Raw genomic sequence first — 69,743 nt, 5'->3', positions numbered from 1 at the left:
GGTCTTTGAGTGAGTGGGGTAATCAAACGACGAGTTATGCTTCTGTACCACTTCATGTATGGGTCATGATAATGCATAGTGCTCTCCTCAGGCTCAGCGGTAACTATACTTTTCTCCTGAGATGCCCATAACTTGATATATTGTTGATGATATGCTTTCCAATTGTAATGATGTCGACCCCGTCTATCAATAGCATGGATTTTCACCTCAGTATCACACTGCATAGGAATTCCTTGTTTGAGACCAAATTGGCGTAGAACTCTGTCAGGACGATGCCACTCAACAATGTCAAAGCAAATAAGTGGAGCAATTGTCCTCCACACATGCTGGTCTCTAACACATACATCTGCTGGGGACACAAGTAACTCAGACATGTATGGCTGCCATATCATCTGAATTTTAATAGGAAAGTTCCACTTAAAAATTGGTACTAGCTCAACCAAGTGTATCTCATCAAATGCACAAGATCATAAAAGAACAGTCAATCAAAAGTAAACCTGATCATATGTTTGTTGATCAAGCTGGTCTCGATAAAATATCAATGCCCTCTGAGGGTTATCTCTGCGGATGACAGGAGACCTCCATCTATTCTAGAAGAAAACAGTTGTAAGACAATTAAGTATATTGAAAAGCATATATTAATGAAATAGTATGCTATACTACCTGCATCCTAATGGATCTGCAGCTAATGTCTCTTGATTGACCATCTCAACTCCTGAAACTTGCACCTTATTCTTTACAACTTCACCATCTGGAATAACTGGATCCTGCTCTTGGGCAACAAACCTCTCAGGGCGACCAATATGCAAACGCTCCCATGCCCATAACTATAGGAATAAGAATTTACATAATATCAAGAGAAAAAATAATATTATGCTTTATATGCTGTACTTGAAAATATATTTTAGTATACATACCTGTAACAACATTAGAGGACCAGAAATTTCACTGGCCCCCTTCTTACTAGCCCGGCAGAGTTCACGATAGAGGTAGGCTAGTACAGCACTACCCCAGCTAAATTTCCTTGCATACTTAAAATCCCTTAGAAGAGGTAAGAATATCAATTGCACATCCGAACCAGATTTATCTGCAAAGAGAGACCCCAATAAGCCTAAGATATATGCCCTAGCATAGCACCGCATAGTTACAGCATCAGCATCTAATGGCAGGTGCTGGAAATGGCCTCGTAACCATCTAAGCTTCAGGGTTGAACCATGAAGAACACTAGGATCTGGTCTCACCCCTAACAACTCTTCACAGAGGTCATCCCACTGGAGGTCCGCACTACCAGTCACAGGATAACCATGTATACGAAGGCCTAACAGTACTGCTACATCTTGTAGTGTGACAGTACTCTCACCCACAGTAAAATGAAAGGTGTGTGTCTCTTGTCTCCATCTCTCAACCAATGCAGTGACCAAGGGCCAGTCAAGTTGAATAAAACCAATTCTGTATACCCCATAGAACCCAGCCTCAACAACAAAATGACGAATACGGTGATCCAATTGCCACTCTCGCATCATTGTACCCAATCTCTGTCTACATGTTAAGACACCAGGGTCCTGTAATCAAAGTACTCCATTGACTTCACTTTTCTTCAGTTATTTTGCATTGAACCAATCACTACACCAGATGGCAAGAGAATGAAGTGATACTAACCTCTCCTGCCCATATGGCTTCAGATCTATGCTGGTCTTGCAACACAAGCACAGACTTGTCACTTGGCCCTGGGTCTAAAAAGGTATCAGGGTTGGCATTACAGTTGTCCCCATCTACTACTATCTGTATAAAGAACTGTCACAACTCTTACTTTAAAGCAAAGAAAATTAATCCCATGACATCAAGAAATTTATGTATATTTACCTGATTATCATAGCAGACCGGCTTTGTGACTTGATTATCCACATGGATTTGAGTTGTGATATTTACTTGGCTATCTATGCTTGTTGGTTCTCTTTCCAAATACAATTCCAAACAATTTGTTCCAGGCTTTCGTGCCACATCAAATACAATATCTAAAGACTCATCATCAGTGATGGGCACAGGTATGAATTCCCGACAAGCTGGATACCTGCATATGATCTTCATTTTATTCTGTTGCTGGTCAAACCCAGTAATCTCATACATCTTTTCCAGCAACTGATTATGCGTTGTTTCGTAGCTAACCCTGGTAGGCTTTGGGACAGCACCTTCATAAGTAATGCCTTGTGCTCCATTTGTTATCTTCCCATTCCAGTAACACATTAGTGTGACATTTTCTTTAGCCATCTTCTACCATTCACTAATGCAACCATATCATGATACAATATCAGCACCGTCTATACAAAGCTACAAAAATGCACATATAATTATCAGAAAAAGGGAACAAAACAATCAGTTATTCATCCTGCAAAAGATGGTCCATTTGCCATCATCCTAGATACACAAAAACTAGTTGATTTAGCAAATTGAAACCCGCCTACCATTCGTATCAGAACTAACATTCCAGGCCATTGATAAAGTGCTTTCTATGAACTTTCAAACCATTAAATTTCTGTCAAAAAAGATTACAATTTACAAAAGTTATGCTAAATGAACATTCTATCATTTCTTGCAAGCACAATCAAGATCATTATCTTTCATCAACTTTATTCAAGTTACAGTACTTCCGTCAGTTCAATCTTGATGCCAGGGTAGACACATTTAAATGATAAAACTAAATGGTTTCTGTTCACTGGGGCAAAATAACAAACTGTTAGAGTGCAAATGAATAAACCAAAAGAAAATTAACATCTTGCAAGAAATACCAACTGGGATATACAAGAAATATCATTTAACACTGCGAAAATTACCTAAACTTGAATTTTTTGATGTTTGATTTGAGCTAGCTCTGCTTAATTGTTTCCTCGAAAGAACTGAGAGCTGTTTGCACGAGTTTATTCATTGATTAAAGGTTAAAGCTGAGTATACACGTGGCGTTTATATTGAAAATCTGTAGTCACACTTAAAATGTTTTAGCGGTTCTGAAATACCGGTCCTTAGAGGCAGTTCAAGTTACAAAATAATATTTTGACAAAGCGTTATGACCCCTAAGTTGTTTTAAATTGTCTTTAAGACATTGAGACTTGCGTGCAGTTGTGTCATTCTGTGAGACAATCAAACCATTATGTCCTGAATCTTATTATATATTTTTTCTCTTTCTGGAAAAATTAATTATTCTAACTGCCCTGATTGCACTTAATATGGTTGAAATTTATGTATTTCGATTTCCTTTAATCATACTATTTGGCGAGGAATTTCAACATTACATTACCCACTGTAATATGGTAATAAAGTTGCCCTTATAAAATACTCCTATTTTTATATAAAAATTATTTTAAGGGTGTTTTATTTTTTCAAATTAAAAGTCACTCCTTATCTTGTTTTTCTCTACTTTTCGTCATGGCTCACGTCTCATCTGTCTCTCTTTATCTTATCTCTTTCCCCCTTTCTCCTCTATCCATATTTTCCATCGTTCACTTCTTCTTTCTCTACTTTGCGTCTCTACTTCCATCTTCTCTCTCTTTTTTGGAACAAAGTTTAAAGATAGGATCCCTGACTTAGACTTTATTGAAGGTCAAGTCTTTCACTTTAAGGAGTCACGTTTCACCGGGTTGTTGTAGAGTCGAGGGATTTGAAGGAGTAAATAAGACAAATGTAAATTATTTAAATATGCAACGGGAAAGTTTTCCACCTGTAAAATCAAGGGGAAAAGTTGGATGGGAGAGATAAAATTTTTTTTATTAAAAATCATGTCCAAGTTTAAAACGACTTTTATATAAAAACGAAAGGAGTAATTAATTTATTCACCGATATATTTACGAGGAGGTTTTATCCCTTAAAATATCGTCCAAAATTTGACCATAATCATAACGTGCAACCCAATAAGGTCACTGATAGTTACTCATTATTCTAATGATTTATATGAGGCCAAAATTATCAAACCAATGAGCGAACAAATCTATTTATTGAGTTGTATCTGACTCTTGACGAATTATTTATACATTAAAAACTTATTCCGACCTTAATTATTAAAAAATGAGTCAATAGTGCAGTATTAGTTAGAAAAAATATAATAAAAAAAAATACAAGTGGACTTAAATGAGTCTATCATATACCAAATCCAAAATGAGATAAAGATCTTGGCAATAATATCTGTATATAGCTTTACGAGTAAGATCTATAAGTCATAGGAACACTGTTAGAGACTTAATACATCAAAATATTATATGTCATTAAATAAATAAATAAATAAGATTTTAAACGATCTTGAATAGTATTTTTAAAATATTATTGTTAAGTTGAGTAAGGTTATTATTATGAGATATGATTTGAAAATTAATAAAAAAGACTTTTGGGTTTGTTAATTTAACTAAATATCTAATAATAAAAAGTTTATAAATTAACAAAAACACCCCCACCCACCCACAATTGTCAGATTCTGGCTACCACTGTCGAAATCTGGTGTCATTACGCACGACTTGTTAGATCTAGCCAGTCGTGCGCTGCTATAGCTTTTTTCGGCTAGATTCGCAAAAAAGACCAATCCTACGACCAAATCCACCGCTAGATTTGCCCATCAACAATAGCCATTTATTAGCCGTCGTTGACAACCAAATGTGGCCAAAGATCTGGTTGGAAAAGGTCAGATCAGCACACTATCCGCTAAATCCAATCGATAGTGTGCCATTACATCGGATTTCGACCACCTTTCAACGGTGGTTGCCGGAATTTGACAAATATGAGTGAGTATGGGTGTTTTTATCAATTTATAAAAAAATTTTGTTAGTGTGTTTAGTTAAATTAACATACCTATAGGGGTTTAAAATAGTTGAATATTATAGGATAGAATTTTGAGAATAGAGAAACAAATATACATTTTTTTTAAGGATAGAAATAGGACATTTTCAAAATATCAAAACAAATGTAGCCTAAGATTTTCTAAGTTTGATCTTCCATTCACAATCTTAAGTTTAATAATTATAATAAACATTAAAATTTAAACAGGTGATCATAATAGTGAGATATTGTAATAATAACTTATCAAGATTAGTCAAAATACACGTAAACTGTCCTAAACACCCTACTTTAAAAAGAAAATATTTGTATTCTATGAAGGTTTCTATATTAACCAAAATTTCTTTCAAAGCTTTTGTTGTTAATGAACTCTTAATGAGATATTAAAACCAATTATATTATATGTGAGTAAATATTATCAAATTGTTCTTCACCCATTTATTTAAAACGTATAAAGCTTTTATTATTATTATTATTATTTTTAAATTTTCATTAAGATTTTTATTATTTTATCATCCTAAGGTTAACGTGAACGTGTACATTCCATCCCAAGACACGTGTCCAATCTTTCGACAAAGTTTAGTCGGGAAAGGATTGTACAAACAGGCATCATATGGCAGCAGCGACGACGACATTTAACGGCACAACAAAGTACAGTTCATGCACAGTACGACCAACCAGAGTGAGCAAGAGGCCAGGACAAGCTCTCACTTTAGAGTTTGCCAAGCGAGGCCACACCATAATCGGATGCTCCGACGTGCAGGACAAGCCCAACTCTCTCCAATCAAACAACCATATCTTCCTCATTGTTGACATGGTCAGTTTTTTGTGCCCCTTAGTTATACGTTTAATTACTGTTTAATGACATCATAAACCAGCAAAACAACCCCACCACAAAAGCTGAAAAATATTGAGCTTGGATCTTCTTCTTTCCTTGAGGTCTGCTTTCTGCACTATCCTGGATTCCCACCAAAAGAATTATTCTCAAATGCATCAAATTGTATCCCCTATGGTATGAGTGCTGTTAGAAGATTATTTGGGACATTGAAGTATGAAAGGAATTTGAGGTCTACTAGTTGTTGAGGAATCTGTCCTAAGAGCTTGTTATTAGAAAGGTCCAAGGATTCCAGTGCTATTAGGTTTCCCATGGATGGTGGGATGGGGCCTTTGAGGTCATTGTTAGAAAGAACGAGAAAACGAAGCCCTTTTAAAATTTGCGATGGATGTTGGAATCTCTCCTTCAAATTTGTTGCCGAACCAAGTTTGAGATCTTTCGATATTCCAAGTCTATGCCTTTCGTTCTCATTTGCATTGAGTAACCGTAAATCAATGGTAAAAGATCAGCATTCTCATCAATGGAGTTCTCTATGATATTATAACATCTTTGTCTGGTTACCCAGACCGTAGAAGACATACGGGCCGAAGAGTATCAGTATGTGATAGTAAATCTCAAGTTCGTGATTCAGGATGAGGAGTGAAATTGTCTTCATTCATATATAGGTCAAAATGTGAAGCTGCAAGCTTTCTTCGTCCCCTTTCATGGATAGCTCGACGTAATGAATAAGGTCAACAAGACCAAGACTTAAATAATCACAAAACAATGAAATAGCTAGATAAATTTAATTAATGCTATTGTAATGTTTTGTCTCCATCCATTAAGATTCTTCATAGATTACACAGTTAAGCTTAAGCAAGCTATCATAGAATTTATGATGACTAAATCTCGCCACTGCAGAAGAAAAACAGCTACATTTATTAACTGGCATAAACATCTGTATTGGGACAAACCTGGGGGTTTAAACCAATTATCCCTTTAAACTCTGTGAAGAAAAAGAAATAAAGCTGATTACGTTCTGTTTCTGTGAGCTCTGTTTCTCCCAATTGCTTTCATGGATTTCTTCCTGAAAATCTCATAAACCGTTCCTCTTTTCTAGGAGAGAAAGCATGGTCAAGAGCCACCCCAATAACTAGTCCACTTGCATACCCCATCAGAACTACTTTCCACCCAAATTCAAATGGAAACTTGGAGCCAGCAGGGTTTTCTCTTTCTTGAAGGCTGAAACTTTTCGCATTTTTTTCCTATCTGCTTTCCACATAATCTTGGGTTCCCTTCAAATGAATTATTCTTAAACGTATCAAATTGCTTTCCTTGTGGTGGGTCCTCTGAGATGGTTATTTGGGACATTGAAGTGTGAAAGGAATGTGAGGTCTTGTAGTGGGGATCAATCCTGAGAGGTTGTTATTAGAAAGGTCCAATGATTCCATTGTTGTTAGGTTTGCTATGGATGGTGGGATGGGGCCTTTGAGATTATTGTTCGAAAGAACGAGAAATTGAAGCCCTTTCAGCTTTCCAATGGATGTTGGAATCTCTCCTTCAAATTTATTTGCTGGAGAAAATAATGGCAGTCAAGAGATTTGAGATCTTTCCATATTCCAGCTCTACGCCTTTGGTACTCGTTTGCAATGAGTAACGTAACTCACTGGTAAAGATCAATTCTCTCATCGTCATAAGTGATTAATGAAACTGTCCCAATCCACCGTTTGAAATATGCTAATGGACTTGCACTAACAATTTTCATGGCATGCCAAGATTTGAAGTATTTCAATGGAAGATTACCTATAAATCTATTATGAAGAGATCAATAATCTACAGTTCCGGAAAGGCAAATCTGTTCAGGCTCTTTCATTGCACCTTCCATCTATTGGATTGTAAGATAAGAAACTTTAGCTTTGGAAGAGATTCTAGCCAAGATGGAAAAGTATCACTGATAGGTTATTTCCAAGATCAAGAAATTCTAGCTCTATACAACTGGCAAATGTTCTTGGGATCCTCGCTTAAATCAATCATCCTCAAATTTGACCCATTCACTAAGTTTTGAGGAATCCTTCCACAAATTTGTTATTTTGCAAATTTAGTATCGATAGGTGATGACTTAAATTGCCCAAACAATGTGGAAGCCTGCCATTTAAGTTGTGTGAGACAGATCAAGAACTCCCAACTGATTCAAATTGCATAGAGACAGTGGAATTTCTCCCGTAAGACTATTGTGTGAGACTAGATAGGTAGTGGTGGACAATGGGGATAGGAGTGGTCTTGCAACTTATTTGACCTTACATCTACCGGATAGCCGATTCCATTAAAAAAAAAAAACAGGGTGTTGGGCAAAGCCAATTATAGATTGTTGGAAGGTTCAAGGTAAGATAAAATCTATGCTCAATTTCAAAAACCACCCAGGTATGGGCCAGCTATCATGTTTGAGGAAAGGTCTAGAACCTCAATTGAGCTGGTTCTGTAGGAAATTGGGAACTCAATAAGGTTGCAAGACCACAATCTGAGAATTGAAAATTTCGAAATTTTGTATGAATTTGTTTTGGTCAATAATGATAAATGTTTGAAGTGAGAAGTAAAGTGCCTAAACTTTTGAGTTTCTAAGAAGCTGTCCAATCCACTGTGCCACTTCGATTATTTGAACCAAGGTCAAGCACTTCAAGGTTCTCAAGGTCATACAGAGCACTAGAAATGGACCTTGCCAATTGATTTGACCCAGTGCAAGAAGATTAGTTGTATTAGGTTTCTAATTTGATGAGGGATATGGCCGGTCAATTGATTGGATGACAATGATAGAGCCTCTAATTAGTTTAGGTTCGAGCCAGTATGGGATAGGACCGTTTAATTGATTGGGCTCATACATAAATAAAGATGTGTTAAGCTCATGAGCCAAGAGGGATTTTACCAACTAAGTTGATTCGTGAAAGGCCTAAAAAAGTAGTTTACTATACTTGGCCATCCATGACAGTGAACCAGAATCTTGGCTTGAAAAACTGTTATAAGAAGGGTGCAATCTTCTAGAGAAGAAAGATTTCCAATGACAATTGGCAAGCCCCGAAAATTCATTTCCATTTAAGTATAGATAAGTAACTTGGTGAGATTACCAAGTGAAGATGGAATTGATCTTGAAAAACTGCAATTACTAATATCCAGGAGAAGCAGGAACCAAGATTTCGTATTGAATGGAATCTTACCGGAGAATCCCGTGCCGGCAAGTCTCAAATCTTCAGGAGGGCTGTTCATTTCAATTCTGGCAAGTATCCAGAGAGACTTGGATTGTATCTCACACTAAGAACGTGAAGGTTGGGTAATTGGAATATCTTTGCTGGGAATTCACCTTGCAATTCGCACTCTCTGAGGATAAGGCAGTCAACGAAGATAAATTTGCCAAGATATCAAGTACTGATGAGAAATGTTGACCTTATCAAGAAATAGCACTTGAGGTGAGTTAACTTCTCAACTAGACTTTTCAGACCTGGCTTTTGGAGCTCCAAGTTAACATTAAACGAAGCGTCAAGGGTCTCCAACTTTGAGAGCTCTAGGATCTCCGATGGTATTTTACCAGAAAAGCCAGAACCATAAAGATCCAGATATGATAAACTGGAAAGATTCATCATTTGAGAAGGATTTTGGAGCCATTAAAGAAGTTATCAGCAGGCTAAGCCATTCGAGATGGACAAGTTGGAAGAGACTGCTACTAGAGTTTATAGAACCATAGAGGCAGCTACTAGTGAGGTTAAGTGCGATCACATGACCAGTAACCTCATTGCAGGTGACGCCATCCCATGAGCAGCAGTCTTCATCTGCCTTCTAGGATGCAACCTTCAGATAAGCAAAAGGATCATAAGAAGAAAAGTTATCAATAATTAGGCTATCATTAACTGCAACAAGAAAGAACGCTCATCATCATGATAGAGTGCCTGCACAAAGAAGTGAAGTGAACAGTCCTACAAAATGAATTAATGAGAGCCAAAGAATTAAGCGCTAAGTGAGAAGAAACTAAGGATAACCCCATAATTTAGGTAACTATATCGATAATGAAGACATTGCACTTAAGCATTATGAGGATTGCGATGAATTTATAGGCAGGTGGTAATTGTTGTCATAAACAGCCGGCCAAAGAATATTAATGAATTGCAAACTCAAGATGGTGTTAAAATGAATCAAGCCGGCTCTAATAAGTCGGCATCAGCATAATCTCAATCTTCGTCCTTTCTTTTGCCCTTTGTTCAAGTTCAAATGAGATGAGATGACCAAGTCTTTAACTGATTGTACTTGAAATTTTCCTGAACCATAATGGGATTGTCGTTGTAATATCCGAAATATTGTTCCCACCATAGGGTGTGAAGATGTATCTGATGGAATATGAAATGCTAAATGAAATATTCCAATCAAATATTCAGAATTTCTCCATTGATTTTTTACTGATTTACCACACAACTTATGATAATATGATGAGATATTGTATTTCCTTTATTGCTTATTCTTTTCATGAATAAATTAACGTTGTGCAGAATGCAATACACACAATATTCAGAATTTATCTTCAGCTAATATAACTCTCTCTCTCTCTCTCTCTCTCTCTCTGCCTCTCTTGCTGCTCAACTCTGACATGGTATCTGCCTCTTTTCTAAACCAGCTTCCGCCACTTTTCTCCTTTCCTGTAAACACAAAACTGCTTTCCTACAAACACAAAACACTCCATTAGAATAACCAAACATCGTCACAGATGGCCACAAACCAGCTTTCAACCACTCCAGAATAAGAACAAGGCCTACCCGGCCCAATCAAAGTCCAAAATAAGCCCACAGATAATCCAGCCCAAAATGATCAAACCTCAGCCTCATCAGGCCTGACCCAGCCCTCATCCTCACTAGGCCTAAACCAACAATCTGACCCAATGAGTAACCCACTTCGATGCCTTATCAGAACTATTTTCCAACCACATTCATAGAAACTTCGAGCCTGCAGATCTTCTTCTTTTTGAGGGCTGAAAACTATATTTTATTTTTTTTCAGGCCCATTGCCCTGTCGGGGAGGTATTCATTTTGGTGATATACTAGGAGAATGGAATCCAGGAATGACGCCTTATCTCTATGCAAAGCATAGAGGCATTATATTACAAATGTATTTCATGTCCACAACCACAATGCCATTTCGGCTCAAATTGAGAATCCAAAGTAAAACTTTCTGGGATCAGCCCAAGTCCTGAAAAGGTTTCGTCCATATGTTGGAAGATTGGATTTTGATTTAGAAAACTTCAGGAGTTAGAATTCAATTCCCAACAAAACAAAAAAAAGAAAAACAAATCATGATAAAAACAACAAAAAAAAAAGTTTGGGAGCAGAAATCGAGGCTCAGAATTCAGCTTTGAGTGGACACAACTTGAAAGTAAAACCCTTGATGAGTTCAATGGCTGCAACATGGAGATGTATCCAGGTTGCCCCGCCAAGAAACGGGGTCCAAGAAAGAGCCCAACTCAAAGCCAGAAAACTTATCACAGCCTCATTGCATTCACCATTGAAGAAAGAGAGAGAGAGACTTGGGATATTTATGATGGATTAAGAGTAAACAACATGTTCCACCATATGCTGAAGATTGGATTTGAAAACTTGATAAGTTCATTCACTTAGAATCCATTCCCAACAATCATAATAATAAAAAAAAAAATTAAAAAAAAAAAGATAGTGGGAGCAGAGATCGAGGCTCAGATTCAGCTTTGAGTGGACACAACTTGAAAGTGAGTTCAATGGCTGCAACATGGAGCTGTATCCGGGTTGCCCGCCAAGAATGGGTCTCCAAGAAGAGCCCAACTCAAAGCCAGAAAACTTCATCACAGCCTCATTGCATTCACCTTTGAAGAGAGAGAGAGACTTGGGATATTTATAATGAATTAAGAGTAAACGACTTTTTCCCACCCATATATGGAAAGATTGGATTTGATTTAGAAAACTTGGTAAGTTTGTTTCCTTCCAAGCTTAGTCGCCTTAGAATTCAAAATAGCTACCGCGGAGAAAATCGAGGCTCAGATTCAGTTTGAGTGGACACAACTTGAAAGTGAAACCCTGAGGAGTTCAATGGCTGCAACTGTCATGGAGATGTATCCGGGTTGCCCGCCAAGAAACGGGTCTCCAAGAAAGAGCCCAACTCAAAGCCAGAAAACTTCATCACAGCCTCATTGCATTCACCTCTGAAGAAAGATAGAGAGAGAGAGACTTGGTGAATTATTTGAAGCAGAAAGGTCATTTCGGTGCAAAAGCATACATGATCATACATACATATAGAAAGAGAGAGAGAGAGAGAACGAAAGACAGAGACTCTCGGCCATTTCACAATAACCTCAATCTGAAGAGTGTCATTACTTTGCCAGAAACCCACAGAGAGAAAGAGGCTCAGATTCGCCTTTATCAGACAAAGATCGAAACTTTACCACCATGGCCGCAGACAAAGCACTTTTCAAAAATACCCAGAAGCCGCCTGGCCATGATGAGCAAGGATTCCCCACCGTCGGATCATTTCACATAGAAAACAAGCGTCATCATCACAGCCTCGTCACAGAGACAGAGAGAGAGAGAGAGAAAGAGATCAGAGCGTGTTGTGCTTGTGTTGTTCTGTGTGGAAGCTAAGAATGGTATGTTGTGTTGGTGATGGTGGGTAAACCTTGCCTGTGCAAATCACTGGCTTCATGACAAATCAAGGGAAAGGACAATGACCCTTCGAGAGCAAAGCCTCATTCTTAAACTAATGAGTTTGTGGGTAGTAAATTGTCGTCAAGGCAAACTTCGGGTGGGAAGACGATGTAGTTCGGCCATTTGGAAACCCCAAAGGCAAAAGCCTCTGTGAGTTGGTCGATGTATTTATGCTTGGTGGAACTTGGTTCTGGTTTGTTATTCCCAATTTACCCTTGTGCTGTTTCTATTGTGTTATTACCAATTTACCCTGGGTCGATCCAAGTATCTAGTCACCTACTAGTTACATACATTCTTACCATCTTCCTACTGTTTGCACGGGTTCCAAAGATCAACCGGGAGTTCCACCTATGGATTCCAAAGATGAATCAGTGATTCCAGTTTTGAATTCTATGGGTCAATCAGAGCTTACAACCCTTTGTGAAGCTTTCTTCCATAGAGAGAGCTCATCTAAATGGTATCTACTTTCGAACCAAATAAATTTTCACTTTGAAAAATGTTTGGGGAGCGGTTTCTTTAAAGAATTTTCAGTAATTATTTATACTACATTTTGAAGTCCAGATTGTTAGTACATTGAGGTTTTTAATAGTTCAGAATTGAGAATTTCGGCCATGTGTTTAATATTTCTACCGTTCTTGGAGTGCAGAAATGGGATGCTGTGGTTCTTGTTTGTTTAGCTTTGTATGTCTGGGCGATCTTTGGTTAGCATAAAGGAAGTGTGAAGATGTCATCGTCTGCAATTTGGTTTTCGACTTAGCTTGTTTTGGTTCAAGGGGAAGAGGATGATTGAAGAAGCAGCTTGATGTTAAGTATGATGAGAATGAGAAGGCAACTTGGGATATACACTTGCATGTTGGTTAGAGGTAATTTTGTTTCTTCTTCTTCAAATTTGATCATAAATGAATGAAATTGTCTTATTTTTTCTGTTTGGTTTCAAGAACAGGATGAGGGAGTGGATCTGAAGCAACTCGGCTCAATCAACAGGATCAGAATCGAAGCAACTTGGTCTCAATCAACAAGATCAGAATCTGAAGCAACGTCTTCTTGTTCTTAAATGGCAAGTACCACTTCAATAGAACATGAATAGATTAAAGTATGGAGTGGTTAAACGGTATCCTCTTTCATATCGATAATAAACTTTTCTTAACAGCAATGGACTATACACTTGTCAGGATAAAGAGTCATGGCAAACGTCAATCTGGAACTATGAAATATATAAGTAGTAACTTGTCACAATGAGAGAAATCTAAAATGAAAATACGTTTGTATAGTGAAGGTGATTGGTTTAAGATGATAGGTTGATTGTAATAGTGAAGGTGACTTAGTATTAAGATGATAGTACGTAACGATCTTTTGCAATAGTGAAGAGTGATTCACATTAAGATGAAATAGTTGCAGGGGTGAACAACAAATGATTATGAACAATGGAAGAGAATGACTGATGTATTATTGTTCAAATGTGTATCACCAATCCTTTTGAGACGCTACAGGCGAATCCTACGTCGAATTATTGTATGATGTCTTATAACTTTTCTCTTGTTCTTCTTTCAGGTTTTTACAAACCTCTTTCAGTGGCAAGTCATTGGTTTCTTCATCATCTGTTAATGCCATTTGTGATTGCCTCATTCATACTGAGTTGTTCTTTATCCAAAAACCTAGTCCAGCTTGCACTTAAGGTGGACTCTTGGTGGCAATTCATTGATAGTTGATCCTTCTTTGTGTAGACACTTACCACATCTGTACTGACATCAAGATTACTGTCAATTTCCATATTTTTGTACATATTTGTAATGCAGAACACAATTAGGTCAGAGAATGAACTGAACCCTTCAATTTTTAGCTGTTCTTATCTACTTAAACCTATTTACTGTGTTGAGAGCCAATATGAGAATGCATTCACTAAGTGCTTTTAATGTATTCATGTGCACAACACATGGTTAATTCAGCCATCAAGTTGTTGAAACTACTGCATTCTCATGGTTGAAACGTTGGATTTTATTTCAGCAATTCAAGCGTCCTCTGAACTTGGAGAAATTTTAATCCCTTTCCAAGCTACACACAAACAAAAAAACAAAACCAAATTATAAACACAAAACATTGATAAAATGACAAGTAATTAGCTAGGGGAGCATATAAATGCAGGCTCAAATTCAGCTTGCCTAAAAATATTATGTTTTCCTCTAGGTTGGTGGGAAATATAGTGATTTATGGGGAAAAAAGAAAAGAAAAAACCCTATTTTTTCTTCTCTTTTTATCCTCTTCCATTGTCGGCAATTGCCGCTGACGTTGGAGAGTGCCGATGACAAAAAAACCAACAAACAAATCATAAATATTGCAAATAAACATTCCTCAATCGTCTTTTAACCCAACAAACACAAAAACCGAACAAATCAAACCCAATTAATCAATCAAAACTCAAAAAACCCTGGGGTGGGGAATTTTCAATCGCCGGTGATTGATGAGCAAATGGGGTTGAAAATGTTGGGGCTTTTGGAGAGGACGATCCAAGGAATTGATTGGTGGTGGCAAGAACAATTTTCGACACTAAAAACGACTGGAAACTGGCTTAGAAATTGAAAGGTCACGCGATGTACGACTAGCGATCGATGAGCAAGGGATAGTGATGGAGGTAAAGGTTTTGTAGAGTGGGTTGTGAGGAGTGTGATGCTGGTGTCCAAGGGAATTTTTGGCAAAAAAAAATTGATTGGAAATCTGGCTTGAAGAGTCAGCCGTGCGAATGAAGGTGATGGTGAGTGATGACCCAAATGGGGCCTACCTATCCAAGTCTGAATGAATGTTAATTGGCAACTAGAACCTTGGTATGTTTGAGAAAAAGATTCAACTTCTTATGTAATTGTAGTTTTGTTTGGTGCAACTTCTGTTAAATAGTTAATGTGTTGATTCTAGCCAGTGAGCATCTCATGTAATGCCAACAATTTTAAACCAACTTATCACTCTGCCACCCCCAAACAATTCCAACATATTTATCTCATCTCAAACAACTTATTGTAAAAGGACTAATTTCATAAACCACCCTTGGGTTTTCAAAGAATTGTGACGGACCACCATTAAAGTTTAGAAAATAAGTCAAAAAGCACTCTTGTGGCTGATGCTGCTTCACTTTTCCTAACAAAAAGAATAGCTTTATATATGCGGTGAATTATACTTAACAATGAGAATGTTTAGAGCTGAGTTTACTGGCATAGAATTNAGGTCATAACACACACCTGAGGTTGTTTTAAGTATGGGCAAACCTTAGGTGGTTTTAAAGGATTTATCCCTTTCTTTGTTCTAACTTCTAAAGAAATATTTGAGGTCAATGGTAACCAGTATTAACATGGATTAGTAGCAACAACCACTGGGTGGCCGAGCAGTCAATTAGGACTCTTAGACGTATTACTCAAAAGGTTTTAAATTCAATCCACCTCAGTTACTAATAGAGGTGACTACTAGAGGTAAACAAGTATTCAAGAGTACTTGATAACAAAGAAGTATTACGATGCACTAATAACAGTAAACAACAATAAACAGTTGGAAAGACACAAAAACAATTGGTTTATTACTGTTCAATATGGTATTCTCATCCTCTATTTAGTCCCATTTGTGAGTATTGACATTCTTGTATCACAATGACATCTACAATGCTCTAATGCCTTTATCTTTAGGGATAGTCAGTTTACACACTCTATCCAAAGATATACTTTGGCTTCCTCCTAGGTTGGCTCCTGCTGGTGGTCTTTCTATGTAAGCAGTTTATGAAGGCACTTATGAACATCAAGATCATTGTCAATTTCTAGTAAAACTCTGTTTTCCTACCATGTTTATACATATTTTGCAATGCAGAACAATTTAGATCATGAGAATGAACTGAATGTATGTGGAGTGAGGGCAATAGGGTCATTTCCCTTGAGGGTGTTTTGGTCATTGTAAAGTGATATGCAGAAATACAAATCATAATCTTGAGTTGCAATTGAAAATTTTTGTGTAACCATATTCCTCTTACTCTTGCTCTTTATCCTTGTGTAAATCATGATTACATGAGGCTCTGAGATGATTGCTCTAACTCTAAGCAAGCTTCATCTTATACAAACCCTACTAAAATCCTATGCTTGAAGGTGCAAAACAACAATGTCTATAGCATTCTGCATCGGAGAATATTGTAGTTGTACATTGGTTGCATGTTCAACCGACCAATTGTAACGTGTGTGAATGCCACATGTGTTGATTCGGCATGCTGCAACGGATGTACGGAAGAGAGTGCAATAGAATTTGCACTGTCTATAGCATGAAAACAGACTGATGACAACCAAACTGTGACTGTCAACAAAGAAGGCATATGAATGTAGAATAAATATTTGCCTATATCATAAAAGAGGCAAAGGCAAAATACAACGAATCAATAAATAAAAAGATGTTGGAAGCAACTGCAACAAGGCTTTGAAGATCTGTGGTTGTTTGATTCTTTCCTACAGAAATTTACATGGCCTCCCTACCCCTCTGTTGGATTACCGTTCTGTACACGACTTCCCCAGCTGAGGTAACAAAATAGGTCACCTGCCATAGAAACATGCCTCAGTCAGTGTTTTAATAGACATCGGAACCTAATCGATTGCACAAAAATTTGAAAATTTTGAAAGTAAATACGCACAATCTCAAGGGAGCTGACTCTGTGGAGAAGAAACCCATCAACCATTCCTCTGAGGAACCAAGAAACAAATTATGAGTGAAAACGAGTATCATAGAATGAAGCATTCATTACAGAAAACTGACCTTCCATTCACAGATTCAATGAGATCCGGATTCTCTATATAAGCTACACTATCCTGACGGGCAAATTCAGCGCAACCATGCTTGCTTAGATATGCATTCTGACAAGCAAAAACAACAGTTAGGAGTTGTATGCAAGAAATGGAAGAAATATAACTCCCGTTTGATGAGGTTTATCACCAGTTCACAAAGGTTTTAGTATGGCCTCAACAAGATTGTTTTACAAATTCTAAGAGATTCTTCAAATCTCGCCGAGGATGCTGAACACAAAGAAGCTTTACTTCTTACCACTCCAAGTTTCATGAAGATACGGTGTAGAGGCTCATAAATTTTCTTTGCTTTGATTTCCTCCTTATTCTCTTCACAGATAACCAGTGGGTGAAATCCAACTACTATGCACCTGGATTTACAAAGACGACAAAAAGCCGGTCAATAATTAGCATGTGTATAGCGGCATTTGATAACACAAAGCAAACATAGACTACTGCATTATGAGTTAAGGAAAGTTTAGAGATAAGTTCATAAGATCACGTATTCTCGATTAGAATAAATTTATGAACTGCCAATAGGATTCAGACTGCATTTACCAGTGACCATTGGTTGCTTCCAGTGTCCTTGTCAGCGAGCTTAACTGATTATCCCCAGTGCCATTCGAAAATCTTGATAGCATAGTCTCCTTAAAGTTTCATAACATGCAGCAATGAGAGGAAACAAGAATGAAGATTCAGACAAAACAAAACAAAGAAGAATATGTTGACAACAAATTTCAACAGATTTATAATGTGTTAATCCAATAAACAAAAATCAACCTGTAATGAACCAGTATCCACGCCGACAATTTCTAACGTTTCACCATGAGGTAGTTTGATCTGCTCCCGGAAGCAACCAACTTCCTTCTCCTCTGAAACTCTAGTAGTGTACCTGCAAGCATTAACGATTGGAGGGAAAATATTCTTAGCCATAGAAAAGTGTTACAATCTCATACATTGTAACGACAAATAATAACATTTTTATCCAACGTGAATGTACCCAAGTCAGAGATCTGATTGCAAAGAGAATAGTATACCATGGAACTCTCAGAGATGGGAAGAGCTGGGTAGCCTGCAAAAGATACATGTAGGGTTGTTGCTAGCTGTTGAAACAAATTAAGCAGGGAACAAACCACTGCCATGATTTTGGCCCTTGGTGAACCAACGCATAACTTCCCATACATAAAACATACACATATACTTTTTTATATGCATAAAGAGTAGCACATTATGCAGTATGCAATTTTATTGTTTTCAACATAAATTGGGGTCTGAAAAGATGATGAAAAGAGATGAGATCTTACATTTTGTTTGAGTGGATCATCTTCCCCAAGCTCACTAGTGTTGATTACGAATCTTACTTTGTAAGATTTCGCCACAAGATCCATCTTCATCAACAAAAAGAACACCAATAAAGGAAGTATAAAATATGCAAACTTATGGCAATTTGAAGTCATGAATTTTATATGAAGAACACAAACTTAGGAAGTAATGCAGATTTTTTGACCAGTAATGTATCAATTAATCTTATCGGTATAACATAAGAAGGTTTTACACATTGCAAATTGGAAATGAATTCAACACCTAAACCATCAATCTAAAATTACAACCAAAGCACAATTATAATACAATTATAGCCATTCATAAGAATGAATAACAAGTCCATAAACCAAAAATTAGAGAATTTCTTAGCACATTCAATACATAGCAACCACAGAAGCCTTACCCTCCAATAATAATCAAAGAGATTAAAAACCCTTAGAAATAGCCTCTACTCAGTTGAAAATTGAAAAAGACCAAAACTTTAAGCAAAAACAGACCAAATAACACATACCCAGGAACAAAAACCAAACCAACAACAAAAGCAGAAAGCAGAAGTCAATGGAGAAGTTGAAAAAACCAACCTTTTTGAGCAAAAGGGTCTGCAGTTGAAGTGGTCTAAAGCCTCCAGAAACACTGATAAAGTAAAACTGATCCCTTTCCCTGTAAATTGAGGTTTGAGGGTGACCCATGTTGAGGGCAATGTAGAGAGCAGAGAAGAGACAAAGTTGTGTGGCCAAAGTGCAAAGCCAGATTGGTTTTCTCTCCATTTTTACAGGGCTTTCCTTTGTTCTGAGACTGGTTGTTGTTTGTTGTAGTTTCAGACTTTTCAGTCTGTAACTGTTAGATCCGAAATCCATGAAGTCCCTTGAGTTGACAGATAAAGCTTGTGCATCATTGTCAGGTCCATGTGACACATGGGGACACCGGACACTTACTAAGATAGAGACGAAAGTAAAAGATAGGAATCTTATAAAAATCTTTTAGCAGACCACTTACGGTACCCAACTTTATTATTGATCCAACGGTTTAAATGATAAGGATATTATCTTTGTAAATATAATATAATTCAATTTTAAATTGTTATCATAGTATTTCTCACTCAATCTGTCATTTTCATATACCATTATTGAGTTAAGATTATAGTGGGGGTAGAGTCGGAATTATTGTATTACTCAGCAGCTTCCTTCGTTATTTTGCTAATATGAACTTTGATTAAACAAGTTCAATAAAGAATTATGACAGACTAGGAAAAATGAAATCTTATTGTGTAATGAAAGAGATATAAGATAAGGAATCTTCCTCAAGTTGTCCTTTTGTTTTTTTGTCATAATCAATGAAACCACCACAAATTGTCATATCATATCGGATATAGCAATTTCTAATATAACAAATTTATTAATGTAATCGATGATCAAACACACACATAATGTTTGAATGATGCCAAGTCTTTGTGAGAGAAACACAAAAACTGCATAATTTTCACCTTCATTTCTGTTTTAAGTTCCAATCTTCCCACTCAAACAAAGAATTTGAAAACAAGAACACAATTCAAGTGGTTACAACTGAATAATCTCTTTCAGAAAACGTCCATTTCAATTCTACTGCTTGAAGAGCCTCTTCAGTAATTCTGGCTTTTGAATCAAATGCGGCACAGACCAGTTGAACTATAACTCGGGGTTCGTCCATAATTTTGATAAGACTCCATTGTCTGCAATGATATTGTTTCTTCTCCAGGTTTATGAAATGTCTGCACGATCTAGCATATCGACCAAAGTCATCCGCCTAGGGAACCTGGCAGGAAGCCTCAAATTCATGGCATCCTCAATCTGAATAGGTAAATGTGTTGCAACAATCACAATGCCGCCCTTCTTCCTGTGCTCTGCAATGATATACTCGAGCAGCCTCACCCCTTCCGCATCCAAGGCAACTGAAGGCTCATCAAGCAACCATATTGGACGATCAATTGCAAGCAACCTTGCAAGCTGCAGCCTTTTTCTTTGCCCCATTGAAAGCATTCTCGCTTTATCTTTTGCCAATCTTCCAAGCCCCATCAGCTCCAAAGCAGGCAGAGAGTTCCCATGTTTGCCTTCAAGAACTTCGAACCACTGAACATTTTCAAGGACTGTGAACTTCTCCTTCACAGCATCTTTAAGTGACATCCAGTTGAGCTGAAGCTTGTACTGCTGAAAGATTCCAGATTTTGTGATGTCGTGACCGTTCCAAAGAATCTCGCCAGCTGAAGGTTTAGAGAATCCAGCCAACATCCGAAGGAATGTGGTCTTTCCTGAGCCATTGCTGCCTGTCAGCAGAAGCGCTCCGCCATCATGAACAGAAACGTTCACATGACGCAGGATTTGTTGAGCATTTCGCATACAAGAAACATTGTTGAGGAGCAGCCGAGGAAGTGGGGGTTTCCTTAGAGACATTGAAGGCTTTGAAACTGATACTTGATGTAAAGTTTTTCGAAATTTCACAGACAATTATGATGGTTGAGAATCTAAAGGCAAATATCATAATCCTGACCAATCCACAAACCCAAGTCTCACTTGATAACAGTTTGAAGAAGACTAAGAACAACAGCTACCCATATAATTCCTCGCACTGAAACAAAAAGTAAGAAAACTTGTGTGGATGAATGGAGCAAGAATCTTTGGTACAACGGATACAACGTCAGTGATACAACAAATCAATGAAATTAAAACCCCACCAAAGAGAGACAAGGGACTACTGTACATAAGCTCAAATTCTGATCACTAATCTTATAGACAAACTTTGAAGGAGCAAGCCATTATCACCTACAGATAAAAAGTGAAATCTAACAATCCAAACGATACCCAGAAAAGAAATTTTCAAAAAAAAAAAAAAAAAAAAATCAGCATATTGACATCATTCGTTTAGACATTTCGTCAAACACGTAGAGTTCAATTATATAAAGGTTGGAAAGGGCAAATGTCATGTTATTGACTTACATAACAAAGGGATGGGATTGAAAGAAAATTCAATAAGCGAAATGGGGTTGAATGATATATTCTGAAAGGTGATTAAATTAAACAAATGGAAACTACAAAACGCACATAATTAGATAGAGAGTAAAAGGGAGGGTTGAATGATATATTCTGAAAGGTGATTAAATTAAACAAATGGAAACTACAAAACGCACATAATTAGATAGAGAGTAAAAGGGAGTCTTACGTTTGGAGTTTTCAGTTCTCTTGAAACTCTATTATTGCGACCAGACACTTCAATTTTTACATATCATTATGTATTAATACAATAATACTCCCAATTCCTGAACTCCCGTTTGGTTAATAATTTATAGTTATTCTTGTTCTGGTTAATACAAGAGCTTCGGAAATTTATCCTCTCATAGGAACTCCGATAAAACTTGCAAGCAACATCAAATGGTAGTAAACCACCTCTGTGTGACCGGATAAGCCGAGAGAAACTCTTAAATGTCGGATAAAAAGATAGAAACTTTCGAATGTATTATTTAAAGGTTCTTAAATTCAACATTTCTCGATTACTAATAGAGATTTCTCGGTTACTAATAAAGATGATCACGATAGGATTTAAAACTGACCGAATACCCCCCTAACAAAAAAAAAAAAATTCAAATGGCAGCCATCAAATGCATATTCTTGAAGCCAATGCTTCTTCAAAATGCAATATTGAAAAGAGTATCTCAAAAAGGAAATTTTTTGAATAAATTGCGAGGTCAATAATTGTATTTTATTTCTATTCCTTTAATCATGTTACTATAACTCAAATTAACTTGATCTCATGATACAAAATCAACTACTAAAATTACCATTCTTGTGTTTCTGACTTCTCCAAAAAAGAAAACAAAAACAAAAATTGAAAGTGTAACATAGTAATTTCTAGTCAAGCTACAGAAATACAGATAGAGGTCTAAATCTATTTTGATGATGTTACACCTCTATGCATTGCCTGAGAGTTTCCTCTTCTGCTTCAAATCTCACAACTGGAAGTTGCCGGCCGCCGGCTTCAAACTCATAATAGTACCTCAGCTCTGTCCTGTTGGAATTTTGCAGGTTCAGTTAATGACTGAGCCTCCAGAAACCCAGATTGAATCTGAGCAATACAATTCAAATTGACTCTAAATGCAATTTTGTGCCACCATTAGTGACCAGTTCAGTGTTACATTCCCTAGTGTATATACACAATATAAAAAGTATACGGTCGCAGGCATTGTTACAAGAATATAAATCTATAGCTGAGGTACATGGCGATCCCAAGAACCCAGAGATTCCATTTTATGATATTAAGGTGCGATTGGACCTTCAGGGTTAAATAACAAGAAATCAGGATTCCCCTTCATAATCAGGAAAGCAACAAAGCCAGATAACATACATTTCTTGCTTTCACAGTTAGCTGCTGATCCACCTTCGTTTGCGAGCTGGGCGCTCTGGTTTAATTTCTGAATCACCGGGAGTCTGAATCTCAGGTTTGGCAGAAGGTAGTGCCTCACTCTCCATCTTCTTTATTGCCACGGCATCCTTCTCACTTGGCATTGGGAGTTTGAATCGCTCACTTCGCTTCTTCAGCTTTTCAACTGTGTCAAGGTGCCGATCATCCAATGGTTTTGTGTCGACATCCTTGGTCTCTGGATCAGCAATATCTTTTTTATCAGCCAAGGAATGTTGCTTATTGACAGGCTCAACCGCTGTAGCAGATTCCTCAGTACGTTTGCTGGTTTCTAAAGATACACCATTTTTATTCCTATCGATGCCATTAAACTTCAAGGAAGCTGATGACTTGCTGTTGATATTGAAATCCCTCTCTTTATGGCTTGTCCAACGTTCCAATTTCGAGCGCCCTCTCCTTGAATCTTGCTGTTCATCGTCCGAGGAAGCTTCTTCCTTCTGTTTTCTGGAGGAGTTGCGGTGCACCGGTCTCTCATTCTCACCATTTCCTCGCTCAAAGGCACCCTTCAAACCCTAAACAGAATTACAAGCAATCATGAACAGACAAGAACTCTAAGAGTGAAATTTCCAGCATAAATGATTTAAGGGTTCAATCAAAGAACCACCTACATTAAGCAAGTCACAGAGAAGCAACTTACCATGGTTGTCGAAACTGTCAAAAGAAGATTATAGAAAAATAATTTCCTAGAGGGAAACCCTAGTCTTCAGCTACATGTAAAATCAAAAGCCAGGGGAAAAAAGCCCATCGGAAAGCAAATTCCACACCAAAAAATAACAGTTCTTATAATGAATCATCTGAAATAGTATTTTCTAAACTGAGATTGGTTGAAAATATGTTATCTGAGATCAACCTCGTGTAGCTAATGCATGAGGCTTATCTTTGTTCAAGTTAAAAAAAAAAAAAAAAAACACGATGTTATCTTAGCCGACAGAATGCCAAAGCATATCCAAACATAACCTAAAAATTGCCTCCTAAGCTAGCAGGCATCAAAGAGGTTCTCTATTACCATCATTTATGAGGTATCATAAATAGATACATGAGAATATCAACCACATTACACTAACAAATCTGCTTTTACAGAAATAAGAAGTATCTCACACCAAACAAATGAGAATATAATAGTGGGAGATCAAAAATGAGTTTTCTAACATGTGGATAAAAGGCTAACGACTAGTTGTTGGCTTTAAGTTTTGCATTTTGTGAAGCCAACAACTTTGATCTGCACTTTAAAGCTTCAAGATGTCCACAACATATATATATATATATATATATATAGCTAGCCAAGTCATACCATAGAGAAACCCTAATAGTAACCCACAAAAGGATATAAAATACATAAAACAACAAAATAAAGCAAGAATCATAAGTAGCCCCTATATCTACACCTATCAATGTGATAAGATACCTATGTCTACATCGGATATTAGTACTTATATTAGTAGATATGATATGATATGATATAATATTAAACGTAAATAACCACGGTATGCTGCCACAAACAATAACCATAATAATAAAAATCAATAGCCACATAAATATTACCTAAGAAATCAAGCATACTCCTTACCAAGTAAGAACTCCTTAAAGAACTTTCTCTGCATATCACTTCTAATCTTTCCTCTTTATAGCCATTTTAAAATACCAATAATAGTATTCATTTCTTTCCATTCATCTAGCATATTACATCATACAGCTACTTATCTTCCTTTTTTTTCTCTCTCCTAATCAACAAGTGTTAAGCCATGCGCTCAAATGCTAAACAGAAGCTTAGCTCAAACTAGCCTATTCTCGACAAGGATTTCATAGTATTGGCAAAATAATAGAGTAACCAAAGAGCCATATTCAATATTGCCTAAGCAGTTACCAAGTAAAAAATTTAAAAGCGTAAACCTACTAAAACCAGGCCTGTCAACTTAGCCTTGAAGAACCATAGAAATTGACTTCAAGAAGTGCTCAATATATAATATAATATTATGGAGACACAAAGCTATATGTTAGTTTTTCACATTTATCCCGATCGTTTGATCTGTGAATGCTGGCTGCCTCACTGAAAATTAGTGCATCCCAACAAAACGTTGATGGACAAGGAATATGAACAACATTTCTTGGTTTCCACAAGGTTTCAATAGTATCAAAATTTCAGTTTGAAAAATCTTTCTTTTCCATTTATTTATTTATATTAGCTCATTTTTCTAATTCAACTTCTGTGAGTAGATTTCCCATCTCTATAAAACTTTATACTCTAGTGTCTATGGAACATACCATCTCACTACTATGACCACTTTGGTCTTCTTGATTTCTCCTGGAAGCAATGGAACTGTTGTGATCCCCGCCTTCAGATTCCTTATTTTTCCTCGTGTTTTCTTTATGTTTTTTCTCAGTCACCCTTGAGTTATCAGAAGCATTAAAAGCACGATCATTACGAGGAGTTGATCTTTCTTGTCTCGATTTTCTCTCCTCATTATTATATTGATTTCCTCGCACATAAACATCCTCACGTCCTCGATGGTTCGAAAAACTTTCATCCTCTATTCGCTCCCTTCTCTTCAGTTCACTCTGACGGGTGGAGTCTTTGAGTTGGTACTCTTTATCAGAACCCTTATAGTCATCCTTTATCCTAGCATGACCAGCCCATGATTTGTCTTCGGAACCACGCCCAGTCCTTACAGTACCCCGTCCATCTTCTCTTTTGCTATTTGGTAGAATTTCTTCATGGGGTTTTAGCCTATGCCATTCTTCCCTTTCTCTCTCCCTCTGCCTCTCCCCCCTTTCTCTCTGCAACCAGACCTCATCTTTGTGTCTAACAGGATGGTGATCATCAAAATTCTCTCTAATTCGTTGTTGGTCATCTCTCTTCCGCAGCTCCAAAACATCATCCCTTTCTCGCTTTCGACGACTAGTTGAATCTCGGGGACCATGCAAGATATCATCTCTGTCAGCATAGTCCCTCCTTGAATATTCATCATCTTTTCTTCTCTTGCTAATGTAATCATCCACCATTTCATTTTTACCTTTCAAATTATCATCTCTTTCCCTGTGTCGCGAGCTAGGATCCTTGTCATAATGAACCCTATAGCTGCCATTATCCAATTGTTTTCTTGAATACAAATGTTCATCTTTGTCGCTTCTCTCGCTTTCCCGAGCCTTACCCCTATGCCTTGGTCCCATGTCATCACCATGCTCACGCTCCCTCTTCCTTGAGTCTTCAATTCTGTTTTTTCTGCTATAAGGATCCTCATCTCTCCTTTGCCAAACTGCATCAGGATTTTCCCGCTCCTTTCGTCGATCAAAACCCTCAGGTTTCATATGCACATGATGAACCATGCTGGGATCCAATTCTCTATTAGGATAAGAACCCTCCCTTCCCTTCGCAGCCATGCGATTTCTTCCAAAGTCTTGTCTCCCATCCCGATCTTTTCTTCGGAAGCTCTGTTCATTTTCCTCAAGGTGTTTTTTTACACTCCCTGTGCGTGTAGAACGACTATCTTGCATAACTTCCTCCTCAGCACCATCACGCCACTTCTTATAATCTCGGCTGCTGCCAGATCTTGCTTTACTATTTTCGCTACTCCTTGCAGCCCTCGAATCCTCCTCATCAAATTCTAGATCTGGTTGTCCAACTTGAGAGCCTACTTTTTGTTTCTTCATAGAACGAACTGAATTCCCATCTTTACGGGTATCACTTGTGGTTATCGTATTTGTTTCCTCTTTATCCATCGCAGAGCTTCCATCACCGGGCCCAAGTTCATCAGGCACATCATCTTTATTCTCGACACTCAATTCCCTAGCATCCCTAGCCGCAACAGGAGAAGACGATGGACTATTCTTATCCTGCATGCTTTCAACTGATTCTTCATCTTGATTATCATCTAAATTCTTACTCTGTGGGCTTCGACTGGGAGTCAGATGAGGAGATCTGTCGCGTGCTCTTCCTTGTATCCGTCTGTACTCAACAAAAGCAAGTTAAATGGGTTCTTTCAGGTTTCAGTCAACAGCATATATAATAAATAAGAAAAAAAAATCAAGCCACAAAAATAGACACAATCATTTCACCATGTTCATCACAAATCTCCAACTGAGTTTACCCCTTAACTTTTGAACAACCCCCCGAAAAATAATATTCATAGACACACTGTCCAGTGCACAAAATGGTGCAACTGAAATAGAAAATTGAATTTAGAAGAAGAATGTCACCACAGTTAATGCTCTATTGATCTGGGCTGAGGCAGACTGCTACCATGACACCTTTTATTTGAATAAATGTAGCATAAACAAGTGCTGGACTAATCAAAATAATAGATATTACTGCAATGTTACATCCATCCAAGATTATTCTATACCTGTCCTCATGAGAAGTCCCAACATTTTCACCAGGATGCTTAGAGGTCTGGCCCCTAGAACCAGGATGATAATGATGTGCTGCTTCAGGGGGGAAGGGCAAAACCCCATCTCCTTCAGGCATATTATTTTGAACAGAATTCATAAATGGTGCCCTACGTCCAACCAGCTCCCTCTTTCGACTATCAAAAGCCCCCGGAAAACCATCAAAGTATTCCTTGTCCACTGGTCCCATCTCATCTTCAGCTGTAAGTTTTCCTCCTCTAAGATCCTCTCTTGGGAGATCATTGTCTTGGTCACCATTACCTACAGATGACTCATCATCTACAGAGTCCTGGCAAACAATCTGTTTATACAAACACTTTCAATTAATTTAACATTGCATATGCAGCATATAAACATTCACTCAAAGTGATCAAGATCAGTGCAATTTAATGGAAGATACAAAACTAACCTCAATGATTGCATCTGAATCACGGATACGAGGTGGACGAGTGTCAATAGAGGGGAGACGTTCACCATAACCACCTTCCACCTGTATTGCTCTCCCAGTTGGCTGGAAGATAATAAATAAAACCATTTAGCCTGGTTACTGGTATGGAAAATAAACATAACCATCTAGGGCACAAAACATGTTTGTAACTCTCCAACAATAACACACGTGTAAGAAACTCCATTCACAGATTTACTTTAAATTTTTCAACAAAAAGGAAATCAAGAAATTCATTCATAACCAAAATATAAATTCAATAAGCAGTTATATCACATAAAAGATGAATTTTCTTTTATTAAACATGTAAGAAAATAAGAACTAGAAGCTGAGGCATACTATTGGAGGTCGCACACGAGCAGGTCCTTTCGCTAAATCACTTTGTCCAACATCTGATTTTCCAACATTTGCATTATCAGCTGCAACATCTAGAATACCAGTTGCTGCTGCTAATTCTGGGGGCAAATCGGGATCGTACTCCTAAAATGAAAACCACAACAGAATTAATAATATTCCTTCCCTCCAAGTGCAAACTCAGAAGCATTATCATCTATCTGTCTATTTCTATATTCATACACACGAAAGGAAGACAGAGATATACATAACAACTACAAATTTTCCAGAGACACATATGCTATGCACCTCATTACCTGATCTGTTCGTCCACTTTCATAAACACGAATTTTGCTTTGCATGGTAGTCTCTAGGCGGTGTTGTTCCTGCAGAATATTGAAACAGGGACTTCTTAGTCTTGCTTTACCAAGTAGAAGATATGATTAAAGGTCAGTAGTTACCAGCTGTTTGCAATAATCCTTCCAGCTCTCCTCAGTCAACCCAAAATTGAAGAAGTCTGATACATCAACACCAGGGTATTTCCATGGTTTCTCTTCAAAACCATCAATGTCAACATCAAATATAGTCCTGAAAATAACAAGGAAGACAAACTCCCTTAATGAGACAACAAAAAAATCAAATCGGATAATTTTACAAATCATACTGGTGTATTTAACAGATACTATGTTCAGCATAAGCACTAAAAATAAGACAATAGACATACTGCAAGAAGCAATTTGCTCCTTTTTTCTCAGTGCATCGTTAAAATCAGATTGTATTCACATAAAATTTAATAAAGTGACTCCACTATAGACACTAGACTTCATGGATACTTAACTAGAGGAGAAAGTATAACTATGATCATACATAAAACTAAGTAAAGATGGCCTAGGATAGCAACTAAGTAAAAGATCAAAAGAGAAGAAAAAAAAAAAGGACAGCCCCTTCCTAATTGCAGCAGAGTGAAAATCAACTTCTTGACGAAACAAGAAACTAAGAGAGTTGTATCAATAAAAATGAGTTGTACAAAACGAACAAGCAATCCACTAAACTTGAACGACATGCTTGATGAAACAAGAAAAAGCTGTATATAATGTAATATCAAAATCTAGGATTCAACCAGAATTTGCGGCTAATAAAAAATTACTTGTGAGAAGGAAGTGTGAATTCCAGTCCAACTCCGAAACCACGTCCTGCCATATTGTTACCAGGACCAGGCATTCCAGGAAAACCTCTCTGCATGGGAGGAGCATTTTTCAATCCAGTTGGTCGCCAGTCCCCTCTACCACGACCAGCAGTTGGACCCATGTTGACAAGAGGACGAACTTGACCTGGGGCTCCACCAGGACCAACAGTTGTTGGTCCAGGTATTGGGGCTGCACCAGGTCTAACATACTGCATGCAGCAGAAAATCAATCATATTAGCAAGAATAACATGAGAACAAGAAGTTGCGTAAAGCCAAATATTATAATAAAAAACAAATTATAATTTGGTTAAATTCAGCTTTTCACTAGTAAATACTAAACACTCAAGATGAAAACACTCATAAACCCAAAAGATTGAAGGGAAGAAAGAATTTGCTTTCAACAAAAATAAAAATTCTGAACATTGCATGATATCACATAACACTATAAAGAACATAAAAATAGCCAAAGATAAGCATGCCAACATATAGAGAAAACTATCAATCAGATGACAAACTGCTGAAGGTCGCTGGAAACTAACAAAAAGCTCAGAATTATCCTAAGACGCGTGGTTAAGAGTCTGTAACCAGGTGCTCAAAGTTGAAAAGATCCAAGGTTCAATCACTTAAGGTGATAGGCGCCAAAAAGGCATACAGTAGAATACATGGTCATACTAATCTAGTCATATTATGCCACATGATTAAGTAGACAAAGGTAATGAATAATCAACAAATTCAAAACAATCTTATCAGAAAAGGCCAAGGTGACTGCCAAAGATATTATACATCTCCAACAGAGAGATTGATTTCAAAGATGTGGCTCACTGCAAATAAATCTGAATGATTTTATTATTTCTCAGACATTGAATATAAGCTAGAGTTGACTGGAACTGTACTGTTAACAAATAAAGCAAGGATAGGATAAGAAACAGACTGTTGTTTATGCTAGTATAAAGCATACAATACACTTTCATCTTAAAGGGTGCACTAATTAAAGTTCTTTTGACCTTAAATAATAGCCTGCCACTAAAGGCTATTCATCTACATAGTCTCATGTGAGTGTTGGGAGTATAATGTAGAGTACAATAGGCTGAGAATGCTTTAATATCAAAAGTAAAAATCTGAATTTGTCCTTGGTCAAAAACTAAATGAAGCAAATATTCACAAATAGCATCTCTGACTTCAGTTGTCCCTTCTCAACCACTATACCCAAAAATCACCACTGTAAAGATATACACAATAGACCATGCTTAATGATTAAATCATATGAATGTTACAATAGCATGAACAAACCCTAAGAGTTTGTCATGCAATATCAAAGGCATACAAATGATGCTTTAAGTAGCAGTTCTGCCCCTCATCAACTTTATTATTCTCATTATTATCACTATGACCAGCTGCGTCTCTCAAACTTTGTCTACTAAGGCGCACTAATGTGTCTATAAGGCAAGATTATTGATTGTAGCACATGGTATGGAAGTAAACCAGCACACCATAAAAATGGCTTACATCAAAGATGATACAAAACACTTAGGACTGCCGTCATGAAGTAAACATTTGAAAGTTTGTTATTGCCGAAAAAATTTGATGTGATATAACTACCATCCAAGTTCCACTCAAATATTGAAAGTTTCTTAGCACCGATGATAAGATCAATGAACAGCTTGACAAAACTGCTATTTAAGTACAAGTTTAACTTGCTTAACACTTATCACACACTTAAAACTATTTTCCTTCTTTTGGATGGGCACTCCCAAATAAGCATCTTGAATGCTGAAGATAGTACGTACAGCATCATCAAACAGTTAATTATAATAGTCATGTTAAAACGTATCTGACAGTGTATAACAAGCGAAACTAGTTGGCTTCGAGAACCTCCGAACAGAAGAAAATATACCCACATTTTCATCCCTTTTACATCTGCCACGGCTTAAACATGCCCTATCTCATTCCACATCAGTCATAAATATGAAACAAAAAAAGTTCAAATCTCATCAACAAATATAAAAGAGAAAATAACATATTCACTTCATTGGCATATAAAGAAGATTTACAATCTTAGAATCTACAATCCAATTCACTCTCATCATCACCATCAAACAAAGGGTTATATCACATAACCCCACTTAAAAATAAATACAAACACATCTACATATATGTATACACAAAAGAACACTAACTAACTAACAAACTAACCTTAAACTGAGAATGATATGGATTATGATACCCATAATGATTGCTATACCCAATCTTTGCTGCGGCTGCCGCCACACCTCCCGCCGGACCACCATTCACCCGATCTCCACCCTCCTTCTTATCCACTCCTCCCTCCCCAGCACTACCCGCCGCAGCCGCTTCATCTCCTCCTGCTCCTGCTCCTCCCCAATCTTCCTCCTCCTTCAACAAACCCTGATTATTCGCGTCCACGTCATCAACTATCACCAGTGGGTCTCCATCCTCGTCGTCGTCGTCATCGTCATCACCACCACCTTCATCAATCACCATAGGCCGGTGATTCTCATCATTCAACACTATCTGCAAATCATCCTCACTGTCACTATCCCAATCTTCTTCTTCCTCTCCCGCCGCTACGTCGCCGTTTCCCTTCCCGCTCTTGCTCTCGTTCTTCTCCGCCTTCACAACCACCTCGCTCCCAATCCCGGGGATCACCGACACGTCATCGTTCAAAACCTCGTTATTAACCTCCTCGATATCGAATTTCACATCTTTCTCCGCCAATTCACCGCCTTTACCAACACCGTCCACATCCCTCGCGCGTGCCGGCGCGTGCAATTCAGACAGCTGCGGCCGTGACGCAGATAAATCATTAGGAGTGGAATTAGGATAAGATTTGACTGGGGTAGGATCGGATTTGAGGTTGAGGTCGATTTGATGGGGGAGAGAGCAGGGTGCGGGCGCAGGTGAGTTACTATAGGGCTGCGGAACAGAGAAATTCTGGAGAACGTCAGTGTAGAGATCTCCGAACTCGTCGTCGTCTTCCATAGAATATAAAAGAGAGAGAAAGAGGAAGAAAGAGAGTTGAGTTAAAGGAAAAGAGAGAACAGAGAAGGGTTTTGAGGTTTGGTTCAATTTTTGTGCTCGTATGCGAGAGGAGCTTTATTGTGTACTGCGTTGTATATTATATTTTTTTTTTTTTTTTTTTTATCGTATAAATTAATATGAACGCTGGGATATTTAAGCCCTGTAAGTTTAGCTTTATGACAAATGACCTCCCATGAGTTTTCTAAATAGGACCTTATGCAACATTTGTTAATGTTAGGTATTATTATGTTAACTTGTCAATATATACACTCAAACAATTGTGAATGGTGGTGGAAATGTGTTGTTCAGGCAATCAAGCTTGTAGAAACAAAACTCAAACATCTCTATGTAAACATAACGCAATACAGAATCCAGAATTAACAGTAAAGTAAAACAAATATGGTTATTACTTGATGCCTGAACATTTAACTAGATATCATTACCGTTTAATGCCATAATGTCTAGTTAGAAATGGTTGTCATTTAAGGCTCTTGTATTTGACTATACAAGTTATCACGTTACCCTCGCGATTAACCATATTTGTTAACCGTATGAGACCTTAAAGCCATTAAGTCAATTTATTGGTGTTTTAATTTCAATGTTTTTACATTTGATTTGGGTTTAAAATTTTTTTTTTTTTTTTATATCCATTAATTATTAAAAAGACAATAATACCCTTTTGAACATTAATTTTAACGATGGGGTTAAAGATCCTTTTTTCTAAAACATGTAGGGCTCGTTGTTACACCAAAATCTTGGAGGTTAATAAAAGGGTGGACCCGGTTCGTGAAGACAGTACAAACTAAACCCGACCCGACTCGGTTCTACAAAATTTTCTTTCCTCGATTGGATTCGCATACTCCGAGAAAGTGAACGAGAAACTGGGAGAAAACGAAAGAAAATCACAGAGGCAAACATGATCGGAGTAGGAAAGATCAAGCAGTACTCTAACGTTCTCGACAAACCTCTCAGCAAAGGCAAGCAAGAGGTACCACTCTTTCTCACTCTTAGAATTTCTTTTCCACTTCAAACTCTGTTTGGCTGCCGATAAATTCTGCAGGAAAAATAACAAGTTGGGTACTTTACCTCGGGATTTTGATTCCTCTGTTACTTTACTATTAAAAATTGATATTCAGATCTTAGCAGCATTTCACATTGTTTTATGGAAATATTTACTTTGATCTTCTGGTACTTCGATCTTTGATTTTGTTGTATTTGAATTGATGATTAGGCAAATTAAGGGTAATATTTGCAAATGATTTTAAATTTTGGGGCTGAAGTATGAATATTTTTTGAAAATTTGTTTAATTTTATTATGATTGTCAGGTAAGTTTGAGTGCATTTGCATTTTTGTTCTCGGAGCTTGTTCAGTACAATCAAACTCAGGTTGACAATATTGCGGAGTTAGAGCGAAGGTAATTGTTAATCTTGTTTGAAAAATTAGCCTCCATATTTATATTGTACTTGTTTAGTGTTTGTATATTGTATATTTTTCAATGACATGAAATCTTGGATTTTTTCTCAAATAATGGATTGTTATGTTTGACTCAATATGTGCAATGCCAAGTTGAGTCATTCATCATTATTTGTGTACTGTTTTAGTTGTTGTGGTTATCCATTAATTATTATGGTTCGACGGCACAGGTTGGAGGATGCAGGTTATGCTGTCGGAGCTCGAGTTCTAGAACTTCTTTGCCACAGGGATAAGGTATGATGTAACATTACATTTCTGTTGAATATCTATGTGATTGTTAGCGTTATATATTTGCTGTTGCATGATATTGATTTGCCTAAATGAGCTATATAAGTGGCAATGATAAAGTTAGTTTATCGATGGACCTTTTTATTTCTGTCATTGACAGTAAGTTGGTAATGGAATCCATTGATAGTATCATGAGCATGTAGGACTGACTTTCATCACATACTATGATTGGAAAGCTTGTTCATGAATGAAGTTTGAATTACTGGTATTAAACAACAAATAGGCATTCTTATTGTGTTTGCAACTATTGTTACATTTTTAATGCATTATATGTTTAAACTCGTTGAATGTTTCTGCTGCTAAGGTATTAACATTTATTTTAGTTGTGATATTGTGCGGCCTTGTGTACTATGAATTTTCTGAGGTTAAATTACCTTGAGTCCTAGTCTTGTTTCTTGGTTTTATTTGTTTGGGCTCCAATTACTAGTGCATGAAGATATGCTTTTCTTGTGTGGTATCTATAGATTTTCTTGTAGGGAGTTGGCAAGGAACTTTAAGAACCCGATTCCAAGGAAATATCAATCTGTCTGCTGTAACTTATGAGTTGCATTGGCTGCCAGCTTTCTTTGTATTGAGAAATTCTGCTATGCACAATTTCTGTGATTATCCATTGAACATTTGAAACCTCACATGATATCTTAGCTCAAACTAGAAGCCTAGTGGTGTTGTCTCATGGAAGTTTGTTCTGTTTATGCTTGGCAGTGTGTGTGCTTATTTGCGGTTATACATTATAGTAATTCATGGCATAAGTGAAATTGTTGTAGGTACTGTTTGCTTAAATATTTATTCATATTTTATGCCACAGGGAAATAGAAGGGAGACTCGGTTGTTGGGTATTTTGTCTTTCGTGCACAGCACTGTTTGGAAGGTTTTATTTGGAAAGGTAAGCAATTTTACTTGGCCATATGTGTTTGTCGGCTGTAATAGCTGAGAGTTCAGCAATTTCTCTCTTTGTGTCAGTTAAGGAAATTTATTTCTTTATCCCTCTTCTGATCTGTGATTTCTCCATGTTCTCTTACAAGCTCAATATTGTTCATCCTAGTCTTTACCTAACGGACTCTTATTCTTTGACCTTAATAGGTGGCTGACTCACTTGAGAAAGGTACTGAACATGAAGATGAATATATGATCAGTGAGAAAGAGCTTCTTGTAAACAGGTTTTGATATGCTTATTGCTTTCACTCATTATGCAACTATTCCAACTCACTGTATCCTGTCTCCTGTCAAGTCAAACTGATGATCCTTTATTCCAAACTTTTTTGTGTTCAGATTTATTTCAATCCCAAAAGATATGGGGACATTTAATTGCGGAGCATTTGTTGCTGGAATAGTAAGGGTAAGATGCACATTGATCTTGTTTATATTGACTGGTCAGCTGGTAGATAAAATTGTGATGGACATATATTTTCTCTTTAAAGGGTGTTTTGGATAGTGCTGGCTTCCCTGCCGTTGTAACAGCACACTTTGTACCAGTGGAGGGACAGCAAAGGCCTCGGACAACCATTTTAATAAAGTTCGCTGAAGAGGTACTTTTGACATTTAACCCTTTCATTATTGCAAATTGCATCTTGATCTTAGATTCACCATCTGCCAAAGGGATTACTCATTCCCTAGGATTCATGAGCTAAATGATTGAGGTTATTATCAATGATGCATGGTCCGTAAATTGGAGCCAATCTAAGCCTTGATTTAATAACTTATAATTTCTATGAATCCTTGAAGATACTTTACCTAGTTAATTAAGCAAAATTTTCATCATATCTTCATAATGATTGAACAATTATTAGTATAATAAATCACAATTTTGGATGCTTATTCAACTGGTTTTAACGAGAAACATTAAATCATTACTTCCATTTTCCTCTAAGAGGTGTTTTTTGCACGCCTACATGTTCATAACAACCCATAAAGGACTCCTCAATCCAGATGAAACCTTCATCTTCTATAAGAAGTTCCACTGAGCCTCGGCTTGTAACTTGTGCTGCCATTGCACATTTTCCCTCTAATATGTTGAGACTTATTTAAACATGTGACCTATTTTTTCCCATCACCCTGTATTTTTCCTTCCTCAAAACAGGTACTACGAAGAGAAGCAAGGTTAGGTTGATGTCGATACAAAGATTACCCAGTGTGATCCTTTTCAATGTTTTACTCCAAGATGCCAAGGGATGCTTAATATTGTTTTCCTGCTTTCTCATAACAATCGGGAGTTGTATCAGGCAATTGGACAAACCTATCTTTGATTAGCTGAATTTTGTGCTATACTTGAATTAGCATGGTGATTATACTTGGATTGATGTAAAGTAAAATGTTATTGTCATTACATTTAATTTTGGTGTTCATATTAACTCAAATGGATTGTTCAATCTGAGATAATCTTGATATATGAATTTGCAGTTGGGGATGACTTGCACATAGAGATGGAACAAATGGGTCGGGTTAGGTAGGTCAACCCTAACCCAGCCCGCATTAGATAAGACGGGCCAGGTTGAATCCAATCCGCATGTAACCCTCGGATAGGCCGGGTTGCTATTTGTTTACGTTGGCCCAAGAAAAATAAAAATTAATTATTTTTTTCAAGTTTTTCCCATTTTTTTAATTTTTTTAATTAAACTATTATGATTGAACTCTTACAAATAATTTTACATAATAATATTAAACTATACTTCTAAATCATAAATATTAAAATGTATAAAGGTTCGTAATATTTGACGCATTGTTATTATTATTTTTTATGGTACGTAAAATATAAAAAAAATAAATATTAAAGTATTATTCTTAAATTTCCATGTTTTGTACAAAATATAATTCATTCTTATGCTAACGTTTCATCAATTGAATGAATAAGTCTAATTTTTCTTATATTACAATTTTATTATATTAAAATTAAATTAATATTTGAAATGTTAATTAAAAAAAATTAATTTAATTGAATTATTAATATTTGAAAAGGTAACTAAAAACAATTACATTTATTCATTTATAAATCGTTAATTATTTATTTGAAAAGTTCACTAAATAAAACAAAAAAAAAAAAAAAATCAAAAAATAGGGTTAACCCGGCCCAACCCGCAGTCTAACCCGACGGGGTTAGGGTTGGCGGGCCAGGTTGGGCCAGCCATTACCCCAAAAATGGCAGGCCTTTGTTAGTGGGCGAGTTAGTACCAACCCGCCAAAAGAAGTAACCCGCCGCAGGCCAAGCGGGTTACTTTTCCACCTCTACTTGCACATCAAAAACAGTATCTGAAGATAGTATAAACTCGCCGATTATCATCTTTTTATGATAAACATGAAACATCGTTGCATAAAAGAAAAAAATTATGTATTCTTCTCCATTTTTTTCAGTTTTAACAAAATGAAAATGATGAGTGAACAAATATAACTTATTTTTCAAGATAAAGCAAAGAATGAGAACAAAAACAATAGTAAATACTAAATATTCCCTCCCGATGCTTCGATCAATCGATCGAATCAACAAGTAGCTAGTGTTACAACTTTAGAAGCATAAATCTGGGGCGTTCTCGCTGTTTTGATCATTAATTTGAATGAATATGCAACACAATAAATTCATTCTCATGTGTCGACTCTGTAAAATACCAATTGAGAATGAAAAAATTGCCCTGAATAGCTTCAACTGGACAGAGTAAAAGATTGTACAATAAGTCTTCTTCATAGAGGATGCTCTCACACTATGCATAAAATGCCTATTCATCCTTGATTCAAAGCTATCCGAAAGCACAACATAAAATAGCATCACTCTAGTTCACGATGGTTTTAAAGTTCATGGAAGGATGGCAGGCGGATTTGGGAGCGGAAGAAAATAAATGGGAGATAATTAGAAGAATAAAAGCAGGGGAAAATTAGATAAAAATGGGAGAGAAAGGTATAGAATGCATCGAAGTTATATGTTCTAGGCAACAATTAGGTTTTCCTGCATCTCTTACAGCACATTCTTTCTTAAATATATTGAAAAGATCTAACAGAATTCATAAAGGAGTTCTCCAACAAATCACTTTCTGGCAAGATTACATAGTACCAAGATCAGATTTAAATGAACTAGACACAGTTTCTTACTAGCTGATTCTTTAATTCTTAATTATTTCAATAATGTATATCTAGAAAAGCCACAAATCATGAAAATGAGCAATAAAGCATCAAGATATGTTTATCATTAATAATCTCTTCTGTATTAATACAAACTATAAAGATAAATTAACAAAATGAATAAGATACACGATTCACGAAGATGCCACAAGGTAAGAACCTGAGTAAAAGATATACAGTTAACCAAGAATCTAAAGACCAGAAGAAATTGATCCTTAACAGTTAATCAAGACTAAAATCTTAGACATTTCTACCAAACGCCTGATTCAGTTGCCTAATGCTTGCTTGACAGACAAAATATAGCAAAAAGGAAATTACTAATGAGGTAACTGATCAGAACATGCCTAAAACTTTCGCCATAGGAAACAAAATCTCAGTACAAGAAGCAGAGAAAATGAAACAACAATCCACATGAAATAAAAATAAAAATAATAACATCTGCTTTCAATCAGATAAAGCTATAGCATACCTTGAGCCTTTGCTCAGAAACTACTGAAGCTGGCTTTCTCTTGCAGCTTTGTTCTTCAACTATATAGCAAAGTGCTCAGGTCCTTTCACAGAACTGAATGTGGCCAACCAGCCATAACATAAAGAGGCTGTTAAATATAACTATTATAAGAGAAGCCTAACAAGATAAAATTGACGATGTAAAGTATCTTAAGATCAGTAGTGTCCAATTCTAAGAAAAGCAATTATCTTTGACCTGCAATCACAAAATGACTAATCCTATTTCCAATACAATGAAAAACATGTGAAAGAAAAAAATGATAGTAAGGCATAGAGATAGGGAAAATCGGAACAAGCATGTAGTCTAGAAACGGTTCTATAATTTTTATTTCATTTCACAACTTTTTTGTCTTTTCAGTGGGTAATCTGTCCATTCTCAACTCCAAGACCATACAAAACACCAGCATACTTCTCAGGTGAGCCTTTAAAGAAATTGTCTTTCAGTTTCATAAATGTACAACAAGTAAGCAAACTATCTGAACCCGCTTGGTGACAAATCCCAATTCTCTCCACTTCCAACAGCTCAGCGAGTTTGTTCAACCCACCATGAAGGCTATTGCAAAACTTCATCAGATGCTTGATATCATAAAGTGTAGGGAAATACATCTTGATCAAGTCAAAAAACCCCGCCTGCGTATCCGGCAAATCCTTGCAAGTCAATAGCTTAAGCAAGTACCCAAAATCATATCCACTATGAAATGTAACCCAATGCACACAATCATTCAACACGATCCCGGATGACATCAAGAGCTCACTAAATCTACAAGCATCAACACCCTTTTCATTGTTCATCTTAAGATCAATGCCACTTTGGGACAACAATTGAATGGAATCATAAGCATAAACATCTTCATCAGGGTTGAACTCGCGAAAATTGAATTGCCACACACAGAACTTATCAGTCCCACACTTTGGTAAATTACCTTGCTCGTCAGCGAACGTGAGACCTAATTGGATTAACTTCAAGAGATCAACATTGGCTTTCAAGTTCTGGTAATTAAAATCAGAACTGTTCTTAAAATTCCCTATTACACGTAGAACGATTCCGGGAAACTCTGTATCCATTGCAATGTAAGGATAATCATCAATGATATCCCGGATTAAAGCAAACTCATACTCAAGATTATCATTCCATACTTCACGAATGTGAATCGATTCGCTTTTAGGCAAAATCGACATATTCTCCTCTTCTTTTTGCAAGACACAAGCAATACATAAAGAAGCTAATGAATACCAATATCTGCAACTGAAACAACAACAAAACAAAAAATCAAATAAACAAACTTTACACTAAACCAAATGCCAGCACAAGCCCATGCATAAAATAACTCCACAATTCAATATCAAATGAAAAACAAATAAATAAAAACAAGAACCAACAAAAGAAATTTGCAAAACCCCTAAAGGATTAGACAAATAAAACAAATGAACACCCGCATTATATCAATAAAACCCTAAAACTAAAAGCACCCATATTAAGAAAACCCCATAAAAACCCTAGAATCAATATGACAAAAACTCAAATAGTGAAAACCCCATTAAGAAATAAAATAAAAGCCCTACAAATCCAACAAACAAACAACAAGATGAAGAAAAACAAAGAGATGCTATGCAATACCTCAGTCTGTGGCAACGTTGAAGAAGAGAGCGGTTTTTTTGTCTTTTAATATAGGGTGGTTTCTCACAAAAAAATTTAAAAATAAGTTTAAAAATTTGGGATTTTGAAGAGAAACAAATGAGGTTTAAGGGGTAATGAGATTAAAAATATGAAATTTTTATTGAAAATTTCTAAAACTAGAAAAGATTGAGAAGATTATGAGGAGCTTTTGGACAAGAAGCAAAAGCTGTTAAAAGGCTTTAGTCTTCCTGTGCTTACATTGTAACATTAAAGAGAGAGAAGATGAAAGACTTTGCCAGTTGATTATTGGTGTTTATATACATGTGTGGGTGTGGCTCATATTTTACTCCTTTTTTATTTAATTTTTATATCTTATATATTTATAAAAAAAAAATGAAAAGTCACTAAATAAAACAAAAAAAAAAAAAAAAATCAAAAAATAGGGTTAACCCGGCCCAACCCGCAGTCTAACCCGACGGGGTTAGGGTTGGCGGGCCAGGTTGGGCCAGCCATTACCCCAAAAATGGCAGGCCTTTGTTAGTGGGCGAGTTAGTACCAACCCGCCAAAAGAAGTAACCCGCCGCAGGCCAAGCGGGTTACTTTTCCACCTCTACTTGCACATCAAAAACAGTATCTGAAGATAGTATAAACACGCCGATTATCATCTTTTTATGATAAACATGAAACATCGTTGCATAAAAGAAAAAAATTATGTATTCTTCTCCATTTTTTTCAGTTTTAACAAAATGAAAATGATGAGTGAACAAATATAACTTATTTTTCAAGATAAAGCAAAGAATGAGAACAAAAACAATAGTAAATACTAAATATTCCCTCCCGATGCTTCGATCAATCGATCGAATCAACAAGTAGCTAGTGTTACAACTTTAGAAGCATAAATCTGGGGCGTTCTCGCTGTTTTGATCATTAATTTGAATGAAAATGCAACACAATAAATTCATTCTCATGTGTCGACTCTGTAAAATACCAATTGAGAATGAAAAAATTGCCCTGAATAGCTTCAACTGGACAGAGTAAAAGATTGTACAATAAGTCTTCTTCATAGAGGATGCTCTCACACTATGCATAAAATGCCTATTCATCCTTGATTCAAAGCTATCCGAAAGCACAACATAAAATAGCATCACTCTAGTTCACGATGGTTTTAAAGTTCATGGAAGGATGGCAGGCGGATTTGGGAGCGGAAGAAAATAAATGGGAGATAATTAGAAGAATAAAAGCAGGGGAAAATTAGATAAAAATGGGAGAGAAAGGTATAGAATGCATCGAAGTTATATGTTCTAGGTAACAATTAGGTTTTCCTGCATCTCTTACGGCACATTCTTTCATGAATATATCAAAAAGATACAACAGAATTCGTAAAGGAGTTCTCCAACAAATCACTTTCTGGCAAGATTACATAGTACCAAGATCAGATTTAAATGAACCAGACACAGTTTCTTACTAGCTGATTCTTTAATTCTTAATTATTTCAATAATGTATATCTAGAAAAGCCACAAATCATGAAAATGAGCAATAAAGCATCAAGATATGTTTATCATTAATAATCTCTTCTGTATTAATACAAACTATAAAGATAAATTAACAAAATGAATAAGATACACGATTCACGAAGATGCCACAAGGTAAGAACCTGAGTAAAAGATATACAGTTAACCAAGAATCTAAAGACCAGAAGAAATTGATCCTTAACAGTTAATCAAGACTAAAATCTTAGACATTTCTACCAAACGCCTGATTCAGTTGCCTAATGCTTGCTTGACAGACAAAATATAGCAAAAAGGAAATTACTAATGAGGTAACTGATCAGAACATGCCTAAAACTTTCGCCATAGGAAACAAAATCTCAGTACAAGAAGCAGAGAAAATGAAACAACAATCCACATGAAATAAAAATAAAAATAATAACATCTGCGTTCAATCAGATAAAGCTATAGCATACCTTGAGCCTTTGCTCAGAAACTACTGAAGCTGGCTTTCTCTTGCAGCTTTGTTCTTCAACTATTTAGCAAAGTGCTCAGGTCCTTTCACAGAACTGAATGTGGCCAACCAGCCATAACATAAAGAGGCTGTTAAATATAACTATTATAAGAGAAGCCTAACAAGATAAAATTGACGATGTAAAGAATCTAAAGATCAGTAGTGTCCAATTCTAAGAAAAGCAATTATCTTTGACCTGCAATCACAAAATGACTAATCCTATTTCCAATACAATGAAAAACATGTGAAAGAAAAAAATGATAGTAAGGCATAGAGATAGGGAAAATCGGAACAAGCATGTAGTCTAGAAACGGTTCTATAATTTTTATTTCATTTCACAACTTTTTTGTCTTTTCAGTGGGTAATCTGTCCATTCTCAACTCCAAGACCATACAAAACACCAGCATACTTCTCAGGTGAGCCTTTAAAGAAATTGTCTTTCAGTTTCATAAATGTACAACAAGTAAGCAAACTATCTGAACCCGCTTGGTGACAAATCCCAATTCTCTCCACTTCCAACAGCTCAGCGAGTTTGTTCAACCCACCATGAAGGCTATTGCAAAACTTCATCAGATGCTTGATATCATAAAGTGTAGGGAAATACATCTTGATCAAGTCAAAAAACCCCGCCTGCGTATCCGGCAAATCCTTGCAAGTCAATAGCTTAAGCAAGTACCCAAAATCATATCCACTATGAAATGTAACCCAATGCACACAATCATTCAACACGATCCCGGATGACATCAAGAGCTCACTAAATCTACAAGCATCAACACCCTTTTCATTGTTCATCTTAAGATCAATGCCACTTTGGGACAATAATTGAATGGAATCATAAGCATAAACATCTTCATCAGGGTTGAACTCGCGAAAATTGAATTGCCACACACAGTACTTATCAGTCCCACACTTTGGTAAATTTCCTTGCTCGTCAGCGAACGTGAGACCTAATTGGATTAACTTCAAGAGATCAACATTCGCTTTCAAGTTCTGGTAATTAAAATCAGAACTGTTCTTAAAATTCCCTATTACACGTAGAACGATTCCAGGAAACTCTGTATCCATTGCAATGTAAGGTTAATCATCAATGATATCCCGGATTAAAGCAAACTCATACTCAAGATTATCATTCCATACTTCACGAATGTGAATCGATTCGCTTTTAGGCAAAATCGACATATTCTCCTCTTCTTTTTGCAAGACACAAGCAATACATAAAGAAGCTAATGAATACCAATATCTGCAACTGAAACAACAACAAAACAAAAAACCCAATAAACAAACTTTACACTAAACCAAATGCAAGCACAAGCCCATGCATAAAATAACTCCACAATTCAATATCAAATGAAAAACAAATAAATAAAAACAAGAACCAACAAAAGAAATTTGCAAAACCCCTAAAGGATTAGACAAATAAAACAAATGAACGCCCGCATTATATCAATAAAACCCTAAAACTAAAAGCACCCATATTAAGAAAACCCCATAAAAACCCTAGAATCAATATGACAAAAACTCAAATAGTGAAAACCCCATTAAGAAATAAAATAAAAGCCCTACAAATCCAACAAACAAACAACAAGATGAAGAAAAACAAAGAGATGCTATGCAATACCTCAGTCTGTGGCAACGTTGAAGAAGAGAGCGGTTTTTTTGTCTTTTAATATAGGGTGGTTTCTCACAAAAAAATTTAAAAATAAGTTTAAAAATTTGGGATTTTGAAGAGAAACAAATGAGGTTTAAGGGGTAATGAGATTAAAAATATGAAATTTTTATTGAAAATTTCTAAAACTAGAAAAGATTGAGAAGATTATGAGGAGCTTTTGGACAAGAAGCAAAAGCTGTTAAAAGGCTTTAGTCTTCCTGTGCTTACATTGTAACATTAAAGAGAGAGAAGATGAAAGACTTTGCCAGTTGATTATTGGTGTTTATATACATGTGTGGGTGTGGCTCATATTTTACTCCCTTTTTATTTAATTTTTATATCTTATATATTTATAAAAAAAAAATTATATCGTTATTACAAAATAAAATAAAATAAAAACCTTCATTACAACGGATGTATGTTTAATCACAAGAAAAAAAATTTCATGTAACATATTCATGGTATATGTATACTGTAATATCACATTAATGTGTATAATATATGTATTTTCATTAATTTTTTAATAAAGAAAAAACTTATATTCAAAGTGTATCTTATTTGTGGATAATAGGAGGTCACACTTTCCCTTTTCTTCCTTTTTCTTACTTATTTCCATGAACTGTTAATGGTATCCTATTTTTACAAAATTATTTGTTTTAATTTATATATGAAAAAAGAAAAAGTCCTTCAATGATAATAATTCAATTTTCTTTCTTATTCCAAGTTTAATCATATAGTAAGCTAGAATTTTTGACTCTATGGCCCCTCCAAAACCAAAAAGCCTAGAAAATCACAAAAATAATAATTAAAAAGTGAAATGAAAACATTTTGATGACCCCATATGGAGGCCTAGAATTGTGTAGAATCTTCTTGTCCATGCTATGCTGATCTCTTTAGCATGGTTTCAACTGTTACTTAATGGAGTCATTTCATCCTTAATTTAAACTTGATTAATTAAATTTTAATACAAAGTGCATATAAAAACAATGCACTTTAGAAGGGGTTAAATCATTAGATTAAGGATACTATTGCTGGTAATCTATTTAAATATATATTTTCACTGAGAACCACCCAATCAGAAACAAGCTTTTGTAGCTCAGTTGGTTAGAGCACCCGTTTAGTAAGCGGGAGGTCTTGAGTTCGACTGTCAATAAAAGCATTATTTTTATGCCAATTGTCTTTTTTTTTTCTTTTTCACTATAAAGAAAAGCATGAAATAAAACATCCTTTCTTTTATTGAGTAGGAATAGAGTAACGATACTCCATTGTGCACCTTTCAACTCCATGCCCACATATAATGAGTTAACAAAATGTCCTTGGATTGTTATTGTTACTACTAAGGACAGTAGCATGCCTCATCAAAAGTTATGAGAGCCATAGCTCAATCAAAACTCTTCGATTCATAAACTGGAAATGGAGAAACAAAGCTTTTCGCGGTACAAAGAGGTTGACATAAATAGATAAATGAAGGAATGAATGCAACAAGTAGTACCAACTGAAAAAAGAGATTCATACAACTATTGATCAAAAGTTTAGACCCTACTGCTAATATATTTCCAATAAAAAAAGTTCTCTTCCTAATCTCATCCTGCATTTCAATCATTATCTTTCGGGATTCCCAGTTCAATTTTCTGAGGAGATAAATTTTACTAAAGGAATTTGCAGAAATGCAGAAACTCTTGCCAAACAGAAACATAAGCCCCAGGATGACAAATAAAAATTTAAGTCTTATAACTTGGGAGGGTGGCCTATAAATATAAGAAGTGATTTGGGGAAAAAGGTGGTTGCCTATGAAATGGCAAAGCATCAGAAAACAAATTCATCCTTGTATACCCAAGCTCCATCAAGATATTTAAATGATATGAGAATGCCAAAAAGAGTGTGACAGTAAAAAGGATTGTGGCTGCCAAATCCTTGAACAATCCCCCTTGCGGGGCTATTATACGGGAGAACACTCAAGCTAAAGCAATATCAAATAAATTCATATACAAATATCCTAAGCTGTCAATTATGAATATAAACATTTTTTGATAGAACATTAACATACACAAAAAGCGAACTGGATATTCAAAGAACCAAATCCAAAGAATGGCTTCACAAAATGTCTTTCAACTAAGAAAAAATTACACAATTTATTTTATTCAAGTTAATATAATGTTTGACATGGATCATATTCCAACTGCGAAGCACCAATATTCTCGATTCATTATAAACTGAAATTACAATAGAAATAGGTAAAACATCGACTTACAATAAATGCCCTTTGCCATCTTAAACCTTCAATAATCAATTCCTACCAAGTGGGAGAGATCTGCATGAATAGGTCTCCTTAAAATCTGACTTCCTCGATGATGTAAATATTGAGGCATACACTTCTTTATTAGCATGTGCCGGCGCTATATCAACTGCCTTAAATCTCTTTACTGGAGCATTAGCACTCATACCCTTCACATTTTCAACCATACCATTACCCTCCACTTTACTCGAAGCCTTCTCCATACCCTTACTTTCAACAACTCCTCGCTTCTTCCCACCAACTTTTACTGAATCCAAAACCTCCTCTTTGCCTGCACCCAGATCACCATTCTTCACTCTCTTCACCTTCTTGTCCTTAACTTTGGACTTCTCTCCCTCCATCCTCTCCCTCAACACAGCAACCTCCTCTTCGTTCCCATTGAGCACAATTTTATCCATCTCAGTAAAATCCTCATGACAAACCAAACACGATGACGATTTAACTTCCTTCAATGCTTTAAGACTAAACACATGCCCGCAGCTCCTTAATGCTAAAAACCTATACTTCGCATTGAATTCAAGCCCCGTTATCGGGCACTGAAACCTCACATTATCACCAAACTCCTCCCCTCCAGGAACTCTAGAAAGCTTCACATTAATCATATCCTTCAATCCCCTTATATAACTAAACTCTTTAGGCAAATTTTTACTCAACAAAGCATGAACAAGCGCTTCTTTATTAAAAATATTACCCAATTTGTCGATCACACAAGGCTCCTTCAATGGCTCGTTCGATAACGCACAATTCAACCACTTGGAGAGTTTCTGTTCATGTGGGTCGATTTTATCCGGCTTCTTCTCGGCATACATGTTAAGATAACAGTCGCGTGACTCCGCTCCCGTCGCGCCGCCATCACCACCGCCTCCGAAAACGCGTTGGCGGAGATAAAGAGTGGAAAGAGGGGCAATTTGTGGGTTTTGAAAAAGTGGGGTTGATTCGTCGAGGGTTTTTCCATTGAGAGTGAAGTAAAAAGAGGAGAGAAACTGATAGTTTGAAAGGAGAGAGCTTTTGAGGTGCGCTAGGGTTAGGGTTTCAGATTGTGTGGGATCTAGGGTTAGGGCTTTGTGGGAATTTGTTGGAGTTTTGATGAAGATTTGGGTTTTGGAATCCATATTTCTAGTTGGTTCATGCAATTGGGAGCAAATTGGGATTAGGGCTTCGAAAGATTTTTAATTTGCTGAGAAAATTAGGTTTCAGAGAGACGGATGAAAATATGATACAATGACAAATGGCGATCGATGACGGATCGAAAATATTAACTAAACTGAACCGACTTTAAAAGATATTGCCGGTTTAAGTAGGACAGCAGACGGTTCAGAGGGGAAGAATTTGTCATATTATTTTCCTTTTGGGACATTTTGTAATTAGCATGAGATTTTTTTTTTTTTTTGGTTTTGGGAGGGGGGTTGTGTTTGTGTGTTTAGTAATAAGCATGAGATTAAGTGTTTCTTAATACTATCCTTATTCAGAGAGGTTAGTTATAATTAATCTAAGCATCAAAAATTTAGGTTAAGTTCATAAAATTAGTCTCGTATTAAGATTTTCTCCCATGAATGTTGAGACTATAATGACTATACGACCGTCTAGACGTCTCTATGAAGTATTATTTGGCTTTGTCTTTTCAAGTTTAAATGGTATTAGGCATGTGTTAGAAGTCATTCAAGCAAGACATTATTGAATAAAGGATTTAAAACAAGATGGTGTTGTCTAATACATTCGATAAATTTATTGTAAAAAATCATGACAAATGATATTTATTTCTCTCTTTCCTCCCATATAATTTAGATAGTTTCACAAAGATTATTATTATAACTTTTTTTTTTTTTTAAGAATAATGTCGTGTTTACAAATTTTTGTATACAAACTAATTCAATACATAATGAAGCAAATTGCTAGTTTTCTCTAAATATCTTTTATCATTTGATTTCCATATACAATAATTAACTCTTTGGAGAGGATCCACAAAATGTATAAACTAAACTTTCATGTGAATTTCTTCTTATTTTTAGTGTTTTTTTATCAAAAGAAATGCTAGTAATAATCGTAATTAAAATATATATTATAATTGGTAAGATATGTGTATTTATTATGACAAAAATTTTCTTTAATAGATCAGGTGACACATGCGATGTGTCAATATCATATATACGTATTGACGTTACGCCTTATAATTATTTAAACATACATAAGGGTGTGTTTGTTTCATTATTTCTACCATATCCTATCCCTATCCTACTCAAAATATATATTTATTTCCCTATTCTAAAAATCCAATTCTATTTTATTCAACTATTTTAAACCCCATAAGTTTGTTAATTTAACTAAACACCCCTAAAAGAAAAAAAGTTTAGAAATTGACAACAAAACCCCCACCCACCCTCATTTGCTAGATTTCGGCCACCACCACCGGAAGGTAGCAGGAATCTGGCGTAATCTATTGATTGGATCTGGCCAGTAGTGCGCCAATCTAGTCTTTTCCGGCTAGATCCATGGTGGATCTAGCCAGAAAATGTCAGATCTATGGCCAAAGACCTGGATATTGACGACCAGATCTACGACCGTAGCTGGTTATCAACAACGACCAAGATATGGCCGTCGTTGACGACCAAATGTGGCCAGATTTGGCCTTTTCTGACCAGATCCATAGTGGATCTGGCTGTAAAAAGTCATATCGACACACGACGAGCCAAATCCAGTCAATCATACGCCATTATAGTGACTGTCGTCCACCCTTCGGCGGTGGTGGCAAACGTCCAATATTTAATGGGTGGGTAGGGGTGTTCTTATTAATTTTCAATGTTTTATTGTAAGGGTGTTTAGTAAATTAATAAAACTAGGGAGGTGTCTTTGTTAATTTTTAAATCCTACCTTATAATAATTATCCAACTCTAACGTTTTCAAAAATCCAACCCAAAATGATAAAACAAACACACCCTAAACTATTGGAGACTACATACTGTGTTGTTTGTATTGTAATTAGTTACAAACTTAGTTAAGTTTGTTACAAATTGGTTAGTTTAGTTACCTTAGTTAAGTTGTAACTGTTAGTCAAAGTCAGCATATTAACTATAGTTAATTAGCTATTAATCATGGTTAGTGGTTAGAGTAAAATGATGTAATATTGTACAATAATGCTATGGACACCGGGATTGTGTACCAAATTTTTACACCGAATTACGTGTCATCTGACTCAGACCAGCCACATTTTGGACGGTCATTCATTATAAATGGACCCTCGTTCATGCGAAATGAATGATGGACTCTCGTCCATATAATATGGACGGGAGTCCATTTACTATGGACGAGTGTCCACCTATAATGGATGCCCATCCATAGTTTAAATTTAAAAAATTGGAAAACAAAAATCATGGACTCTCGTCCATAATCAAAGGATGGGAGTCCATACTAAATGGACAAGCGTCCACCTACAATGGACGCCTGTCCATAATTTAAATGAAAAAAATATTTAAAAAAACAGTTATGGATGCTCATCCATATGCTATGGACGGGAGTCCACACAAAATGGACACCCATCCATACCTTCAATTAAAATAAAAATTTTAATACAAATTTTTCGGACACCTGTCCATAACATCCTGTCCATATGTTATGGACGGGTGTCCCTATTAGGAAAAAAAGTGTATCTTCTCTTCAAACACTTCTTCCTCATCCAACTCTTCAATGCCAACCATGCTTTTAGTTTGGTTTTTTAGTAATCCAAACAGCCAAAAAAAGAGGGATGTGCTACCCGGATGAAGCCTTCCAAGTGGGTTGGGTTGGTCCAACCAAGAAAGTCAGCGGAGAAAGATGAAGATGCCCACGAAAGGAAGAAGGTTGTTCAATTGAGTTTTCTAGTTCGCAGACATTTTGTAATATAATAATGGACGGTTGTCCATTTAATGTGGACGACAGTCCATACGAAAATAAAATGTTTTTTTTAATTTACATTTTTTTTTTCTATTTTCTTCCTCAACAGCCACAACCAATTTCTTCCTCAACAACCGGCTATCGTGACAAGAAAGAAAGCCACCAATTTTTCATGAAACAAATGTTTAGGGTGGAAAGGGAGTTAGGGAGATCAAAATTTTTCATATTAGAAAGATTTGTTGAGGTAGTTAAGGAGTTTTTTATTTAACTTATGCATTTATTTAGTTTTGTATTTTATTTTGGATTGAATATATGTTACAATAGAAAATAGCTGATAGAGAATATTTGTTGGTGATTGTTGTAAATCAGATTCGTGAATGCAAACACTAGTATTGGTTTTGCATGAAATTACAGAATATGGAAGAATCCAGTTTGCCTCATTTCAATGATATTGAGGTAAATTGTGCTCGAAACCTTAACTTTTTCATTAACATGATTTTAAATTTGTTGTATCATATTGTTTCTTATAATATGTTGTATTAGTACATTCTAATTTTGTCAATTATAAAACCATTAAATGATCAGGAAAATGAACGTGATGAATGAGAAGATATGGGATATGTGAAGGAAGAAGTGGAGCCTCATATTGGAATGGTTTTTGATTCAGTTGATAGTCTGGTGAAGTATTACAAACGGTATGGTAACATAATAGGTTTTGAAGCAATGATACGTACGTCAAAGAAAGGCGATGATGGGGAGATGAGATATGTGACAGTCGCGTGTTCTTGTTCTGGGAAGGAGAGATGTAAATCCAGAAATACCTTGAAAAAGCAAAATGTTGCCAAAACAGATTGTAAGAGTCGGATTAGTGCAACTTTGAATGGTCAATGCAATGGGAAATTAAATCAGTTGTACTTGAACATAATCATGATCTTAAAAGTCCGATAAAAAAAAATATTTCAAGGTTAACCGAATGATACAATCGTATGTGAAAAGGAGGCTTGAAGTTAATGACTTGGTTAGGATTAGACCGTGTAAAAATTTTCAGTCATGTTCAGTTGAGGCATGAGGTGTAGAGAATTTGACGTTCCTACAATCCTTTTGTAGATAAAGAGAAGGCTACGACTTGGAAATGGAGATACTTCGGCAGTACTCGAGTATTTTATGAAAATGCAAAATAAGAATTCAAATTTCTGGTACATGATTGATGTAGATGAAGAGAGTCAATTACAAAATGTGCTATGGGTTGATGCTAGATGTAGGGTCGCATATAAAGAATTCGGTGATGTTGTCACCTTCGACACAACGTATATAACGAACAAGTATGATATGCCATTTGCTTCTTTTGTGGGGGTTGATCATCATGGACATTCGACATTGTTAGGTTGTTGGTTAATTTCCTATGAGGACAGTGAGATATTTATATGGCTATTCCGTTCTTGGCTTGAATGCAGGGATGTTACTCCTAATGGAATTATCACTAATCAAGATAAGGCCATGCAAAATGCAATTGAGATTGTTTTCCCTGGTACAAGACATAAGTGGTGTTTGTGGCATATAATGAAGAAACTGCCTGAAAAGTTAAGAAGGTATAAGGAATATGAAACTATAAAGTTTAAATTGCAAAATATTGTGTATGATTCCTTTACGTGTGAAGGGTTCGAAGAACGGTGGAACCAATTTGTTGACGTGAACAACCTTCATGAGAATGAATGGTTATGTGGATTGTACAAAGAAAGAGTATGGTAGGTGTCTGCATTTCTTAAAGATACTTTCTAGGCAGGTATGTCTACTAGCCAACGTAGTGAAAGCATGCATGCATTTTTTGATGAATATGTAAATTCCAAAACTACTTTGAAACAATTTGTGGAACAATATGATAATGCATTGCGAGATAAAGGGAAAAAAGAAAGGGAGGCTAATTTTAGATCTTTCAAATCTTGAATACCATGCATAACTAATTACCCTATTGAGAAACAATTTCAAAGTGCATACACAACTACAAAGTTTAAAGAGTTTCAAGAAGAGATTGCGGGGAAGATTTATTGTCAATTATCTTTTTTGAAAAATTGCTATTCATACGAGAAGTATCAAGTTTTATAAGATGTTTGGTTTAGAGATACTAGTCGCCGTGTTCCTTTTGCGGTGTACTTTGAAGAAAGTTCGTGTGGTATTCGTTGTACTTGTCATTTGTTTGAGTCAAGGGGATTTTATGCAGATATGTCATTATTGTGTTGATTCATAAAAGGGTTTTACACGTTCTAGAAAAGTACATTTTACTGCGTTGGAGGAAAAATATAAACAGATGCCATACAAAAATTAAGGTGAGTTATAAGAGGTGGAGCACCAACATTGAAGGACAACGTTTTGATAAGTTGTCTAATATAATGCTGACAATACCCGATATGGCATCAAACAATGAGGAAGATTATAATATGTTGACAGAATTTATGATTGACATGAGAAAAAAGTTAGAGCAAAAGGAAAGTGAGGGAGGGCTTGGTAGAAAAGTAAACATCTCTTCCACAACTAGTTTGAGTAGGGGTGTAGCCGAGCCGAGCCGTTCGCAAACGGCTCGGGCTCCGCTCGAGAAAAGCTTGAGTTTGGCTCGGCTTGATTCGAGCCGAGCTAGAGCTCGAGCTACTCAAGTGCCTTTTTGAGCTGAGCCCGAGCCACCCAGTGCTCGACTTGATAGGCTCGTGAGCCTCCATGGCTCAAAAGGGTATGAGTGTAAGTTTTTTAAATATAAGGTGTAAGTTTTTCAAGTATAAGGGTGTCCATATAATTTATTATTTTTCATATAAATTGTTTATTCTAAAAACCCTAACACATTTTTCATCACAACCGCACTTCTTCTCCTTTTTTTTTCTCTTTTCTTTTTCTTCTCCTTTCCATCACAGCCGCACTTCTTCTCCTTTCTTTTCTCTTTTCTTTTTCTTCTCCTTTCCATCACAGCCGCACTTCTTCTCCTTTCTTTTCTCTTTCCTTTTTCTTCTCCTTTCCTTCTTCTTTCCCTTTCCTTTCTCTTTCCTTCTTCTTTCCCTTTCCTTTCTCTTTCCTTCTTCTTTCCTTTAGCTCTTCTACCTCAAATCTATGGCATTACAAATCTTGTCTCACTCTCCCTTCTCCAAGCTGCTTTTTCTTCTTAAAAAATGAGGTTGTTGCTTTTACATTATCACTAAGGTTTTGAAGAATCTGATGAGTTGGCTTTGGATTTTTTTTTATTTTTTTTATTTTTTTTTTAAAAGATTATTGGTGGGTTGCTTTGGATTAAAGCATATTAAATGAGCCGAGCTGCGAGCTCAGCAAATCATCTCAAGCCGAGCTTCGAGCTTGGTTTCCAAAGCTTATCGAACCCAAGCTCGAGCTCGAGTTTGTTAATTTTTCTCGAGCCGACTGTCGAGTCCTATAGTGTTCGGCTCGACTAGGCTCGTATACTCTCCTAGGTTTGAGTAGTAAAGATGGGGACAGTCCTCCGAAAGAGGAGTCTAATTATTAGTCTATAGGCAGTTCGTAGCAAAGGTTGTCCTTCATGTAGAAGAAAGCAATCGAAGGTTGAAGAAATTATACATAAGGTTAAAAATAAAAAATTACAAAAACAAAGAATTGGTATGAGTTATACACCTATTCTTACATGATATTTGTTTTTTGAAGTTTATAATAATATCGACTTGATTATTAATGTGTTATGCTACTTTTTAGGAAAGGGATTATCAGTAGAGCGAGAAAAGGAACAGTTTCTTTCATCTACTTCCGTGGCCGATGCCTTCCCACATGATTACATCAACATTGTTGAAAGCATACCAAAGACTCAAGTATTGTCGAATGATGTTGTTGCTACCGAGGTATGTGTTATAAAAGAAAATTTCAAAATTGGATTGAAGATTTTTAATAAACCAAAAAAAAAAAAAAAAAAATCCGGGCAAAAGTGAACGAGAAGATATAGACGTCTCACTCTTCATAATACTTCAAACTCTCCCTCATTTCTTTCAAACTCCCTATATCTGCTTGTTTCAAACTCTCTATAATAGCTAGATTACCGCTATCTCGAGAAGAAGTCAATAACTTTATAGCTACATTGTTATTGAGAAGAAATAGACAGTTTATCAGCCACTGTCTACATCCTACAACTACAAAGATAAGAATGGAGAGCCGTATGTTGACATTGACTGTTCAACAACTATTAGGTCTGCGGTTCAATACCATTGAGCAGTTGGAAATTTATGAGGTATTGTTTAGTTAAATAATTTATTTTCACTACTTACCCCTACTCATTTCCATTATTTGCATTTTGTAGTTAGGGCCTATTATCGGAGCATTGACAACGAATCAGGTGTCACGCATGTTAAGAGACATGTCCATAGTTGTTCTGCGAGAACTCAGAGGTTTTTCCCTTGAGAATGCCAACATCAACCCAGACGACGGCAAAACACCTAGCAGAACAACCCTGACGACAACGATAACAGAGGACGACCCAGACTATGACCTGAAAGACGACAACGAAGACGAAGACGAAGACGACAAGTAACTCTCAGACAAGCCTAGATGCTCTTTGGATTAGGTTAATTAATAGGGTAGATGGGTTTGTTGTGAACGAGAAGATGCAACGTCTCACTCTTTATAATACTTCAGACTCTCCATATCTACTTGTTTCAAACTCTCTATAATGGTTAGATTACCGCTATCTCGGGAAGAAGTCAATAACTTAAAAGCTACATTGTTATTGAGAAGAAATAGACAATTCATTGACCATCATCTACATCCTACAACTACAGAGATAAGAATGGAAAGCCGTATGTCGACATTAACTGTTCAACAACTATTAGGCCGGCGGTTCAGTACCATTGAGCAGTTGGAAATTTTTGAGGTATTGTTTAGTTAAATAATTTATTTTCACTACTTACTCATACTCATTTCCATTATTTGCATTTTGTAGTTAGGGGCTTTTATCAGCGCCTTGACAACGAATCAGGTGCTGCGCATGTTAAGAGACATGTCCATAACTGTTCTGCGAGAACTCAGAGGTTTTTCCCTTGACAACGACAACATCAACCCGGACGACGGCAATAACAACTAGAAGAACAACCCGGATGATAGCAATAACGAAGGACGATCAACAGAATGACCTGGACTATGACCTGAAAGATGACGACGAAGACGAAGATGAAGACAAAGATGATAAGTAACTCCCGGACAAACCTAGATGCTCTTTGGATTACGTTAATTGATAGGGTAGATGGGTTTGTTGTGAACGAGAAGATGCAAACGTCTCACTTTTATAATACTTCAAACTTTCCCACATTTCTTTCAAACTCTTCATATCTGCTTGTTTCAAACAATATATAATGGCTAGATTACCGCTATCTCGAGAAGAAGTCAATAACTTTATGGATACATTGTTATTGAGAAGAAATAGACAGTTTATCGGCCATCGTCTACATCCTACAACTGCAGAGATAAGAATAGAGAGCCGTATGTTGACGTAAACAGTTCAACAACTATTAGGCCGGCGGTTCAGTACCATTGAGTAATTGGAAATTTTTGAGGTATTGTTTAGTTAAATAATTTATTTTCACTACTTACCCCGACTCATTTCCATTATTTACATTTTGTAGTTAGGGGCTTTTATCAGCGCCTTGACAACGAATCAGGTACCGCGTATGTTGAGAGACATGTCCATAGCTGTTCTGCGAGAACTCAGAGGTTTTTCCCTTGACAACGACAACATCAACCCAGATAGCGGCAATAACGCCCAGATGAACAACCCGAACGGCAACAATGACGAAGGACGACCAGCAGAATGACCCAGACTATAACCTGAAAGACGACAACGAAGAGGAAGACAAAGATGACAAGTAACTCCTAGACAAGCCTAGATGCTTTTTGAATTAGGTTAATTGATAGGGTAGATGGGTTTGTTGTGACCAAGAAGATGCAGACGTCTCACTCTTTATAATACTTCAAACTTTCGCTCATTTCTTTCAAACTCTCTATATCTCTTGTTTCAAACTCTATATAATGGCTTAATTACAGCTATCTCAGGAAGATGTTAATAACTTTATAGCTACATTGTTATTGAGAAGAAATACACAGTTTCAGCCATCGTCTACATCCTACAGCTGCAGAAATAAGAATAGAAAGCCGTATGTTGACATAAACTGTTCAACAACTATTAGGCCGGCGGTTCAGTACCATTGAGTAGTTGCAAATTTTTGAGGTATTGTTTAGTTAAATAATTTATATTCACTGCTTACTCATACTCGTTTCCATTATTTGCAGTTTTTAGTTAAGGGCTTTTATCAGCACCTTGACAATGAATCAGGTGCCGCGCATGTTAAGAAACATGTCCATAAATGTTCTGCGAGAACTCAGAGGTTTTTCCCTTGACAACGACAACATCAACCTGGACGGCGGCAATAACGCCCAGCAGAACAACCCGAACGGCAACAATAACGAAGGATGACTAGCAGAATGACCCGAACTATGACCTGAAAGACCACAACGAAGACGAAGACAAAGATGACAAGTAACTCCCGTACAAGCCTAGATGCTCTTTGAATTAGGTTAATTGATAGGGCAGATGGGTTTGTTATGAACAAGAAGATACAGACGTCTCACTCTTTATAATAGTTCAAACTTTCGCTCATTTCTTTCAAACTCTTCATATCTCTTGTTTCAAACTCTATATAATGGCTAGATTACCGCTATCTTAGGAAGATGTCAAAAACTTTATGGATACATTGTTATTGAGAAGAAATAGACAGTTTATCAGCCACCGTCTACATCCTACAGCTGCAGAGATAAGAAAAATCAACTGTTCAACAACTATTAAGCCGGCGGTTCAGTACCATTGAGCAGTTAGAAATTTTTTAGGTATTGTTTAGTTAAATAATTTATTTTCACTACTTACCCATACTCATTTCCATTATTTGTATTTTGTAGTTATGGGCTTTTATCAGCGCCTTGACAACAAATCAAGTGCAGCGCATGTTGAGAGATATGTCCATAGCTGTTCTACTAGAACTCAGAGGTTTTTCCCTTGACAACGACAACATCAACACGGACAGCGGCAATAACGCCCAACAGAACAACCCGAACGGTAACAATAACAAAGGACGACCAGTAGAATGACCCGGACTATGACCTGAAAGACGACAACGAAGATGAAGACAAAGATGACAAGCAACTCCCGAACAAGCCTAAATGCTCTTTGGATTAGGTTAATTGATAGGTTAGATGGGTTTGTTGTGAACAAGAAGATGCAGACGTCTCACTCTTTATAATACTTCAAACTTTCGCTCATTTCTTTCAAACTCTCCATATCTCTTGTTTCAAACTCTATATAATGGCTTGATTACCGCTATCTCAGGAAGATATTAATAACTTTATGGCTACATTGTTATTGAGAAGAAATAGACAGTTTATCGACCATCGTCTACATCCTACAGCTGCAGAGATAAGAATAGAAAGTCATATGTTGACTTAAACTGTTCAACAACTATTAGGCCGGCGGTTCAGTACCATTGAGTAGTTGGAAATTTTTGAGGTATGGTTTAGTTAAATAATTGATTTTCACTACTTACCCATACTCATTTCCATTATTTGCATTTTGTAGTTAGGGGCTTTTATCAGCGCCTTGACAACGAATCAAATGCCGCGCATGTTGAGAGACATGTCCATAACTGTTCTGCGAGAACTCAGAGGTTTTTCCCTTGACAACGAAGACATCAACCTGAACAGTGACAATAATGCCCAGCAGAACAACCCAACGGCAGCAATAACGAAGGACGACCAGCAGAATGACCCGGACTATGACCTGAAAGACAACAACGAAGACGACGAAGACGAAGACGGAGACAAAGATGACAAGTAACTCCCGGACAAGCTAAGATGCTCTTTGGATTAGGTTAATTGATAGGGTAGATGGGTTTGTTGTGAACAAGAAGATGCAGACGTCTCACTCTTTATAATACTTCAAACTTTCACTCATTTCTTTCAAACTCTCCATATCTCTTGTTTCAAACCCTATATAATGGCTTGATTACAGCTATCTCAGGAAGATGCTAATAACTTTATGGCTACATTGTTATTGAGAAGAAATACACAGTTTATCAGCCATCGTCTACATCCCACAGCTGCAGAGATAAGAATAGAAAGTCGTATGTTTACATAAACTGTTCAACAACTATTGGGCCGGCGGTTGAGTACCATTGAGCAGTTGAAAATTTTTAAGGTATTGTTTAGTTAAATAATTTATTTTCACTACTTACCCATAATTATTTCCATTATTTGCATTTTGTAGTTAAGGGCTTTTATCAGCGCCTTGACAACGAATCAACTGTCGTGCATGTTGAGAGACATGTCCATAACTGTTCTGCGAGAACTCAGAGGCTTTTCCCTTGACAACGACAACATTAACCCGGATGGTGGCAATAACGCCCAGCAGAACAACCCGAACGACAACAATAACGAAGGACGACCAGTAGAATGACCCGGACTATGACTTGAAAGACGATAACGAAGACGACGAAGACGAAGCCAAAGATGACAAGTAACTCCCGGACAAGCCTAGATGCTCTTTGGATTAGGTTAATTGATGGGGCAGATGGGTTTGTTGTGAACAAGAAGATGCAGACGTCTCACTCTTTATAATACTTCAAACTTTTGCTCATTTCTTTCCAACTCTCCACATCTCTTGTTTCAAACTCTATATAATGGCTAGATTACCGCTATCTCAATTTTTGAGGTATTGTTTAGTTAAATAATTTATTTTCACTACTTACCCATACTCATTTCCATTATTTGCATTTTGTAGCTATGGGCTTTTATCAGCGCCTTGACAATGAATCAGGTGCCGCGCATGTTGAGAGACATGTCCATAGTTGTTATACGAGAACTCAGAGGCTTTTCCCTTGACAACAATAACATCAACCCGGACAGCGGCAATAACGCCCAGTAGAACAACCCGAACGACAACAATAACGAAGGACGACCAATATAATGACCAGAACTATGACCTAAAAGACGACAATGAAGACGAAGACAAAGACAAAGATGACAAATAACTCCCGGACAAGCCTAAATGCTCTTTGGATTAGGTTAATTGATAGGGTTGATGGGTTTGTTGTGAACAAGAAGATGCAGACGTCTCACTCTTTATAATACTTCAAACTTTCGGTCATTTCTTTCAAACTCTCCATATCTCTTGTTTCAAACTCTATATAATGGCTAGATTACCGCTATCTCAGGAAGATGTTAATAACTTTACGGCTGCATTGTTATTGAGAAGAAATAGACAGTTTATCGGCCATCTTCTACACCCTACAACTACAGAGATAAGAATAGAAAGTCGTATGTTGACATAAACTGTTCAACAACTATTAGGCTGGTGGTTCAGTACCATTGAGCAGTTGGAAATTTTTTAGGTACTGTTTAGTTAAATAATTTATTTTCACTACTTACCCATACTCATTTCCATTATTCGAATTTTATAGTTAGAGGCTTTTATTAGCGTCTTGAAAATGAATCAGGTGTTGCGCATGTTGAGAGACATGTCCATAGCGGTTCTGCGAGAACTCAGAGGTTTTTCCCTTAACAACGACAACATCAACCCGGATGGCGGCAATAACGCCTAGCAGAATAACCCGGACGGCAACAATAACGAAGGACGACCAGCAGAATGACCCGGACTATGACCTGAAAAACGACAACGACGACGACGAAGACGAAGACAAAGATGACAAGTAACTCCCGGACAAGCCTAGATGCTCTTTGGATTAGGTTAATTGATGGGGTAGATGGGTTTGTTGTGAACAAGAAGATGCAGACGTCTCACTCTTTATAATACTTCAAACTTTCGCTCATTTCTTTCAAACTCTCCATATCTCTTGTTTCAAACTCTATATAATGGCTAGATTACCACTATCTCAGGAAGATGTCAATAACTTTATGGCTACATTGTTATTGAGAAGAAATAAACAATTTCTCGGCCATCGTCTACATCCTACAGCTATAGAAATAAGAAACATCAACTGTTCAACAACTATTAGGCCGGCGGTTCAGTACCATTGAGCAGTTGAAAATTTTTGAGGTATTGTTTAGTTAAATAATTTATTTTCACTACTTACCCATACTCACTTTCATTATTTGCATTTTATAGTTATGGGCTTTTATCAGCGCCTTGACAATGAATCAAGTGTCGCGCATTTGAGAGACATGTCCATAGCTGTTCTGCGAGAACTCAGAGGTTTTTCCCTTGACAACGAAGACATCAACCCGGACAACAACAATAATGCCCAGCAGAACAACCCAAACGACAACCAGCAGAATAACCCGGACTATGACCTGAAAGACGACAACGAAGACAAGGAAGACGAAGACAAAGATGACAAGTAACTCACGGACAAGCCTAGATGCTCTTTGGATTAGGTTAATTGATAGGGTAGATGGGTTTGTTGTGAACAAGAAGATGCAGACGTCTCACTCTTTATAATACTTCAAACTTTCGCTCATTTCTTTCAAACTCTCCATATCTCTTGTTTCAAACTCTCCATATCTCTTGTTTCAAGCTCTATATAATGGCTAGATTACCGCTATCTCAGGAAGATGTTAATAACTTTATGGTTACATTGTTATTGAGAAGAAATAGATAGTTTATCGGCCATCGTCTACATCCTACAACTGCAGAGATAAGAAACATGAACTGTTCAACAACTATTAGGCCAACGGTTCAGTGCCATTGAGCAGTTGGAAATTTTTGAGGTATTGTTTAGTTAAATAATTTATTTTCACTACTTACCCATACTCATTTCTATTATTTGCGTTTTGTAGTTAGGGGCTTTATTCAGGGCATTGCCAACGAATCAGGTGCAGCGCATGTTGGGAGACATGTCCATAGCTGTTTTACGAGAACTCAAAGATTTTTCCCTTGACAATGACAACATCAACCCGGTCAGTGGCAATAATGTCCAGCAGAACAACCCGAACGAAAACAATAACGAAAGACGACCAGCAGAATTACCTGGACAATGACCTGAAAGACGACAACGAAGACGACGAAGACGAAGACAAAGATGAGAAGTAACTCCCGAACAAGCCTAGATGCTCTTTGGATTAGGTTAATTGGTAGGGTAGATGGGTTTGTTGTGAACAAGAAGATGCAGACGTCTCACTGTTTATAATACTTGAAACTTTCGCTCTTTTCTTTCAAACTCTCCATATGTGCTTGTTTCAAACTCTATATAATGACTAGATCACCGCTATCTCAGGAAGATGTCAATAACTTTGTGACTACATTGTTATTGAGAAGAAATAGACAAATTATCGGCCATCGTTTACATCCTACAGCTGTAGAGATAAGATTAGAAAGTCGTATGTTGACATAAACTGTTCAACAACTATTAGGCTTGCGATTCAGTACTATTAGGCTAGCGGTTCAGTACTATTAAACAGTTGGAAATTTTTGAGGTATTGCTTAGTTAAATAATTTATTTTCACTACTTACCCATACTCATTTCCATTATTTGTATTTTGTAGTTAGGGGTTTTTATCAGCGCTTTGACAACGAATCAGGTGCCGCGCATGTTGAGAGACATGTCCATAGCTATTCTGCGAGAACTTAGAGGTTTTTCCCTTGACAACGACAACATCAGCCCGAACGGCGCCAATAACGCCCAGCAGAACAACTCGGACGGCATTAAAAATGAAGGACGACCAGCAAAATGACCTGGCCTATGACTTGAAAGACGACGACGATGACGACGAAGACGAACTCAAAGATGACAAGTAACTCCCGGACAACCCTAGATGCTCTTTGGATTAGGTTAATTGATAGGGTTGATGGGTTTGTTGTGAACAAGAAGATGCAGACGTCTCACTCTTTATAATACTTCAAACTTTCGGTCATTTCTTTCAAACTCTCCATATCTCTTGTTTCAAACTCTATATAATGGCTAGATTACCGCTATCTCAGGAAGATGTTAATAACTTTACGGCTGCATTGTTATTGAGAAGAAATAGACAGTTTATCGGCCATCTTCTACACCCTACAACTACAGAGATAAGAATAGAAAGTCGTATGTTGACATAAACTGTTCAACAACTATTAGGCTGGTGGTTCAGTACCATTGAGCAGTTGGAAATTTTTTAGGTACTGTTTAGTTAAATAATTTATTTTCACTACTTACCCATACTCATTTCCATTATTCGAATTTTATAGTTAGAGGCTTTTATTAGCGTCTTGAAAATGAATCAGGTGTTGCGCATGTTGAGAGACATGTCCATAGCGGTTCTGCGAGAACTCAGAGGTTTTTCCCTTAACAACGACAACATCAACCCGGATGGCGGCAATAACGCCTAGCAGAATAACCCGGACGGCAACAATAACGAAGGACGACCAGCAGAATGACCCGGACTATGACCTGAAAAACGACAACGACGACGACGAAGACAAAGACAAAGATGACAAGTAACTCCCGGACAAGCCTATATGCTATTTGGATTAGGTTAATTGATAGAGTAGATGGGTTTGTTGTGAACAAGAAGATGCAAACGTCTCACTCTTTATAATACTTCAAACTTTTGCTCTTTTCCTTCAAACTCTCCATATCTGTTTGTTTCAAACTCTATATAATGGCTAGATTACCGCTATCTCAGGAAGATGTCAACAACTTTATAGCTACATTGTTATTGAGAAGAAATAGACAGTTTATTGGCCATCGTCTACATCCTACAGCTGCAGAGATAAGAATAGAAAGCCGTATGTTGACATAAACTGTTCAACAATTATTAGGCTGGCGGTTCAGTACTATTGAGCAGTTGGAAATTTTTGAGGTATTGTTTAGTTAAATAATATATTTTCACTACTTACCGATACTCATTTCCATTATTTGCATTTTGTAGTTAGGATTTATTATTAACGTCTTGACAACGAATCAAATGTCGCGTATGTTGAGAGACATGTCCATAACTGTTCTATGAGAGCTTAGAGGTTTTTCCCTTGACAACGAAGACATCAACCCGGACAATGACAATAATGCCTAGCAGAACAACCTGAACTGCAGCAATAACGAAATGCAACCAGCAGAATGACCTGGACTATGACCTGAAAGACGACAACGAAGATGACGATGACGATGACGATGACGATGACGATGACGATGACGATGACGATGACGAAGACAAAGATGACAAGTAACTCCCGGACAAGCCTAGTTGCTCTTTGTATTAGGTTAATTGATAGGGTAGATGTGTTTGTTGTGAACAAAAAGATGTAGACGTCTCACTCTTTATAATACTTCAAACTTTCGCTCATTTCTTTCAAACTATTCGCATCTCTTGTTTCAAACTCTATATAATGGCTAGATTACCGCTATCTCAGGAAGATGTTAATAACTTTATGGCTATATTGTTATTGAGAAGAAATAGACAGTTTATCGGCCATCGTCGACATGTTACAGGTGTAGAGATAAGAATAGAAAGCCGTGTGTTGACATAAACTGTTCAACAACTATTAGGCCGACGGTTCAGTACCATTGAGCAGTTGGAAATTTTTGAGGTATTGTTTAGTTAAATAATTTATTTTCACTACTTACTCATACTCATTTCCATTATTGGCATTTTGTAGCTAGGGGCTTTTATCAGCGCTTTGACAACGAATCAGGTGTCGCGCATGTTGAGAGACATGTCTATAGCTATTGTACGAGAGCTCAAAGGTTTTTCCCTTGACAACCACAACATCAACCCGGACGACGGTAATAACGCCCAGTAGAGCAACTCGAACAACAACAATAGTGAGGACGACCAGGAGAACAACCCGGACTATAACGTGAACGACAACGATGAAGACGACGATGACGAAGATGAAGATGACTAGTAACTCCCGGAAAGGCCTAAATGCCTTTTAGATTAGGTTAATTTATAGGGTAGATGGGTTTGTTATAAACGAGAAGATGTTGCGTCTCACTCTTTATAATACTTCAAACTCTCCATTTCTACTTGTTTCAAACTTTTATAATTGCTAGATTACCGCTATCTCGAGAAGACGTCAATAACTTTATGGCTACATTGTTATTGAGAAGAAATAGACAGTTTATCGGTCATCGCCTACATCCTACAACTACAGAGATAAGAATGGAAAGCCGTATGTTGACATTTACTGTTCAACAACTATTAGGCTAGCAGTTCAATACTATTTAGCAGTTAGAAATTTTTGAGGTATTGTTTAGTTAAATAATTTGTTTTCACTACTTAGCCCTACTCGTTTCCATTATTTTCATTTTGTATTTAGGGCTATTATCGACGCCTTGACAACAAATCAGGTGCCGCGCATGTTGAGAGACATGTCCATAGTTGTTCTGCAAAAACTTAGAGATTTTTTCCTTTACAATGACAACATCAACCCGAAAGGCGGCAATAAAGCCCAGCAGAACAACTCGGATGGCATCAATAACGAAGAACAACCCAAACTATGACCTAAAGACGACAACGAAGATGACTAAGACAAAGACAAAGGTGACAAGTAACTCCCGAACAAGCCTAGACGCTCTTTGGATTAGGTTAATTGTTAGGGTAGATGGGTTAGTTGTGAACGAGAAGATGCATACATCTTACTCTTTATAATACTTCAAACTCTCCCTTTTTTCTTTGAGACTCTCCATATCTGATTGTTTCAAACTTTCTATAATGGCTAGATTATCGTTATCTCATGAAGAAGTCAATAACTTTATAGATACAGTGTTATTGAGAAGAAATAGACAGTTTATCAGCCATCGTCTACATCCTACAATTGTAGAGATAAGAATGGAGAGTCGTATGTTGACATTGATTGTTCAACAACTATTAGGCCGGCGGTTCAATACCATTGAGCTATTAGAAATTTTTGAGTTATTGTTTAGTTAAATAATTTGTTATCACTACTTACCCATACTCATTTCCATTATTTGCATTTTGTAGTTAGGGACTATTATCAGTGCCTTGAATCCGAATCAGTGCTGCACATGTTGAGAGACATGTCCATAGCTGTTCTGCGAGAACTCAGAGGTTTTTTCCTTGAAAACGACAACATCAGCCCGGACGATGGCAATAACGCCTAGAAGAACAACCCGAACGGCAACAATAACGAAGGACGACCCAGACTATGACCTAAAAGACGACAACGAACGCGACGAAGACGAAGACGAAGATGACAAGTAACTCCCGGATAAGCCTAGATGCTCTTTGGATTAGGTTAATTGATAGGTTGGGAACGAGAAGATGCAGATGTCTCACTCTTTATAATGTTTCAGACTCTCCTTTCTTTCTTTCAAACTCTCCATATCTGCTTGTTTGAAACTCTTTATAATGGCTAGGTTACCGCTATCTCGGGAAGAAGTTAATAACTTTATGGCTGCATTGTTATTGAGAAGAAATAGACAGTTTATTGGTCATCGTCTACATCCTTCAACTGCAGAGACAACAATGGAGTATGTTGATATTGATTGTTCAACAACTATTAGGCCGGCGGTTCAGTACCATTGAGCAATTGGAAATTTTTTAGGTATTGTTTAGTTAAATAATTTGTTTTCACTACTTATCTATGCTCATTTCCATTGTTTGCATTTTATAGTTAGGGACTATTATCAGCGCCTTGAATCCAAATCAGGTGCCGCGCATGTTGAGAGACATGTCCATAGTTGTTATGCGAGAACTCAGATGTTTTTCCCTTGAAAACAACAACATCAACTTGGACGGCAGCAATAACGCTGAGCAGAACAACCCGGATGATGAAAATAACGAGGACGACCAAGAGACGACCCGGACCATGACCTGAATGACAACGACGAAGATGAAGACGATGACAACGAAGACGAAGATCACTACTAACTCCCGGACAAGCCTATATTCTCTTTGGATTAGCTTAATTGATAAGGTAGATGGGTTTGTTGTGAACGAGAAGATGCAGACGTCTCACTCTTTATAATACTTCAAACTCTCCCTCCTTTCTTTCAAACTCTCAGTATCTGCATTTTTCAAACTATCTATATTGGCTAGATTACCGCTATCTCTGGAAGAAGTCAATAACTTTATGGCTACATTGTTATTGAGAAGAAATAGACAGTTTGTTAGCCATCGTCTACATCCTACAACTACAGCAATAAAAATGGAGAGCCGTATGTAGACATTGACTGTTCAACCACTATTAGGCCGGTGGTGCAATACAATTGAGCAGTTGCAAATTTTTTAGGTATTATTTAGTTAAATAATTTGTTTTTACTATTTACCCCTACTCATTTCTATTATTTGCATTTTGTAGTTAGTGGCTATTATCGACGCCTTGATAACGAATCAGGTGCCGCGCATGTTAAGAGACATGTGCATAGCTGTTCTATGAGAACTCAGAGGTTTTTCCCTTGACAACAACAACAACAACCCGAACGACGGTAATAACACCCAGCAAAACAACCCGGACGACGACAATAACCAGGACGACTAGGAGAACGACCCGGACTATGACCTGAACAACGACGACGAAGACGAAGACGAAGACGACGAAAATGAAGACGAAGATGACTAGTAACTCCCGGACAAGCCTAGATGCTCTTTGGATTAGGTTAATTGATAGGGTAGATGGGTTTGTTGTGAACGAGAAGATGCAGACGTCTCACTCTTTATAATACTTCAAACTCTCCCTCGTTTCTTTTAAACTCTCCATATCTGCTTGTTTCAAACTCTCTATAATGGCTAAATTACCGCTATCTTGGGAAGAAATCAATAACTTTATGGCTACATTGTTATTGAGACGTAATAGACAGTATATCGGCCATTGTCTACATCCTACAGCTGCAGAGATAAGAATAGAGAGCCGTATGTTAACATTGATTGTTCAACAACTATTAGGCCGATAGTTCAATACCATTGAGTAGTTGGAAATTTTTGGGGTATTATTTAGTTAAATAATTTGTTTTCACTACTTACCCATACTCATTTCCATTATTTGCATTTTGTAGTTAAGGGCTATTATCGGCACCTTGACAACGAATCAGGTGTCGCGCATGTTGAGAGACATGTCCATAGCTATTCTGCAAGAACTCATAGGTTTTTCCCTTGACAACGGCAACATCAACCCGGACGGCGGCAATAATGCCCAGCAAAACAACCTAGATGACAACAATAATGAGGACGACCAGGACAATGTCCGGGACTATGACCTGAACGATGACGACGAAGATGAAGACGACGACAACGAAGATGAAGATGACTACTAACTCCCGGACAAGCCTATATTATCTTTAGATTAGGTTAATTGATAGGGTAGATGGGTTTGTTGTGAACGAGAAGATGCAGACGTCTCACTCTTTATAATACTTTAAACTCTCCCTCCTTTCTTTCAAACTCTCCATATCTGCTTGTTTCAAACTCTCTATATTGGCTAGATTACCGCTATCTCGGAAAGAAGTCAATAACTTTATGGCTACATTGTTATTGAGAAGAAATAGACGGTTTATCGGCCATCGTCTACATTCTACAACTGTAGGGATACGAATGGAGAGCCGTGTGTTGACATTGACTGTTCAAAAACTATTAGGCCGACGGTTGAATACCATTGAGTAGTTGGAAATTTTTGAGGTATTGTTTAGTTAAATAATTTGTTTTCACTACGTACACATACTCATTTCCATTATTTGCATTTTGTAGTTAGGGCTATTATCAGCTCCTTGATAATGAATCAGGTGTCGCGCATGTTTTTTAGGCATATCCATAGTTGTTCTGAGAGAATTCAGAGGTTTTTCCCTTGACAACGACAACATCAACCTGAACAGCGGCAATAACGCCCAGCAGAACAACCCGGATGGCAGCATTAACGAGGACGACTAGGAGAACAACCTAGACTATGACCTGAACGACGACGATGAAGACGACGAAAACAAAGATGACGAAGACGAAGATGACTAGTAACTCTCGGACAAGCCTAGGTGCTCTTTGGATTAGGTTAATTGATAGGGTAGATGGGTTTCTTGTGAACGAGAAAATGCAGACGTCTCACTCTTTATAATACTTTAAATTCTCCCTCATCTCTTTCAAACTCTCTACATCTGCTTGTTTCAAACTCTCTATAATGTTTAGATTACCGCTATCTTGGGAAGAAGTCAATAACTTATTGCTACATTGTTATTGAAAAGAAATAGATAGTTTGTCGGCCATCGTCAACATCCTACAACTGCAGATATAAGAATGGAGAGCCGTATGTTGAAATTGACTATTCAAAAACTTTTAGACAGGCGGTTCAATACCATTGAGCAGTCTGAAATTTTTGAGGTATTGTTTAGTGAAATAATTTGTTTTTACTACTTACCCCTACTCATTTCCATTATTTTCATTTTGTTTTTAAGGGCTATTATCGGCGCCTTGACAACGAATAAGGTGCCGTGCATGTTGAGAGACATGTCCGTAGCTGTTTTACGAGAACCCATAGGTTTTTCCCTTGACAACGACAACATCAATCCGGACGACGACAATAACGCCCAACAGAACAACCCAGATGGCGGCAATAACGCCCAACAGAACAACCCAGATGGCGGCAATAACGAAGGACAACTAGGAGAATGACCCGGACTACTACCTGAATGACGGCGACGAAGACGAAGATGACTAGTATCTCCCGGATTAACCTAGATGCTCTTTGGATTAGATTAATTGATAGGGTAGATGGGTTTGTTGTGAACGAGAAGATGCAGACATCTCACTCTTTACAATATTTCAAACTCTCCCTCATTTTTTTCAAACTCTCCATATCTGCTTGTTTCAAACTCTCTATAATGGCTAGATTACCGCTATCTTGGGAAGAAGTCAATAACTTTATGACTACATTGTTATTGAGAAGAAATAGACAGTTTATCGGTCATCGTCTACATCCTACAACTGCAAAGATAAGAATGGAGAGTCGTATGTTGACATTGACTGTTCAACAACTATTAGGCCGGCGGTTCAATACCATTGAGCTATTGGAAATTTTTGAGTTATTGTTTAGTTAAATAATTTGTTATCACTACTTACCCATATTCATTTCTATTATTTGCATTTATTAGTTAGGGGCTATTATCAGTGTCTTGACAACGAATCAGGTGTCGCGCATGTTGAGAGACATGTCCATAGCTGTTCTGCGAGTACTCAGAGGTTTTTCCCTTGACAACAACAACATCAACCCAGACGACGGCAATAACGCCCAGTGGAACAGCCCGAATGGTGACAATAACGAGGATGACAAGGAGAACGACCAGGACTATGACCTGAACGACGACGACGAAGACGAAGACGAAGACGACTAGTAACTCCCGGACAAGCCTAGATGCTCTTTGGATTAGGTTAATTGATAGGGTAAATGGGTTTGTTGTGAACGAGAAGATGCAGACGTTTCACTCTTTATAATACTTCAAACTCTCCATATCTGCTTGTTTCAAACTCTCTATAATGGCTAGATTACTGGTATCTCGGGAAAAAGTCAATAACTTTATGGCTACATTGTTATTAAGAAGAAATAGACAGTTTATCAGCCATCGTCTATATCCTACAATTACAGAGATAAGAATGGAGAGCCGTATGTAGACATTGACTGTTCAACAACTATTAGGCCAGCGGTTCAATACCATTGAGCAGTTGGAAATTTTTAAGGTATTCT

The 69,743-nt window shown here is 36.9% G+C and overlaps 9 protein-coding genes and 1 non-coding gene across 21 annotated transcripts in view; 3 read left to right on the top strand and 7 right to left on the bottom strand.

The window, feature by feature from the left end:
• LOC116124766 (serine/threonine-protein phosphatase 7 long form homolog) overlaps nucleotides 1–2,997 on the bottom strand; it is a 3,951-nt gene extending 954 nt beyond the window's left edge. Inside the window, exons 1-9 of one of the 9 annotated variants that reach the window (XM_031410513.1) lie at nucleotides 2,832–2,992; nucleotides 2,463–2,533; nucleotides 2,167–2,328; nucleotides 1,864–2,071; nucleotides 1,660–1,782; nucleotides 918–1,562; nucleotides 664–827; nucleotides 498–585; nucleotides 1–392 (exon numbers count right to left, since the gene is read on the bottom strand). The exon at nucleotides 1–392 is cut by the window's left edge and continues 43 nt beyond it. In XM_031410513.1, coding sequence (XP_031266373.1) covers nucleotides 1–392; nucleotides 498–585; nucleotides 664–827; nucleotides 918–1,562; nucleotides 1,660–1,782; nucleotides 1,864–2,071; nucleotides 2,167–2,216 — 1,670 coding nt within the window. In that variant the 5' untranslated portion in view covers nucleotides 2,217–2,328; nucleotides 2,463–2,533; nucleotides 2,832–2,992. Of the gene's footprint in view, nucleotides 393–497; nucleotides 586–663; nucleotides 828–917; nucleotides 1,563–1,659; nucleotides 1,783–1,863; nucleotides 2,329–2,462; nucleotides 2,714–2,831 lie in introns of all 9 variants that reach the window. The other 8 variants (XM_031410507.1, XM_031410510.1, XM_031410508.1 and 5 more) reach the window with 8 other exon arrangements.
• A 13,601-nt stretch (nucleotides 2,998–16,598) lies between these two features.
• On the bottom strand, nucleotides 16,599–19,404 carry LOC116124745. Its single transcript, XM_031410478.1, has 9 exons — nucleotides 19,034–19,404; nucleotides 18,434–18,517; nucleotides 18,167–18,201; nucleotides 17,910–18,021; nucleotides 17,688–17,776; nucleotides 17,389–17,500; nucleotides 17,104–17,201; nucleotides 16,982–17,030; nucleotides 16,599–16,887 (listed from the first exon to the last, which is right to left on the bottom strand). Exons 1-9 carry the CDS (start codon nucleotides 19,307–19,309, stop codon nucleotides 16,810–16,812), a joined length of 933 nt encoding a protein of 310 aa, XP_031266338.1. The 5' UTR covers nucleotides 19,310–19,404; the 3' UTR covers nucleotides 16,599–16,809.
• A 361-nt stretch (nucleotides 19,405–19,765) lies between these two features.
• LOC116124752 (ABC transporter I family member 1) lies at nucleotides 19,766–21,839 on the bottom strand. Of its 2 annotated transcripts, none has more exons than XM_031410486.1 (2): nucleotides 21,645–21,839; nucleotides 19,766–21,053 (listed from the first exon to the last, which is right to left on the bottom strand). In XM_031410486.1, the coding sequence occupies exon 2, from the start codon at nucleotides 20,876–20,878 to the stop codon at nucleotides 20,189–20,191; it is 690 nt and encodes a 229-aa protein (XP_031266346.1). In that variant the 5' UTR covers nucleotides 20,879–21,053; nucleotides 21,645–21,839; the 3' UTR covers nucleotides 19,766–20,188. The 2 variants fall into 2 exon arrangements, with proteins under 2 accessions (XP_031266346.1, XP_031266347.1); XM_031410487.1 differs by lacking the exon at nucleotides 21,645–21,839 and adding an exon at nucleotides 21,422–21,440.
• Nucleotides 21,840–22,233: 394 nt separating this feature from the next.
• On the bottom strand, nucleotides 22,234–32,352 carry LOC116124754 (FIP1[V]-like protein). Of its 3 annotated transcripts, none has more exons than XM_031410489.1 (10): nucleotides 31,440–32,352; nucleotides 29,207–29,454; nucleotides 28,521–28,647; nucleotides 28,377–28,445; nucleotides 28,066–28,206; nucleotides 27,691–27,792; nucleotides 27,239–27,582; nucleotides 25,161–26,841; nucleotides 22,824–23,410; nucleotides 22,234–22,751 (listed from the first exon to the last, which is right to left on the bottom strand). In XM_031410489.1, exons 1-9 carry the CDS (start codon nucleotides 32,244–32,246, stop codon nucleotides 22,841–22,843), a joined length of 4,089 nt encoding a protein of 1,362 aa, XP_031266349.1. In that variant the 5' UTR covers nucleotides 32,247–32,352; the 3' UTR covers nucleotides 22,234–22,751; nucleotides 22,824–22,840. The 3 variants fall into 3 exon arrangements, with proteins under 3 accessions (XP_031266349.1, XP_031266350.1, XP_031266348.1); XM_031410490.1 differs by having other exon boundaries at nucleotides 22,234–22,487; XM_031410488.1 differs by having other exon boundaries at nucleotides 22,234–23,410.
• A 756-nt stretch (nucleotides 32,353–33,108) lies between these two features.
• LOC116124748 (trafficking protein particle complex subunit 5) lies at nucleotides 33,109–36,389 on the top strand. The gene is made up of 8 exons (XM_031410482.1): nucleotides 33,109–33,273; nucleotides 33,612–33,700; nucleotides 33,930–33,993; nucleotides 34,853–34,930; nucleotides 35,128–35,204; nucleotides 35,317–35,383; nucleotides 35,466–35,573; nucleotides 36,125–36,389. The coding sequence occupies exons 1-8, from the start codon at nucleotides 33,202–33,204 to the stop codon at nucleotides 36,152–36,154; spliced, it is 585 nt and encodes a 194-aa protein (XP_031266342.1). The 5' UTR covers nucleotides 33,109–33,201; the 3' UTR covers nucleotides 36,155–36,389.
• A 2,446-nt stretch (nucleotides 36,390–38,835) lies between these two features.
• LOC116124742 (probable CCR4-associated factor 1 homolog 6) lies at nucleotides 38,836–40,567 on the bottom strand. The gene is made up of 2 exons (XM_031410475.1): nucleotides 40,277–40,567; nucleotides 38,836–39,904 (listed from the first exon to the last, which is right to left on the bottom strand). Exon 2 carries the CDS (start codon nucleotides 39,835–39,837, stop codon nucleotides 39,013–39,015), a length of 825 nt encoding a protein of 274 aa, XP_031266335.1. The 5' UTR covers nucleotides 39,838–39,904; nucleotides 40,277–40,567; the 3' UTR covers nucleotides 38,836–39,012.
• A 1,268-nt stretch (nucleotides 40,568–41,835) lies between these two features.
• Nucleotides 41,836–44,187, bottom strand: LOC116124698 (probable CCR4-associated factor 1 homolog 7). The gene is made up of 2 exons (XM_031410438.1): nucleotides 43,897–44,187; nucleotides 41,836–43,524 (listed from the first exon to the last, which is right to left on the bottom strand). The coding sequence occupies exon 2, from the start codon at nucleotides 43,341–43,343 to the stop codon at nucleotides 42,633–42,635; it is 711 nt and encodes a 236-aa protein (XP_031266298.1). The 5' UTR covers nucleotides 43,344–43,524; nucleotides 43,897–44,187; the 3' UTR covers nucleotides 41,836–42,632.
• Nucleotides 44,188–45,011: 824 nt separating this feature from the next.
• On the top strand, nucleotides 45,012–45,085 carry TRNAT-AGU. Its single transcript has one exon. It is a non-coding gene; the product is annotated as a tRNA-Thr (tRNA).
• Nucleotides 45,086–46,032: 947 nt separating this feature from the next.
• Nucleotides 46,033–47,482, bottom strand: LOC116124693 (replication termination factor 2). Its single transcript, XM_031410433.1, has one exon. The coding sequence runs from the start codon at nucleotides 47,332–47,334 to the stop codon at nucleotides 46,213–46,215; it is 1,122 nt and encodes a 373-aa protein (XP_031266293.1). The 5' UTR covers nucleotides 47,335–47,482; the 3' UTR covers nucleotides 46,033–46,212.
• A 12,222-nt stretch (nucleotides 47,483–59,704) lies between these two features.
• Nucleotides 59,705–61,813, top strand: LOC116124726 (putative uncharacterized protein DDB_G0267716). The gene is made up of 5 exons (XM_031410461.1): nucleotides 59,705–59,832; nucleotides 60,004–60,145; nucleotides 60,266–60,480; nucleotides 60,937–61,039; nucleotides 61,625–61,813. The coding sequence occupies exons 1-5, from the start codon at nucleotides 59,705–59,707 to the stop codon at nucleotides 61,811–61,813; spliced, it is 777 nt and encodes a 258-aa protein (XP_031266321.1).
• The last annotated feature ends 7,930 nt before the right edge of the window (nucleotides 61,814–69,743 follow it).

The sequence above is a fragment of the Pistacia vera genome, unplaced genomic scaffold, assembly GCF_008641045.1.
Source record: "Pistacia vera cultivar Batoury unplaced genomic scaffold, PisVer_v2 Contig155, whole genome shotgun sequence".
NCBI lineage: Eukaryota > Viridiplantae > Streptophyta > Magnoliopsida > Sapindales > Anacardiaceae > Pistacia > Pistacia vera.
Note: the sequence above shows the minus strand (reverse complement) of the source record. Positions and strands in the feature narration are given on the sequence as shown.

What these genes read in the sequence shown, in the direction of transcription:
- LOC116124754 (XM_031410488.1), bottom strand. Translation starts at nt 32,246, where the DNA reads ATGGAAGACGACGACGAGTTCGGAGATCTCTACACTGACGTTCTCCAG. An exon ending in ATTCAGATGCAATCATTGAG is followed by an intron (nt 27,583 to 27,690) that starts GTTAGTTTTGTA and finishes TTGTATAAACAG; the next exon opens with ATTGTTTGCCAGGACTCTGT. An exon ending in GTGGTCATAGTAGTGAGATG is followed by an intron (nt 23,411 to 25,160) that starts GTATGTTCCATA and finishes AATTCTGTTTAG; the next exon opens with GGTTTGAAGGGTGCCTTTGA.
- LOC116124698 (XM_031410438.1), bottom strand. Translation starts at nt 43,343, where the DNA reads ATGGATACAGAGTTTCCTGGAATCGTTCTACGTGTAATAGGGAATTTT.
- LOC116124752 (XM_031410486.1), bottom strand. Translation starts at nt 20,878, where the DNA reads ATGTCTCTAAGGAAACCCCCACTTCCTCGGCTGCTCCTCAACAATGTT.
- LOC116124748 (XM_031410482.1), top strand. Translation starts at nt 33,202, where the DNA reads ATGATCGGAGTAGGAAAGATCAAGCAGTACTCTAACGTTCTCGACAAA. An exon ending in ATTGCGGAGTTAGAGCGAAG is followed by an intron (nt 33,701 to 33,929) that starts GTAATTGTTAAT and finishes TCGACGGCACAG; the next exon opens with GTTGGAGGATGCAGGTTATG. An exon ending in AAAGAGCTTCTTGTAAACAG is followed by an intron (nt 35,205 to 35,316) that starts GTTTTGATATGC and finishes TTTTGTGTTCAG; the next exon opens with ATTTATTTCAATCCCAAAAG.
- LOC116124745 (XM_031410478.1), bottom strand. Translation starts at nt 19,309, where the DNA reads ATGGATTTCGGATCTAACAGTTACAGACTGAAAAGTCTGAAACTACAA. An exon ending in TCTTCATGAAACTTGGAGTG is followed by an intron (nt 17,202 to 17,388) that starts GTAAGAAGTAAA and finishes TTTGCTTGTCAG; the next exon opens with AATGCATATCTAAGCAAGCA. An exon ending in GAGTCAGCTCCCTTGAGATT is followed by an intron (nt 16,888 to 16,981) that starts GTGCGTATTTAC and finishes TTTCTATGGCAG; the next exon opens with GTGACCTATTTTGTTACCTC.
- LOC116124742 (XM_031410475.1), bottom strand. Translation starts at nt 39,837, where the DNA reads ATGTCGATTTTGCCTAAAAGCGAATCGATTCACATTCGTGAAGTATGG.
- LOC116124726 (XM_031410461.1), top strand. Translation starts at nt 59,705, where the DNA reads ATGGCGGCAATAACGCCTAGCAGAATAACCCGGACGGCAACAATAACG. An exon ending in CAACAACTATTAGGCCGGCG is followed by an intron (nt 60,146 to 60,265) that starts GTTCAGTACCAT and finishes GGCTTTTATCAG; the next exon opens with CGCCTTGACAATGAATCAAG. An exon ending in ACAATGACAACATCAACCCG is followed by an intron (nt 61,040 to 61,624) that starts GTCAGTGGCAAT and finishes TGTATTTTGTAG; the next exon opens with TTAGGGGTTTTTATCAGCGC.
- LOC116124693 (XM_031410433.1), bottom strand. Translation starts at nt 47,334, where the DNA reads ATGGATTCCAAAACCCAAATCTTCATCAAAACTCCAACAAATTCCCAC.